This window comes from Drosophila eugracilis, unplaced genomic scaffold (genome assembly GCF_018153835.1).
Source record: "Drosophila eugracilis isolate 14026-0451.02 unplaced genomic scaffold, ASM1815383v1 contig_2105, whole genome shotgun sequence".
Classification (NCBI taxonomy): Eukaryota; Metazoa; Arthropoda; class Insecta; order Diptera; family Drosophilidae; genus Drosophila; species Drosophila eugracilis.
Window position 1 is genome coordinate 78,681 of NW_024572984.1, and position 72,089 is coordinate 150,769.

At 39.0% G+C, this 72,089-nt stretch overlaps 1 protein-coding gene and 2 pseudogenes across 1 annotated transcript; all 3 read left to right on the plus strand.

Moving 5' to 3' along the window:
- Positions 1-21,677: 21,677 nt before the first annotated feature.
- LOC121529936 lies at positions 21,678-29,176 on the plus strand (annotated as a pseudogene).
- A 1,990-nt stretch (positions 29,177-31,166) lies between these two features.
- On the plus strand, positions 31,167-32,598 carry LOC108109340 (annotated as a pseudogene).
- Positions 32,599-40,245: 7,647 nt separating this feature from the next.
- Positions 40,246-44,765, plus strand: LOC108117633 (meiosis regulator and mRNA stability factor 1). Its single transcript, XM_017230163.2, has 6 exons — positions 40,246-41,025; positions 41,497-41,628; positions 41,680-43,428; positions 43,487-43,748; positions 43,815-44,425; positions 44,489-44,765. Exons 1-6 carry the CDS (start codon positions 40,258-40,260, stop codon positions 44,651-44,653), a joined length of 3,687 nt encoding a protein of 1,228 aa, XP_017085652.2. The 5' UTR covers positions 40,246-40,257; the 3' UTR covers positions 44,654-44,765.
- The last annotated feature ends 27,324 nt before the right edge of the window (positions 44,766-72,089 follow it).

Consider the following 72,089-nt stretch of genomic DNA (forward strand, 5'->3'; position numbering starts at 1 on the left):
TTTGAGTTAAGAAGGCACAAATCAATTTAGAAAAAATTATTTCATTTAATTTCTTGCGTTATTGTGGAAAGTGGCATTAGAGGGTTAAAGGTTTTTGGTATTCCTCATTTTGTTGGAGTTAAATTAAGCTTGACCAGATGCTGAAATAAATGCTAAAATTTTGCAGCACCATCAGAAATATAGGCCTTATCCAATTTTCTAATACTTATAGTTACCGAGATACTTATTTACTTACCTACTTACTTATAGTTACCGACAATAAGCAAAACCCGTCTTTCGACCTTGGTGGGCGTAAGAGTGGACGTGACCGGATAGTGGTTTTACTTTAAGATGCGCTGGAATCTCAATATTAGACATACTTAATTCTAACTTTCTAGCTCTAATAGGTTATGAGATTTCAGCGATTATAGTTTTTCATGACTTTTGGGCGTTAGAGTAGGTGTGGCAGGATGCTGAAATTAACTTGCACCGCGTAGGAAAGTTCCTGAGATTTCAGCGTTCATACGAACAGTGGGATAGTCGGGCAGACAGACAGTCAGACAGACGAACATGGCCTAATCGACTTTGCTATTGATACTTATCAAGAATATATATACTTGATAGGCTCGAAAACGTTTCCATCCACCTTTTACATACTTGTTAACGAATCAAATATCAGTTCACCGGATGCCAGCAGTTCGTTCCAATATTTGTTTGATGTCAGGTGTGGTTGCTGTAAGGAAGATTCCACCTCGATCCCAAAGTATGATGCGGGATCATGCAGTACAGAATACCGTCGAGTTCATTAAGGGTTACAGAGTTTACTATCAAAGTGGCGACGCTCACCTCCAATGTTGACGGTCCTTACGGTTGGCAAGAAGTATTTCCCGACGGGGTTGGATGAGCTCCCTTTGCTTTTGGTACGGCGTAAACGGACTGAATGAAGCCTGGGGGTCCGCTCGGTTAGGGGCGCGTCGGTATCGGCAAATCCGCTAGTTGAAAGATAAGGGATGAGCCGTGGGTCTGCCAGTTAAGATTTAAGGAAAGATCCGGGAATCTATATATATATATATATATATATGGCGGCCCAGATGGTCTACCCCATGGCTGAGGGTAGAAAATGAATGTGTAGAGAATGAATGCGTACGGAATGAATGTTTAGAGAATGGGCTGGATTCAGTGTGTCCGCCCTTGTAAATTCCTGGGTCGTATGACCGTTCACTTTTCTACGGCAGTGTGCACGTTCCTCGTAGCTTAGGCGCGCCCGCGTATATGAATTCAAAATGTCTGTTTCTCTGTCTATTACAATATATCTTTCCTTATATAATAATCGTTAAACGCCTTCATGGGCGTAATACCAACCCGTTTTTGTTTTGAAGGGTGGAACCTGCGCACCGACTTCCTCGATTGGTTCATTGGCCGTCCCAAAGTACGGTTTTAGGTCCCCCACGTAGGCTCGCTTTCTTTTCTTTTTTCCCTGCCTTCTCAGTTCTGCGATTATCGGGGAGATGAACTCCCTTCCTCCCACGGATCATCGTATTTCAGCGCGAGCTTTCCGTTGCGTTCGGCAAACAGTGTGATCGGCTTCTATCCCCTTTTCCCCAGTGACGTTTGGGACGTCCGGGAAGACGCAACTCCTTTTTATGGAGCAGCTCTGCCGGGCTATATCCACTTCCTGTTCGGAAGTGCTGCTATTATATGCCAGCTACAACGACAGGTTTTCGTGATTCTCTTGACCGTTTTAAACGTTCACAGAAGGCCCGATGCAACCTGGCAATGGTTTTCTCGTAGCACCTCGTCCTCTGCGATGCATAGTTTCCACGGTTCAATGTTTTTTTCCGAGTGCTCCTCTTGTACAGTCGGTCGCCTTCGATCCCGAAGTGCTCGTTTCCGGTTCCTTCCGACACTCCTTCTATTTCTCCTTCAGCCGTTCAAGCCCCGTTCTTGCCACTTTTATCTCAACTGGTATCTTTGCGCTATGTTACCTCGACCTGGAAAGGGATGGGCCGGATGGTCGGTCACGACTACGAATTCGTAGCACTCCATGTACATCTAGTACTTGTTAATCTCCAGTACTCATTTTCCGTGGTGCTGTAATTCTGCTCCGACTTGCTTAATCTCCTGCTGGCGTACGCTGTCACGTGCTCCGCCTTTGGGCTCTCCTGGGTCAGCACCGCTCCTACCCCGGAATCACTCGCGTCTGTCTGTAATACAAAATGCCAAGTGATGTCCGGCCATGACAGCACCGACGCCTGTGTTTAGCTGGTTTTAATCCGGTCGAACGCTTCCTGGTGCCGTGGTTGCCAGTCGAATTTCCTCCCATTCCTTATCAGCTATCGCGTCGGCTTGTTCTGTAAAACCTGGGATGAATCTCCTGTATTAAGAAGTCATTCTTAAGAGCTTCGTACCTCCTTCGTTGTGCTTGGTGATGGGCACTCTCCTTATCCCTCGATCGGCTACAATGTGTCCCAGCTCCTTCTGGAAGAAGTGGCACTTTTACGCGTTGATTTTAAAGTTCGCTTCTTGTAGCCTACTGAACACTTCTTGAAACTTCTCCAGGTGTTCTCGCTTACTTTTTGCAATTTCGTCTAGATATTCGAATGCGAACGGCTCCATCTCTGGTCCCATGATTGTGTCTTGAACTCGCTGGAATCTTGCCGGTACCGTAAACGCCGTATATTACTAACTGTCCTTGTCCATTGGTATTTCCCAATATCCTGACATTAAGTCAATCGTGCTAATGAACCTGCCCTCCAGGAGCTGGTATGAGTTCAGGCCCTATCAGCCCGAGTTGCAAAAGCTCATATACTTGTCTGTTTATGATGGCTTGTTGTTTGGGGTTGCGAGGGTAATAACGCTGCTTCACTGCCTTGTCGTCCTTTTTTTTTTGTATGCAATACGATCGTACTGCTCCCCTTCATACTCTCAAGTACATGCGTTTGGGTTTTCAAGTGAGCCCATTCCTCAATCTTGCTCAGAAACCCTAGCGGGTTGGACGTTCCTTGGTATCGTATTCCCCAGTACCTCACTCTGTCCGGGTGTCTACTTCTACCCTCTTTCCACCACCCTGCATTCCTCCTCCAGGGGTTATCACCTCCTGTAATCAGTGTGCCCGTTCGTCGTAGCTTGGGCGCGCTCACGCATTTGAAATCAAAATGTCTGTTTCTCTGTCACTTACAATATATCTCTCTTTTGAGGAGTGCACTAAATTATGACACCTGTTTGTAGATATTTTACAATTTATAATTGAACGAAAAAATGCGATGCCGTGAACGTTGAAAAAAAAAGGCCGGAAGAGCTTTTTTCTATGTTTTATTTGGGCAGCGCTGTGACTGCGTTTCTACAGCGATAAAGAACGAATGTGTAATGGGACGAACCGAGCGATCGGTGACTTGCGAGCGCTTATCTCGGCTGGTCTTGTAGATAAAAAAGTTAATTCAGCATACAGTGATGCTGAAAAATTGTAATTGATTCTGGTAGTAGCTAGATGACTGCTCCCGACATACTCCCCCCGTTGGAAGAGCCATACTTCCAAGCGAAGTGGTTTCGAGGGGCAGTACGTTGTCCTCGGGGGAGCGCCATTTGTTCCGCTCCTGAAGCAACGAGAGGTAGTCAGTACTCCATTTTCTCCAGAATATTTGCTGCATTTGGCACACACGCTGCCACCGGCTCAGGCGATCGAGGTTGAGATGGGTGACATCCGGTTCGTCCATTGGTGTAAATATAGACCCAATGAGAAAGTGTGCTGGAGTCGGGACATCGATGTCGTCTGGGTTTTCTGAAATGAGACAGAGTGGCCGTTAGTTCAAAATTGCCAAAATTTCACAAACGAGCGTTCGCAGCTCGTGAAATGTGAGAATGGATTTTCCAACAGCGCGGGCAAAGTGGTACTTAGCAGATTTGACAGCAGCTTCCCACAAGCGTCCAAAGTGCGGAGAACGAGGACGGATGAAATTTTCACTTGATTTTCCATCGCTTAGGAACAGCTGTCGCAGGTCAATGAGTTCGTTCTTAGCTCCCACAAAATTGGTTGCGTTGTCCGACCAAATCGTTTGAGGCTTTCCCATCAGGATTATGAATCTTTAGGGCCTGTGCACACGCTAAATTCCCTTAATGAGCAGATGAGTACCGCCTTAAATTTTCTCAACGGTTAGCGGTCCTTTATTCCTCAATTGATCCTTGTTGCACGTTTGAAGAAACCGATATATGTAACCGAACACTCTTTGAATTTTTTCAAAAGAATTTTTAAACTCGCAGCTATGCAAGATATCCAATTCCTGTGACAGCACCAATGCGCTGCGTCGACGCTCAGCTCCCCAACAGGAGGTACGCTGTCAGGTTATGTAGAAGAATCTGCGATTCGCATCTTGAGAGTGATGTACATCTACGGGATAAGATATCTGTAGGATACTGGCGTGTCGATGAAACTACCCCTTCACACTCCGAGCGAACATTCATGTCTGTGACATGTGCTCCAACCAAGACGAGTGCAAAGATTGCGGTTGGGATTCATCCCAGTCAAGCTTATCCTGAATAAAAATCTTTATCTTTTATCAGGGTCACCAAATGTTTTGAGGAGGGCATTAATTTATGTCATCTGTTTCTAGATACTTTACAATTTATAATTGCACGAAAAAATGCGGTAAAAAAGAAAAAAAAAAGGCCGAAAGAGTGCTACAGCGATTAACAACGAATGTGTAATGGGACGAGCCCAGCGATCGGCGACTTGCGAGCGGTTATCTCGGCTTGTCTTGTAGATAAAAAAGATAATTCAGCATACAGTGATGCTAAACAATTGTAAGCCATGATTCTGGTATTAGCTAAATGACTGCTCCCGACACTCTTCTTATATAATAATCGTTATGCGCCCTCATGGGCGTCATCCCTTTTACTCTACGAGTAACGGATATAATTACTCTCTGTTTAACGAGTATAACAAATGTGAACGGGTTGAATATTTGAGTGATTCGTTTTTCCCAATCAAGGGAATACGAATAAACAACGCTTTGAAAATTTGGAACCACTTTAATGAATCACTGTCAATAGTGGAGTTGGCTATAGGAAACCGAGAGTCTAGGGATAACAGGGATTAAAGCAAAGCAACAATATTAATAAAAAAACATTTTAGAAATAGTTAAAGTCTAATCTAACTTGTTTTCATTGTGGGGAAATGTGTCCTGCCACGCCTATTCTAACTATAAGTTATAGAAAGTTGTGATTAGGTATATCGTTTCAAACGATGACATTAAAGCCTATTACATTTTCCTCATAATATTAAAATTTATGTTTACCTTGTATAAAAGATACTTGTCTTTGGATTTTCCAATTATTGAAACATTTTTTCGCGTTTAATTTATAAAGTTTTGATCAGGATCAGTAACCAATTCGATTAAGCTATGTCCGTTTGTCCGTCCAGCTGTCCGCCTGTTCATATGAACGCTGAGCTCTCAGGAACTATAAGAGAAACAAAGTCGGGATAAGACATGAGGATTATCAGGATGCCAACGCAGTCCAAGTTTATTTTAGCGTCCTGCCACGCCCACTAAACATGCCTCACCTGACAAAAGGTGGCTCCGGTAAAATTTGTCTCTGCGTCAATTTCTACTAGCAAACTATTATTTTAAATAAGGATATGACAGTAATGAATATCTTATAGACCCGGCACTCGACTATAGCCTTTATTGTTATAACCGTTACTAGTAAAGCAAAATTATATAACAGGTTATAAAGGGTATTACATTGTTGAAAAGTATGTAATAGTAAGAAGGAAGCAGTTCCGAATCTATAAAGTATACTTATTCTTGATCAGGATCAATAGCCTCAAGTCGATAAAGTATTGTTCGTCTGTCTAACTGCCTATATAAACGCTGATATCTATGAAATAGATATCAAGTTATCATGCAGATACTTGAGATGCCTACACAGCTCAATTGTATTTCAGCGTAAACATTCTTTAACTGATAAAAAGAAAAATTATTCACTGCGTCAATTTCTGCTTGCAAATGATTATTTTAAAATTGAATCAGTCAATAACGGGTATCTTATTGTCCTTTGACTTGGTTATAGAGTTACTTTTTGTTAGTTACTTGTGTAGTGAAGTGGTTGGTTGGTACAGTTTTGGTTGAAAAGAATATAACAGGTAGAAGGAAACATTTCCGTCACCATATAAGTTAACAATACAACGGTGAACTGCAATAAGAATAAATAAGTGCACGATGACTGACGGCACACAAAGTCTTACGATGGACGATGGTCGACGGACATATTCGTGATCTGAACGAAAAAGGGTTACGATTAAGTTATTTTTCTCTCTTTGTTTATTAGTTCTCAGCTGAATGCCGTAAAATAAAGGCAATTCCTCTAGGTTGGGTGTTATATTTTGTTATCCGGCTGACCTGCTCACTTGTTCTGTGGTATGTGAAAATTCGAGCCAAGGCAATACGGTTTCTTTCGGTGAGCTCAGAGTTGGCTGAGCTCTCCATAGTGAATATTTTGTAATAGAAGATGACAGTTGCTCTATCTAGCTGCGGTGGACATATGCTTCTTCTTGCTGTAAAGTTTTAGTGTCTTGAGCTTTGCTCAGCAGTTGGCGGTATACTCCTCTCGGACGTGCTGTTCGATTTGTAGATTTGTATTTATAGTTTGAGGTGTTTAAACTCAAGCTTTAGAGACGAGTAGAGACTCCAGTGAATTAACAAAGTTGTCTACTTTGGCTTTCTCGTTGGGATGAGGACGTAGCTCAATGTGTGAGCTAATCTCTTTTCTGTACCTAACCCAATTGGTTTTCTGTGAGATCAGTTTTAATGATTGTTCCAATGTTCCAGGATGTCAAAGTAGAATAAACAGGACAGGCGAGCGATCAGATGAAAGATCGGAAAAGTATTCGGCGCTTATCAGATTTTTATACCCGTTACTCGTAGAGTAAAAGGGCATATTAGATTTGTTGAAAAGTATGTAACAGGTAGAAGGAAGCGTTTCCGACCCTGTAAAGTGTATATATTCTTGATCAGTATCAATAGCGAAGTCGATTGAGCCATGTCTTGGGATGCCAGCGCGTCTTATGATGGTACCATTATCCAGCCACACCCACTCTTACGTCCATCACGTTCAAAAGACGGTTTTCGCATTTTCTAGAAAAGCAGGTTTCTCGGTATATAAAAGTGGTAGAAAGTTCGGATTAAGCATGTACGTTTTTATGATAGTCCCAATGTTGTCACCGGCTCAGGCGATCGAGGTTGAGATGGGTGACATCCGGTTCGTCCATTGGTGTAAATATAGACCCAATGAGAAAGTGTGCTGGAGTCGGGACATCGATGTCGTCTGGGTTTTCTGAAATGAGACAGAGTGGCCGTTAGTTCAAAATTGCCAAAATTTCGCAAACGAGCGTTCGCAGCTCGTGAAATGTGAGAATGGATTTTCCAACAGCGCGGGCAAAGTGGTACTTAGCAGATTTGACAGCAGCTTCCCACAAGCGTCCAAAGTGCGGAGAACGAGGACGGATGAAATTTCACTTGATTTTCCATCGCTTAGGAACAGCTGTCGCAGGTCAATGAGTTCGTTCTTAGCTCCCACAAAATTGGTTGCGTTGTCCGACCAAATCGTTTGAGGCTTTCCCCTCAGGATTATGAATCTTTAGGGCCTGTGCACACGCTAAATTCCCTTAATGTGCAGATGAGTACCGCCTTAAATTTTCTCAACGGTTAGCGGTCCTTTATTCCTCAATTGATCCTTGTTGCACGTTTGAAGAAACCGATATATGTAACCGAACACTCTTTGAATTTTTTCAAAAGAATTTTTAAACTCGCAGCTATGCAAGATATCCAATTCCTGTGACAGCACCAATGCGCTGCGTCGACGCTCAGCTCCCCAACAGGAGGTACGCTGTCAGGTTATATAGAAGAATCTGCGATTCGCATCTTGAGAGTGATGTACATCTACGGGATAAGATATCTGTGGGATACTGGCGTGTCGATGAAACTACCCCTTCACACTCCGAGCGAACATTCATGTCTGTGACATGTGCTCCAACCAAGACGAGTGCAAAGATTGCGGTTGGGATTCATCCCAGTCAAGCTTATCCTGAATAAAAATCTTTATCTTTTATCAGGGTCACCAAATGTTTTGAGGAGGGCATTAATTTATGTCATCTGTTTCTAGATACTTTACAATTTATAATTTCACGAAAAAATGCGGTAAAAAAGAAAAAAAAAAAGGCCGAAAGAGTGCTACAGCGATTAACAACGAATGTGTAATGGGACGAGCCCAGCGATCGGCGACTTGCGAGCGGTTATCTCGGCTTGTCTTGTAGATAAAAAAGATAATTCAGCATACAGTGATGCTAAACAATTGTAAGCCATGATTCTGGTATTAGCTAAATGACTGCTCCCGACACTCTTCTTATATAATAATCGTTATGCGCCCTCATGGGCGTCATCCCTTTTACTCTACGAGTAACGGATATAATTACTCTCTGTTTAACGAGTATAACAAATGTGAACGGGTTGAATATTTGAGTGATTCGTTTTTCCCAATCAAGGGAATACGAATAAACAACGCTTTGAAAATTTGGAACCACTTTAATGAATCACTGTCAATAGTGGAGTTGGCTATAGGAAACCGAGAGTCTAGGGATAACAGGGATTAAAGCAAAGCAACAATATTAATAAAAAAAAACATTTTAGAAATAGTTAAAGTCTAATCTAACTTGTTTTCATTGTGGGGAAATGTGTCCTGCCACGCCTATTCTAACTATAAGTTATAGAAAGTTGTGATTAGGTATATCGTTTCAAACGATGACATTAAAGCCTATTACATTTTCCTCATAATATTAAAATTTATGTTTACCTTGTATAAAAGATACTTGTCTTTGGATTTTCCAATTATTGAAACATTTTTTCGCGTTTAATTTATAAAGTTTTGATCAGGATCAGTAACCAATTCGATTAAGCTATGTCCGTTTGTCCGTCCAGCTGTCCGCCTGTTCATATGAACGCTGAGCTCTCAGGAACTATAAGAGAAACAAAGTCGGGATAAGACATGAGGATTATCAGGATGCCAACGCAGTCCAAGTTTATTTTAGCGTCCTGCCACGCCCACTAAACATGCCTCACCTGACAAAAGGTGGCTCCGGTAAAATTTGTCTCTGCGTCAATTTCTACTAGCAAACTATTATTTTAAATAAGGATATGACAGTAATGAATATCTTATAGACCCGGCACTCGACTATAGCCTTTATTGTTATAACCGTTACTAGTAAAGCAAAATTATATAACAGGTTATAAAGGGTATTACATTGTTGAAAAGTATGTAATAGTAAGAAGGAAGCAGTTCCGAATCTATAAAGTATACTTATTCTTGATCAGGATCAATAGCCTCAAGTCGATAAAGTATTGTTCGTCTGTCTAACTGCTTATATAAACGCTGATATCTATGAAATAGATATCAAGTTATCATGCAGATACTTGAGATGCCTACACAGCTCAATTGTATTTCAGCGTAAACATTCTTTAACTGATAAAAAGTGGCTCTAGAAAAATTATTCACTGCGTCAATTTCTGCTTGCAAATGATTATTTTAAAATTGAATCAGTCAATAACGGGTATCTTATTGTCCCTCGACTTGGTTACAGAGTTACTTTTTGTTAGTTACTTGTGTAGTGAAGTGGTTGGTTGGTACAGTTTTGGTTGAAAAGAATATAACAGGTAGAAGGAAACATTTCCGTCACCATATAAGTTAACAATACAACGGTGAACTGCAATAAGAATAAATAAGTGCACGATGACTGACGGCACACAAAGTCTTACGATGGACGATGGTCGACGGACATATTCGTGATCTGAACGAAAAAGGGTTACGATTAAGTTATTTTTCTCTCTTTGTTTATTAGTTCTCAGCTGAATGCCGTAAAATAAAGGCAATTCCTCTGGTTGGGTGTTATATTTTGTTATCCGGCTGACCTGCTCACTTGTTCTGTGGTATGTGAAAATTCGAGCCAAGGCAATACGGTTTCTTTCGGTGAGCTCAGAGTTGGCTGAGCTCTCCATAGTGAATATTTTGTAATAGAAGATGACAGTTGCTCTATCTAGCTGCGGTGGACATATGCTTCTTCTTGCTGTAAAGTTTTAGTGTCTTGAGCTTTGCTCAGCAGTTGGCGGTATACTCCTCTCGGACGTGCTGTTCGATTTGTAGATTTGTATTTATAGTTTGAGGTGTTTAAACTCAAGCTTTGCCATCGGCTCAGGCTGGTTGAGATGGGTGACATCCGGTCGTCCATTGGTGTGAATATAGACCCAATAAGAAAGTTTGCAGGAGTCAGGACATCGATGTCGTATGGGTTTTCAGAAATGTGTGTGGCCGTGAGTTCAAAATTGCCGAAATTTTACACTCGAGCGTTCGCAGCTCGTGAAATGTGAGAATGGATTTTCCAACAACGGGGGAATATTAATCGTTATGCGCCTTCATGGGCGTCATACCTTTTACTCTACGAGTAACGGATATAATTACTCTATGTTTCACGAGTATAACAAATGTGAACGAGTTAAATATTTGCGTGATTCGTTTTTTCCAATCAAAGGAATACGGATAAACAACGCTTTGAAAATTTGGAAACATTTTAATGAATCACTGTCTATAGTGGAGATGGCTATAGGAAACCGAGAGTCTAGGGATAACAGGGATTAAAGCAAATGTTTAAATGAATGTTTTGGTAATCGCAAAGTCTATTATATCGGTTAGTTTCTTTGGGTCTGTCGGCCAGAATGAGAGATAGTCGGGATTGTTATTGGCTTTAATAATTGCATTATAGAGCTGCTTTCCATTTGGAGTCACGAAGCGAGATCCCCAGTGGGTGTGCTTGAAATTGCAGTCCCCTGCTGTTATGAAGTGGTCTCCTAGTGAGTTAAGAAACTTTATAAACTGATCTTCAGCTATAGTAAAGCGAGGGGGGCAGTATATAACCATTTTTCACTGCCAGCAGTAAAATCATAGAGTGGGCGTGGCAGGTCGCTGAAATAAACTTGCTCCGTCCGTCTGTCTGATTGACCGTATGCAGCGCAAGTTAATTTCAGCATCCTGCCACGCCCACTCTAACAAATCACGAAAAACTAAAATCGCTGAAATCTCTGGAGCTATTAGAGCTAGGAAATTGACTATAATCTTGTATAATCTTTAGATGCCAGCCGGCCACACCCACCCATGCGCCCACCAAGCTCAAAAGACGGTTTTCGCATTTTGTAGAAAAGCTGATGTCTCAGTAACTTTAAGTCATAGAAAGTTCGGATTAAGCATGTAGGTTTTTATGATGCTCTTAAAGCGATTTTTTATTTTCCCATCCAGCCACGACATAACGCCTACCAAACCCGGAAAACCAAAAATGCAAAAATGTTGGGAACTATTAGAGATCGAAAGTTGTGCTTAAGAATACCTATTTCAAGAGATGCCTCTGGAATTTACCACGAGTTTTCAGCCGGCGACTCCCATTCTAACGTTAAATTATAGCGTATGTCTGCGTTTGACCTTGGATAACATATTTTTGTCAACATCTATCGATTTACCAAAGATTTTTCAAATCGGAACATTATTTCGATTATTATAAAGAAATTAAGGTTATAAGGCCTCACATGGGCAGTGACGTCACTATCAGTTACTCAACATGCTTTCTCTGACAATAGGTGGAGCGTTGTAATTTCTACTAGTAAAATGAATATTTTAAAATTGTGTAAAACAGGAGTACCCTTTACTGTCGCGGCACTCGATTATAGCGTTTCTTCTTTTTAAGCCTTACAACGGTAGCTCTAGATATTATCAGGCAGTAGCGATAATCAGAAATAAAGTAAAGGGCAATGCAGATGCGGTTTTAGCCCCCTTTAACCCTTTCATGCCCAAATTAAACTGGGAACACATAGAAAATATTTAACGCCATAAATGATTAATAGAAGCCCCAATTAGCGTTCATTTTGATTTTCGATACTCTAAGTCCTTTGGTATGTCCTTACTGCAATGTTGCCAATAGGCAACATTTGTCCATCCATATATGTAAATATGAGTAATATTACCTTTAAAAGCACAAACAATAATGAGATTTTTGTTAACAATCTTTATTTTTCTGTGTTAGTATTAGTATGATACAGTAAAAAACTATTTTTCGTTGGGTTTGAGCACAAATGAACGTTACATTTCGAACATTTTGACCTGGGAAAGCCTTTAGTACACATTCCACATCTACCTTTTAATCCCCACTGAACCAAGTGACCAATTTGGTCGTATCTTATTGCCTTTGCTGGAGCCATAATATAAGACCTCTTTGGAAATGAAGATTTTGGTGATTCAATCCCTTTGGAAGAAGCTGGAGAACTTTGATCTACAAGATCGGTTGATGAGCTTGGAGAGTTAAAATTTAGTAAACCAAATGCAGGCCGACCCCTTTTTCGGGATCTAACCACATTACAATTAAGTAGCTCCATGGCAATATCTAGTTGAAAACTTATAAGTGGCATATGTTTTGTTCTTTCAAATGATTGCTTATGATCTCGGCGGTACAGTAGCCAACAATAAACGATTCGCATGTACCATTTTTTTGAGCGATGATTTACTTTGTATAATTCTAATAGCATATCTGATAGATCAACACCACCCATGTTTCTATTATACCTATCTACAATAGCTGGACGAGGTATTTTAACCATGATTTTCTCTTTGCGGCAAAGAAATTTGAAATATCATACCAGCGACACGAGATCAAGTTATAGGTTGCTTCGACCTTTATGTCAAAAGATCCCCTGCCTTTGTCAGCAAACTGTTTTTCATTAAGAAGATTGACATTTTTTAGACGGTTATTGCGAATAGTGCCAACTGCTAAGATACCTCTTTCCTTTAATGATATCATCAGGCTTACTGAAGTAAACCAGTTATCAAAAAATAGTTTAACATTTTGATTGTCAGGAATGTTTGAAGCCGAATGCAAAACAATATCTGAAGACAGTCCAAGTCCATAAGATTTACAGGTTCCGTCTCCACCGTAAAGGCAAAAATCATATATAATGCCAGACACCCCAGCTCTGGAAAACATTTTAATGCCCCACTTGTGCGGCTTTTTAGGGAGATACTGCTTTAAACTATGATGACCTGAAATAGATATTAAATTAAAAACTCTTATATTGCAAAATAAATTAAACTAATTTTACCTTTAAATGAAATCATCTGTTCATCACACCTTTGATATTCCTCTTGAGATATTTCATTAAACTTCTCTTTTAATTTATTTAGTAAGGGACGGATCTTATAAAGTTTGTCATAGTTATCTTCCCCTTTTCCGGGTTGCTTTAAGTTATCATTTCTATGAAAATTTTATTTTATTTTTTCAAATCTATTTCGTGGCATTGCGTCTGATATTGCGGATAACTTAAAATTATTTGACCATGCCATACGCATTGTTGGAATTTTGACTACGCCTAGGTAGAGCAGTATACCAATATATCTTCGCAACTTCCATACCTCACACTTTAGCTCCACTCCTTTATCTTGAAAGGCGTACTTATTAGTTTCCAAGCATATCTTTTCAAAAATGTCATCATCAAAAAATGAATTGAAATATTCAACGGGACTTTTTAAGATGTCAGCTGTCACATGGCTTTTCCATTCTGTGTCCATCTCCTTTCCTTTTGAGGCATGTCTCCATCTCAAACTATTTGAATCGATTTTTTCATAAACTTGTTGGACTCTTTCATCAAAGTCGCCTTGTATTGTATTAAGCCCGGTACTTTCCATAAGCTCATCTTCAATATTCCACCTTGCTGTATTATGTCCTGCAGACTTTCTTCTATGAATGCCTCCAAGACATCCATTTTATCCTCTGCCTCTTCATCGTCATCCTCGTCGTTTGAATTTTCCCAATCGAATTCGCAAATTTTTCGAATTTCCAATTCGTTTAGTCCCTTCGGACGCATGCCTACTGAGCACAAACAATTTATTAGTTATGACCCTCTTGTGACCAATGTTGCCGGTAAATAGGAAACATTTACTTTTGAAAAAATCCACACTCTTTATAAAACAATTTTCAAGCCCAACTTTATACTTTTATCACAGTCTTACCTATTTTAAAGATGTGTACGTACTTATTTTTTTAATATTTGTCACTAATTTTAGTTAATCGCACTTTTTTCACGGACCCTTTTTGTCAAAATTTTTCGGCAGGTGTGGTCGCTTTGAATAATTAGTGATAACTCAGCACACGCTGCAGCTGCATTCGCAAAAAATACCAAAAATGAAAGAACATTAATAAGGGGAATCCCCCATAAAAAAAAAGTTCACAAAAGTTTTGAATCGAAACCGAAATTTAAATTTAAAGTCAATGTTGTCTATAGGCAACAGTAGGCATGAAAGGGTTAACACAGTTTTGAAATTTGACTCTATTGTAGTACACCTTGATTTCACATCTGCCAACAAAACACCGGTACGTGTTACAACAAGAATTGGACAGAAATCGATACACGGACAAAAGAATCCATATTTCGTTAAGTCTGGGCATGATCAACCTCACAACTACAGGAATCCTGGTAGCTCTAAGCAACGAACATTTGGTCAAAGAAACCAACATCAGGCGCACGAACCCATTGACCCAACTTACCCTTCAAAGCTAAAATCGAACAAAAAAAATTTATCAGGATGTCTCGATGAGAACTCAAAAATCTAACTCAAAAAAAAAAAAATTAAGATATAAGAGAAAATTATGCGAAGTCCGAAGCCCCAGCTATAGAGGATGAAACTTTTGATCTGGAGCATTGTAATTTTTTAAGGAGGAAATCTGTGCTATTATACATAAGTCGTACGATAATTTAGCAAAAATTATTTTAGAAAATAAACGCCACATACAATTTGCCGAATTTAAGGATGTAAACTTTGTCAAAGTTGATGTTAAAAACGTACCGATGATCTTAGTATCGGAGTGTGTCAACACTGAGGTTAAACACCTTTAAAATAATCCCATCTGGGTTATAGATAAATGGTGTTAACAAAAATAGCTACAAAAAAGGCTGGTTATTGATTTTAGAAAACTAAATACAACAAGAGGAAACGCTATAGTCGAGTGCCGCGACTATTAAATACCCGTTACTGTTTAACACAATTTTAAAATACTCATTTTGCTAGTGGGAATTCCGCAAGCGCCACCTATTGTCCGAGAAAGCATGGAGTAACTGATAGTGACGTCACTCCCATGTGAGGCCTTATAACCTAAACTTCTTCATAAATAGCCAAATAATGTTCCGATTTTAAAAATCTTTGGTAAATCGATAGATATGAATAGAAATAAGTTATACAAGGTCAAAGGAAGGCATTCATAATATTAATATTGACGCTACAGTGTTCCGCGGTTTGTGGGCGCTAGAGTGGGCGTGGCCGGATGAAAAGTCGTGGGAAGTTGCAGTGGCGTCTCTTAAATACGTATTCTTAAGCCTAACTTTCTAGCTCTTTTAGTTCCCAGGATTTTTGCATTTTTGGTTTTTCGGGTTTTGTGGGCGTTAGGGTGGGCGATGGAAGAAAACGCATTTTTTCGTGGCGTGGCAGGATGCTGAAATTAACTTCCGCTGTCCTGGGACCTTAAGAATCTTCATGCTTAATCTCAACTTTGTATCTCCTATAGTTCCTGAGATCTCAGCGTTCATACGGACAGACGGACGGAGAGACGGATATGGCTCAATCGACTTCGCTATTGATCCCGATCAAGAATATATATACTTTATAGGGTCGGAAACTATCTGTTACATACTTTTCAACGAATCTAGTATACCATTTTACTCTACGAGTAACGGGGATAAAGATCGAAAATGACAAATATCCGATACCTAATATATGTAATACTGTCAAGTTATGGAAAGGCCCAATATTTTACAACGTGGACTTAAAATCGCGATTCCACCTGATAGAGATGGCGGAGAATCACAACGGCCGTTTTAATAAACAATGAAAAGTTCAAATTCTGCAAGCTCCCTTTCGGGCTAAAAAACACCCCTAGTATCTTTCAATGGGCGCTTTAAGAATCGTCTGTTGGGCCAAGCAGCCAAAGACAAAGACGGATGGTCATCTTGCGGGGGGCTTATCAGCATTTCCTTTGTTGTTTTAGTTCTTCTAGTTTTGCATGCGCTTTACTGTCACTTTGTAGTTCATGGGCTTCTGGGAGCTATTTGTAGAATTTTTGTAGGCCGAAGCTTTGATAGTTAAGTTGGTACTTCTTGCTTTCGGCATGATTTTGTTACGGAGTTTATTTAGTTTTGATTTGAACTCGGAATATAATTTGGAAATTTAGCTGCCCAGATTTATTTATTCTACAGCAATTAAAAACCGTGAGTTGCTCAACATTTTGGTGAGGGAATACGAATAAACAACGCTTTGAAAATTTGGAACCACTTTAATGAATCACTGTCAATAGTGGAGTTGGCTATAGGAAACCGAGAGTCTAGGGATAACAGGGATTAAAGCAAAGCAACAATATTAATAAAAAAACATTTTAGAAATAGTTAAAGTCTAATCTAACTTGTTTTCATTGTGGGGAAATGTGTCCTGCCACGCCTATTCTAACTATAAGTTATAGAAAGTTGTGATTAGGTATATAGTTTCAAACGATGACATTAAAGCCTATTACATTTTCCTCATAATATTAAAATTTATGTTTACCTTGTATAAAAGATACTTGTCTTTGGATTTTCCAATTATTGAAACATTTTTTCGCGTTTAATTTAGAAAGTTTTGATCAGGATCAGTAACCAATTCGATTAAGCTATGTCCGTTTGTCCGTCCAGCTGTCCGCCTGTTCATATGAACGCTGAGCTCTCAGGAACTATAAGAGAAATAAAGTCGGGAAAAGACATGAGGATTATCAGGATGCCAACGCAGTCCAAGTTTATTTTAGCGTCCTGCCACGCCCACTAAACATGCCTCACCTGACAAAAGGTGGCTCCGGTAAAATTTGTCTCTGCGTCAATTTCTACTATCAAGCACACAAAGTCTTACGACGGACGATGGTCGACGGACATATTCGTGATCTGCACGAAAAAGGGTTACGATTAAGTTATTTTTCTCTCTTTGTTTATTAGTTCTCAGCTGAATGCCGTAAAATAAAGGCAATTCCTCTAGGTTGGGTGTTATAATTTGTTATCCGGCTGACCTGCTCAATTGTTCTGTGGTATGTGAAAATTCGAGCCAAGGCATTACGGTTTCTTTCGGTGAGCTCAGAGTTGGCTGAGCTCTCCATAGTGAATATTTTGTAATAGAAGATGACAGTTGCTCTATCTAGCTGCGGTGGGAATTTGCTTCTTCTTGATTCGTATTTATAGTTTGAGGTGTTTAAACTCAAGCTTTAGAGACGAGTAGAGACTCCAGTGAATTAACAAAGTTGTCTACTTTGGCTTTCTCGTTGGGATGAGGACGTAGCTCAATGTGTGAGCTAATCTCTTTTCTGTACCTAACCCAATTGGTTTTCTGTGAGATCAGTTTTAATGATTGTTCCAATGTTCCAGGATGTCAAAGTAGAATAAAAGGACAGGCGAGCGATCAGGTGAAAGATCCGAAAAGTATTCGGCGCTTATCAGATTTTTATACCCGTTACTCGTAGAGTAAAAGGGCATATTAGATTTGTTGAAAAGTATGTAACAGGTAGAAGGAAGCGTTTCCGACCCTATAAAGTGTATATATTCTTGATCAGTATCAATAGCGAAGTCGATTGAGCCATGTCTTGGGATGCCAGCGCATCTTATGATGGTACCATTATCCAGCCACACCCACTCTTACGTCCCACTCTTACGTCACGTTCAAAAGACGGTTTTCGCATTTTCTAGAAAAGCAGGTATCTCGGTATATATAAGTGGTAGAAAGTTCGGATTAAGCATGTAGGTTTTTATGATAGTCCCAATGTGAATTGTTTTTTTCCGATCAAGCACCAAAAACCCGAAAAACCAAAAATGCGAAAATCTCGGGAACCATAAGAGCTAGAAAGTTGGGCCCTAGTTTTCATCTGGCCACGCCCACTCTAACTCCCACAAGCCGAGGAAAACTGTGTTGTCTTTAGTATTATTACGAATGCGGTCGTTTGACCTTATATAACTTATTTTTGTCAATCTCCATCGATTTACAAAAGAACTTTCGAATCGGAACATTATTTTGCTATTTATGAAGAAATTTAGGTTATAAGGCCTCATATGGGCAGTGACTTCACTATCAGTTACTCAACATGCTTTCTCCGACGATAGGTGGCGCCATGGGAATTTCCACTAGTACAATGAACATTTTAAAATTGTGTAAAACAGTAACGGGTATCTTATAGTCGGTTAGTTTCTTTGGGTCTGTCGGCCAGAATGAGAGATGGTCGGGATTGTTATTGGCTTTAATAATTGCATTATAGAGCTGCTTTCCATTTGGAGTCACGAAGCGAGATCCCCAGTGGGTGTGCTTGAAATTGCAGTCCCCTGCTGTTATGAAGTGGTCTCCTAGTGAGTTGAGAAACTTTATAAACTGATCTTCAGCTATAGTAAAGCGAGGGGGGCAGTATATAACCATTTTTCACTGCCAGCAGTGGAAATCATAGAGTGGGCGTGGCAGGTCGCTGAAATAAACTTGCTCCGTCCGTCTGTCTGATTGACCGTATGCAGCGCAAGTTAATTTCAGCATCCTGCCACGCCCACTCTAACAAATCACGAAAAACTAAAATCGCTGAAATCTCTGGAGCTATTAGAGCTAGGAAATTGACTATAATCTTGTATAATCTTTAGATGCCAGCCGGCCACACCCACCCATGCGCCCACCAAGCTCAAAAGACGGTTTTCGCATTTTGTAGAAAAGCTGATGTCTCAGTAACTTTAAGTCATAGAAAGTTCGGATTAAGCATGTAGGTTTTTATGATGCTCTTAAAGCGATTTTTTATTTTCCCATCCAGCCACGACATAACGCCTACCAAACCCGGAAAACCAAAAATGCAAAAATGTTGGGAACTATTAGAGCTCGAAAGTTGTGCTTAAGAATACCTATTTCAAGAGATGCCACTGGAATTTACCACGAGTTTTCAGCCGGCGACTCCCATTCTAACGTTAAATTATAGCGTATGTCTGCGTTTGACCTTGGATAACATATTTTTGTCAATATCTATCGATTTACCGAAGATTTTTCAAATCGGAACATTATTTCGATTATTATAAAGAAATTAAGGTTATAAGGCCTCACATGGGCAGTGACGTCACTATCAGTTACTCAACATGCTTTCTCTGACAATAGGTGGAGCGTTGTAATTTCTACTAGTAAAATGAATATTTTAAAATTGTGTAAAACAGTACCCTTTACTGTCGCGGCACTTGATTATAGCGTTTCTTCTTGTTAATCAGGCAGTAGCGATAATCAGAAATAAAGTAAAGGGCAATGCAGATGAGGTTTAGCCCCCTTAAGACAGTTTTGAAATTTGACTCTATTGTAGTACACCTTGATTTCACATCTGCCAGCAAAACACCGGTACGTGTTACAACAAGAATTGGACTGAAATCGATACACGGACAAAAGAATCCATATTTCGTTAAGTCTCGGCATGATCAACCTCATAACTATAGGAATCCTGGTAGCTCTAAGCAACGAACATTTGGTCAAAGAAACCAACATCAGGCGCACGAACCCATTGACCCAACTTACCCTTCAAAGCTAAAATCGAACTAAAAAAATTGATCAGGATGTCTCGATGAGAACTCAAAAATCTAACTCAAAAGAAAAAAATTAGAAAATTATGCGAAGCCCGAAGCCCCAGCTATAGAGGATGAAACTTTTGATCTGGAGCATTGTAATTTTTTAAGGAGGAAATCTGTGCTATTATACATAAGTCGTACGATAATTTAGCAAAAATTATTTTAGAAAATAAACGCCACATACAATTTGCCGAATTTAAGGATGTAAACTTTGTCAAAGTTGATGTTAAAAACGTACCGATGATCTTAGTATCGGAGTGTGTCAACACTGAGGTTAAACACCTTTAAATTAATCCCATCTGGGTTATAGATAAATGGTGTTAACAAAAATAGCTACAAAAAAAGGTTGGTTATTGATTTTAGAAAACTAAATAAAACAAGAGGAAACGCTATAGTCGAGTGCCGCGACTATTAGATACCCGTTACTGTTTTACACAATTTTAAAATACTCATTTTGCTAGTGGAAATTCCGCAAGCGCCACCTTTTGTCCGAGAAAGCATGGAGTAACTGATAGTGACGTCACTCCCATGTGAGGCCTTATAACCTAAACTTCTTCATAAATAGCCAAATAATGTTCCGATTTTAAAAATCTTTGGTAAATCGATAGATATGAATAGAAATAAGTTATACAAGGTCAAAGGAAGGCATTCATAATATTAATATTGACGCTACAGTGTTCCGCGGTTTGTGGGCGCTAGAGTGGGCGTGGCCGGATGAAAAGTCGTGGGAAGTTGCAGTGGCGTCTCTTAAATACGTATTCTTAAGCCTAACTTTCTAGCTCTTTTAGTTCCCAGGATTTTTGCATTTTTGGTTTTTCGGGTTTTGTGGGCGTTAGGGTGGGCGGTGGAAGAAAACGCATTTTTCGCATTTTTGGAATCATAAAAACCTACATACTTAATCTGAACTTACTATCTCCTATAGTTACCGAGATGTCAGGTTTCTAGCTCTAATAGTTCACGAGATTTCAGCGATTTTAGTTTTCGTGATTTGTGGCCGTTAGAGTGGGCGTGGCAGGATGTTGAAATTAACTTTCGGTGTCCTGGGACCTTAAGAATCTTCATGCTTAATCTCAACTTTGTATCTCCTATAGCTCCTGAGATCTCAGCGTTCATACGGACGGACGGACGGACAGACGGATATGGCTCAATCGACTTCGCTATTGATCCCGATCAAGAATATATATACTTTATAGGGTTGGAAACTATCTGTTACATACTTTTCAACGAATCTAGTATACCCTTTTACTCTACGAGTAACGGGTATAAAGATCGAAAATGATAAATATCCGATACCTAATATATGTAATACTGTCAAGTTATGGAAAGGCCCAATATTTTACAACGTGGACTTAAAATCGCGATTCCACCTGATAGAGATGGCGGAGAATCACAACGGCCGTTTTAATAAACAATGGAAAGTACAAATTCTGCAAGCTCCCTTTCGGGCTAAAAAACACCCCTAGTATCTTTCAATGGGCGCTTTAAGAATCGTCTGTTGGGCCAAGCAGCCAAAGACAAAGACGGATGGTCATCTTGCGGGGGGCTTATCAGCATTTCCTTTGTTGTTTTAGTTCTTCTAGTTTTGCATGCGCTTTACTATCACTTTGTAGTTCATGGGCTTCTGGGAGCTATTTGTAGAATTTTTGTAGGCCGAAGCTTTGATAGTTAAGTTGGTACTTCTTGCTTTCGGCTTTCGGTTTTGTTGCGGAGTTTATTTAGATTTGATTTGAACTCGGAATATAATTTGGAAATTGAGCGGCCCAGATTTATTTATTCTAAAGCAATTAAAAACCGTGAGTTGCTCAACATTTTGGTGACCACGACGTGATCGCACCCCGTTTTGAATATTGTAATCAGTTTAAAAATGCCACGGAAACTCGTTGTTTTTATTGTAATAATCGTGCACTTATATTACATAACGCTGGATCTGCTGTTGCAAGCAGGGAAAGGATGCTGCGGAGACGAGCAGAGGTGACCTGTCAAGAAATGGAAGTCCTGCATCATAAGGTCGAGGCTGCTATGCGGAACGGAGGCTCAACCATTATCACCCTCGAATCAATGGAGAAGCTTCAGCGTATTCGATTCGCCACGGAGAAGCTAAATCATAGCGAAATCGGAAGTGATTTGTGTTAGACATTGTCTTAGCTAGCCATGAACGAGCACGTCGACATACAGCACACTCATGCTGCCCACTTTACGCTATTGGTTGGTACCAGTGGTGCTGGTATTTTACCCACTCCATACACGTCTGCTCCCTCATTGCCCCCGCTGCCGATGCCAACATTTTGCGGTGACTATGCCGAGTGGCCGGATTTCTACGCCATGTTTAAGACGACGATTGACAGCCATCCTCACTTGACAAGATGGAGAAACTCAGGCGGCTAATTACACGTCTGCGGGAGTAAGCCTTGGAGACTGTGAGAGCGGTGGAGCTTACTGACGCGAAATATGATGTTACCTTTAATCTTTTGCGCAAACATTTCAGTAATCGACGTTTTGTATTCCAGGCTCGCAGAGCGTTAATGTGGTCAAAACATTAATGTCTCCAACTGAAAGGTTCCCGCTTATGCGGTTTTGTCATATCCGAACTTCCATAGAGCGCAGCGGGTGGATTTGCTGATTGGAGCTAGCCTGTTTTTTGATCCGCTCTCAGTTGTGAAAATCCAACTAGGAGATTGTCTGCCTCTTGTGCAGAATACTCGCTTTGGATGGGTAGTTTCTAGATATGGTTTCACCCCAGAAACACATCGTGTAGCCGCTCCATCAGCGGTCCTCAGCCCCCTAAGTACCACCTTTCACTCTTGCGCGGCTGAAGAGGTTGAGCAGCAGAACTTCAACGATCGTCTACCCCCCTATATTGACCGTGTGCGTAGTTTGGAGACAGAGAATTCCCGACCAAGAGCTGAGCTGCTGGAGACGCGACGTCTTATGAAAGTACCCGTGACGAGATCGATAGCAAGCGTCTATGGGAAAATAACGAGGAGCTGAAGAACAGTCTGGACAAGAAAACCAAGGATTGCAGCATTGCTGATGGAAATGCCCGGCTTTAAGAGTTGCGTTTAATTGAGCTGAGCAAATTCAACCTGGCCAAAGCCGATCAGAAGAAGATTACTGATGAACTAAACGATATGACCAAGGAGTTGGATCGTTTTCGCAAGCAATTCAAGCGCACGGCTCTAAAGCAGGAGATACTGTCGCGTTTTGACTTGGAAAATAACATTCAAAGCCTGCGTGAGGAGCTGTCATTTAAGGATCAGATCCCCTCACAGGAGATCATGGAGTCGCGCCGCATCCACCAGACAGGGTAAAGCGAAATCGACGGACGCCTCAGCTTCGACTATTATGCCAAGTTGAAGCAGTCGCTGCCTCCTCCCAGTATGAGGAGCAGATTCATATGCTTCCTTCAGCGAGGGCGGTCTTTCGACCACCTTCAAGTTCCATCGTTCTGTGAAAAGTGATCCGTATAGCCGTACTAAAGACAGGAACGAAAGTTGGAACGACAAGGCGTGCCAAGGTGTCTAGGCTGTGTCTGCTGCCCCTCAAGGATTTTCTTGAATGGCAAGCCTTCAACGGGGTGAGGATATTGGGCCAAGAAGTTTGTTTTGATTATCTCAGCTTCTCATGCGCTTCACTGTTTTTTTTTTAGCGCATGGAGCTTTTGTAGCACTGCTGTAGCTCGAAGCTTTTATTGTTTAGGTGTACGTTTTGCATTCAGCTTGGTTTTGTTGCGGAGTTTATTTGGCTCTAATTTGCACTAGTAATACAAATTTGAAAATTGAGCTGCTCGGATTTTTTTTTACGCGACTCCCGTTGCTTGACGTGCAACCCACCTCCCGCCAAACCGACCGACCGATTAGTTTTGTGCTAATGGTTTACATGGATTACATACAATGTTATAAAGATCATTGTAGTTTGAACAAAGTACCCGAAATGGTTTATGTTGGGCAAAGTTCGAACTACAATGCTCTAAGGATAGAGGAATATAGTTTCTGGTAATCCTAAGGGGTACATCGATATTCAAGCGGCCTAGAAGGGCCTGGCTATCAATTTCACCCTTAAGAAGATTATGGGTAAAGACGACACAAAGCATCGTCATACGATTAGCGAGGGATGGAAAATTAATTAGTAAGAGTCTACTTTTATAAGAGGGAAGGTGTATGCTTGCATCCCAGTTGAGACCGCAGAGAGCAAATATTAAAAAATTCTTTTGGATGGATTCAATAAACCACTGATGAACCCTATACTGGGGGTCCCAAATACATCCATATTCCAGAATCGGACGAACTAAAGAAATAAAACATAGGGGTCGTTAAATTCCTTCGACCACCTTTTGATGAAACCAAACACTCCTCTAGCTTTATTAACCATAGAGGAAATAAGGTTGGAAAACTTTAGGTTTGCATCGAGTAAGATGCCAAGATCTTCAACCGCAATAATTCTTTCCAGAGCTACACCATGCAGAGTATAAATGGCAACTTTAGGTCTTAGGCGACAGAAGGTCATTGCTTTGCACTTAGAGCCATTAAGGTTTGATAAGTTTGCAGAGCACCAGTTTTAAAAGGTCAGATTGCAGTTTCACCTAGTAAGGAGGCATCGGTATAGTGCAGACAGAGTTTGACATCGTCTGCATACATAAGTACTAGGGACTCATTAACAACCAAGGGAAGGTCATTAATGAATTAAGTAAAAAGTAACGGACCAAGAGGGCTCCCCTAATGGACCCCGGCAGAAGCGTAGACTAAAGCTGACACTGAATGTTTAAAAAGGACTCGTTGCGTTCTGCCTGTGAGGTAACTGCTAATCCGACCCAGGAGATAAATAGGAAAACCGCTAAGATCGAGTTTTTCTAAAAGAAGGCCGTGATTCACGGAGTCAAATGCTTTACTGAATTCAGTGTAAATGACATCCGTCGGAAAATTATTTTGGAAACCAGTGATCACGAAGGATGTTAGGTCCAGAAGATTGGTAGTGGTAGACCGTTGTTTCATAAAGCCATGCTGGCATGAAGATATGACAGATCTACACTGGTGCTGCAAGTGAGGCACAAGAATTTTTTCGAAAAGTTTCCAAATTGCTGATAGTTTAGATATACCTCTGTAATTTACAGCATCCGATTTGTTCCCCTTCTTGTGAAGGAGAAAATTAAGGGACTCTTTTCAGATCTTTCCACATTCCGACAAGGTAGGTCTGGAAATAAAGTTAGACGGGGGGATATCATAAGCGTAAGTCTGCGCGTTTGTAAACGAAGGTGAATAGGTGGCTTGAAAAAACTGTGCAAAAAGATCGGCAATTTCCTGATCCGTGCTTGCAGTAGATTTTCCATACGATAGCAAAGACGGAATGGTTTTATATTAGATAACTATTAGCTAGTAGTTCTTAAGTATTTTTTAAAGATTCTTAACTTGATATTTTTATACCCGCTACTCTTGATCAGGATCAATAGCGAAGTCGATTGAGCCATGTCCGTCTGTCCGTCCGTCCGTCCGTCCGTCCGTCCGTCCGTCCATCCGTCCGTCCGTCCGTCCGTGTGTATGAACGCTGAGATCTCAGGAACTATAGCAGCTACAAACTTGAGATTAAACATGAATATTCTTGAGGTCCCGGGACAGCGCAAGTTTATTTCAGCATCCTGCCATGCCCACTCGAATGCCTACAAGTCGCGAAAAACTAAAATCGCTAAAATCTCGAGAACTATTAGAGATAGAAAGTTTGGATTAAACATGTAGATTTTTATGATAAGGCCTCACATGGGAGTGACGTCACTATCAGATACTCGACATGCTTTCTCCGACAATAGGTGTCGCTTGGGTAATTTCCACTAGCAAAATTAATATTTTAAAATTGTGTAAAAAAGTAACGGGTATCTTATAGTCGTGGCACTCGACTATAGCGTTTCCTCTTGTTTTGATTAGAAATGTGCCTTGTATACCAAGGGGGCTTATCCGCCATAGCCGGATACCGCAACGGAACAAAGCAATTAAAAATTAGGTTTAATGTACTTTAAAATATACCTAGAGCAGTCGACATATCGGTACATGCGTAAAAATCGGACCAGTCAAATTCTGAAATAAAGATATTAATTTTGTTAATGTCGGCTTTACCAAAACATAGAATTTTCTTATCAGCGTAGTTGTTCATAGGCTTAGTATCGATCGAAAGATCTAATGGTGGATGATATGGATCTTCAGGGTGTGTGAGAGGTGGATCTCTGTATATGGATACAGCGTCCGTATCAGAGAGGAAGCACAGATCGAGCAAACGACCTAAAGAATTCCCTATATGATAAATTTGAGCCAGTGACGTGACATAACATGCCAGCAGTAATGTCGTAATGCGACGTAGGTGTTAAAGCTATGGTGTTATCGTTCATGGACCAAGCCACCTGGGGTAAGTTGAAATCACCCAACACCACCAGCTGATCCATGTCCGATAACAATGAGAAGACAGACTGAATGGATGCTAGGTGCTGCTCATATGTCAAGGAATCGGACTTAGGCGGAATATAAGAGCAAGTGATATAAAAATTTAACCTAGAGAATGAAATTTTTACTGTGATAAATTCTAAGTCTCCAGCTTGAAGATTTAACACCTCGGAAACGAGATTAGAGTCCATTGAAATTAGGACCCCACCACCATTTCCGAGGGATCGCTCAAGCCTATATATTGTGTACCTACTGGGGAAAACTTCAGAATTAAGAATATCTGGATTCAGTAAACACAATGACCTGGGATGCAAACGACAAGCTTCTAAAAAAAAAGGAGGATCACATCAAACATGTCAACGAGATCCTAAGTCGTTCATATACTTTTTTCCGGAGAAAATCCACATATTTTTAAGAGAGAGTGAAATAGGTCCTTCAGGTTATATTAAAACTTCCCCAGAAATGGTACAAACCATTAGAATTTTTCGGCTCACGAAAACATTATATAGCTAGTTATTACATAAGTTTTGTAAGAAGGTTTGATATCATTACTCTTCAATCACAAAAAAAACAAGTGACAAAATACGGTCGGTTATACCCCAAATAGAATCAGGTGGCGGATGCTCTTTCTCGCAAAAATTTAAATGCGCTAGAAGATAGCTATGACTCTCTGACACTAATCACAGCGAAGAATCCCGGACATACACAATTAAAAGAACTGACCGGTAAATTGCCTTCTAAATCAAATTGTTATTGAAGAATCGCTGCACCCAACAATTAGAAACTATGCTCTATTCCAAAATAAAGTGAGACATATTATCTAGTTCACGAACAAGCGCTCTCTACTAAGAGTTGTCGTCAACGCATACATTGCGAACTTCCTGTTCCCACATTTTTTTAACACGCCGTGATTCAGAAATAAGTGATTCAGATAACAACAAAGCACATCGCGCGGGTCCATAGAACGTAAAACAGATACTATTGAACTACTCCTTTCCTAAAATGACTAGAACTGTTATTGAGGTAGTAACAAATTATAGAGTATCCACGAAAGGGAAATGCAATCGCCTTCCTGAAAAACAGGTTGGAAAATTACCGCTGTGGATAAGTTCTCAAAGTTTGCCTCTGTTCAACACACCAGCTCGTGGGCAATAATAGACAAAAAAATCATTGCTTGCATCATAACAATTCATTCTGTAATAGGTAAAGCCCTGTTGAAATTATTCATTCAACCCCCAACGAACTTGAAATAGAGACTAAAGAAAAAATTCAGCAGGCTCAGGAAAGGATCTAGAACACAAAAACATAAATAGCGCTTACAGAAGTTTTTTGGTAGAGACAAAGTTTGCTTTAAAACAATTAATTGTTAGGTAACAAGTTATCCCGGGTACAACGGATTTAATCAAAGAAAGAGTGGTCCATAAGGACAACCAACGATAGATTAAGTATAGATATTATTATAACCTTGTAACTAGTAGTGACGACAATAAAGCAAGAAAAAACGCTACAGTCAAGTGCCGCGACTATAACATTCCCGTTACTGTTTTTATTTTAAAAGATTTAATTTGCTAGTGGAAACGGACAAAGCGCCACCTTTTGTCAGAAAAACGTGATGGTAACGTCAATGTCCACGTAGGCCTTAAAACCTAGATTTCTTCATAAATAGCGAAATATGGTTCCGATTTGAAAAGTCTTTGGTAAGTCGATAGACATTGACAAAAAATATTATGCAAGGTCAACCGAAGACATACATTATAATATTATGGACTCCGCAATTTTCCGCTTTTTGTCTGATCTTTCTGATCTTTCATGGTCTTGAGCAAGATAATAGCGTAAAGCTCCAGAATATATTGCCCCTTGATGAAATATCGTAAGTTATTTTAAATAACCCGGTACATAACTTCAAATATTGTTTCATTTCACTTGTTATATTTATTTAAACTATTTTTATTTAAACTTGGAAGTGCCACTAACTAATTTATGTCTGGGTTGAGGAATGATACGATGAAGTCCGACGTCTTGCCCTCTGCTTCATTTGCTTCAAGTTACGTGTTATCGCCATCATCATGCCTTGTTATATCCTTGCGATCAATTACCCAGCACTGCATCAGTTCCAGCTGGGATCCTGCCAATAAGGCTGAAGTTGCGACCTTCCAGGCTCTGCCAGCTAACACATTTCAGTTTGCATTGAGGCAGTTGCGGCGACTCACATCGCAGAGCGTTATCCGAACTTCCACAGAGCGCAGCGGGTGGATTTGCTTATTGGAGCTAGCCTGTTTTTTGATCTGCTCTCAGTTGGGCAAATCCAACTAGGGGACTGTCTGGCTCTTGTGCAGAATACGCGCTTTAGATGGATAGTTTCCGGAGATAGTTGCACCCCAGGGAAACATCGTTTAGCCGCTCCATCAGCGGTCCTCAGCCCCCTAAGCACCACCTCACTCAAGGCTCTAAAGCAGGAGACGCTGTCGCGTTTTGACTGGGAAAATACCATTCAAAGCCTGCCTGAGGAGCTGTCATTTAAGGATCAGATCCACTCACAGGAGATCACTGAGTCGCGCCGCATCCACCAGAGTTGAAGCAATCGCTACAGGAGCTTCGCTCCCAGTATAAGGAGCAGATGCATATTCTTCCTATACAAGGGGCTGCTGCACCCTCAACCAACTCTACGCACAAGTCCATCGAAGAGTTGCTCTCGAATCGTGTTCGTATTGACGGTCTAAATGCCAAGACTCACGATTTTGAGCTCGTACGTGAATTGGAGCAGGAACTAGAGGCGGCCCAGCTCGAGAAGGAGCTTATTCGACTGCGCGAAGAGATAAGCGATCAATTGCAGAAATACCAGGACTTCATGGACATCAAGGTCTCACTGGATTTGGAAATCGCTGCCTACGATAACGACTACAATGTGTCAGCTAGTGCCAAATGAAATGTGGAGAACAAAAAGATCGATCCTGAAGGCACGTTCGTGAAGCATAAGGGAACAATAAGGGCAACGATGAGGTGGCCCTTGTATGCTGGCAGCTGCAGCGTTTTGATCAGGATTTGATTCGTTTTGGAAATTGAGCGGCCCCGATTTATTTATTCTAAAGCTATTAAAAACTCTCAGTTGCTCAGCACTTGTTCATCTTGCATTCGGCGTGGTTTGATTGCGGAGTTGATTTGGTTTTGATTTGAACTCAGTATAAAATTTGGAAATTGAACTGCCCCGCAACAATTCTACAGCAATTAAAAACTCTTAGTTGCTCAACAACGTCAAAGCAAAAATTTGTTATGTCTATTATAGATGACGTCATAATTATTTAATACTTTTTTTAAAAAAAAGGAGGATCACATCAAACATGTCGACCAGATCCTAAGTCATTTATGTACTTGTTCCAGAGAAAATCCAAATTTTTTTTATGAGATAGTGAAATAGGTCATTCAGCCTCTATTAAAACTTCCCCAGAAATGGTAGAAACCATTAGAAACTTTCGGCTCACGAATACATTATATAGCTAGTTATTAAAATACGGATTTAAAAATCACAAAGCCCTGACAGCAAATAATACGGTCGTTTATACCCCTGCACATAGAATCAGGTGGCGGATGCTCTTTCTCGCAAAAATTTAAATGCGGACATACACAATTAAAACAACTGATAGACCGGTATATTGCCTTGTAAGTCAAATTGTTATTGAAGAATCGCTGCACCCAGCAATTAGAAAATATGCTCTATTCCAAAATATAGTGAGACATTTTATCTAGTTCACGAAAAAGGGCTCTCTACTACATCTCCTAAGAGATGTCGTAAAGCCAGTCGTCTTCAACGCATACTTTGCTAGCTTCCTGTTCCCACATTTTTTTAACACGCCGTGTTTCAATTCACAGCTATTGTAACGTAACCAACAAACCGGAACAACTCGAGTTGTTCCAACTCTGTTCCAACAACAAAGCACATCGCGCGGGTCCATAGAACGTAAAACAAATACTATTGAACTACTCCTATCCTAAAATGACTAGAACTGTTATTGAGGTAGTAACAAATTATAGAGTATCCACGAAAGAGAAATGCAATCGCCTTCCTGAAAAACAGGTTGGAAAATTACCGCTGTGGATAAGTTCTCAAAGTTTGCCTCTGTTCAACACACCAGCTCGTGGGCAATAATAGACAAAAAAATCATTGCTTGCATCATAACAGTTCATTCTGTAATAGGTAAAGCCCTGTTGAAATTATTCATTCAACCCCCAACGAACTTGAAATAGAGACTAAAGAAAAAATTCAGCAGGCTCAGGAAAGGATCTAGAACACAAAAACATAAATAGCGCTTACAGAAGTTTTTTGGTAGAGACAAAGTTTGCTTTAAAACAATTAACTGATAGGTAACAAGTTATCCCGGGTACAACGGATTTAATCAAAGAAAGAGTGGTCCATAAGGACAACCAACGATAGATTAAGTATAGATATTATTATAACCTTGTAACTAGTAGTGACGACAATAAAGCAAGAAATAACGCTACAGTCAAGTGCCGCGACTATAACATTCCCGTTACTGTTTTTATTTTAAAAGATTTAATTTGCTAGTGGAAACGGACAAAGCGCCACCTTTTGTCAGAAAAACGTGATGGTAACGTCAATGTCCACGTAGGCCTTAAAACCTAGATTTTTCTTAAATAGCGAAATAATGTTCCGATTTGAAAAGTCTTTGGTAAGTCGATAGACATTGACAAAAAATATTATGCAAGGTCAACCGAAGACATACATTATAATATTATGGACTCCGCAATTTTCCGCTTTTTGTCTGATCTTTCTGATCTTTCATGGTCTTGAGCAAGATAATAGCGTAAAGCTCCAGAATATATTGCCCCTTGATGAAATATCGTAAGTTATTTTAAATAACCCGGTACATAACTTCAAATATTGTTTCATTTCACTTGCTATATTTATTTAAACTATTTTTATTTAAACTTTGAAGTGCCACTAACTAATTTATGTCTGGGTTGAGGAACGATACGATGAAGTCCGACGTCTTGCCCTCTGCTTCATTTGCTTCAAGTCTGGGCACTTAGCCCGTGGATGGTCATCCTCACGCTGCCCAACGTGTTATCGCCAACATCATGCCCTGTTATATCCTTGCGACCCAGCACTGCTTCAGATCCAGCTAGGATCCTGCCAATAAGTCTGAAGTTGCGACTTTTCAGGCTCTGCCAGCTAACACATTTCAGTATGCATTGAGGCAGTTGCGGCGACTCACATCGCAGAGCGTTATCCGAACTTCCACAGAGCGCAGCGGGTGGATTTGCTTATTGGAGCTAGCCTGTTTTTTGATCTGCTCTCAGTTGGGCAAATCCAACTAGGGGACTGTCTGCCTCTTGTGCAGAATACGCGCTTTGGATGGGTAGTTTCCGGAGATGGTTGCACCCCAGGGAAACATCGTGTAGCCGCTCCATCAGCGGTCCTCAGCCCCCTAAGCACCACCTTCAACTCCTGCGCGGCTGAGGAGGTTGAGCAGCAGAACATGAACGAGCGTCTGACCTATAATGACCGTATGCGGAATTTGGAGACAGAGAATTCCCGAGAATTCGACGACTAATATCAAGAACATGTTAGAGGCTGAGCTGCTGGAGACGCGTCGTGTTATGAAAGTACCCGTGACGAGATCGATAGCAAGCGTCTGTGGGAAAAGAACGAGGAGCTGAAGAACAGTCTGGACAAGAAAACCAAGGAGTGCAGCATTGCTGAAGGAAATGCCCGGCCTTACGAGTTGCGTTTAATTAACTGAGCAAATTCAACCTGGCAAATGCCGATCAGAAGAAGATTACTAATGAACTAAACGATATGACCAAGGAGTTGGATCGTTTTCGCAAGCAGTTCGAGGACACACGCAAGGCTCTAAAGCAGGAGACACTGTCGCGTTTTGACTGGGAAAATACCATTCAAAGCCTGCGTAAGGAGCTGTCATTTAAGGATCAGATCCACTCACAGCAGATCACTGAGTCGCGCCGCATCCACCAGAGTTGAAGCAGTCGCTACAGGAGCTTCGCTCCCAGTATAAGGAGCAGATGCATATTCTTCCTATACAAGGGGCCGCTGCACGCTCAACCAACTCTACGCACAAGTCCATCGAAGAGTTGCTCTCGAATCGTGTTCGTATTGACGGTCTAAATGCCAAGACTCACGATTTTGAGCTCGTACGTGAATTGGAGCAGGAACTAGAGGCGGCCCAGCTCGAGAAGGAGCTTATTCGACTGCGCGAAGAGATAAGCGATCAATTGCAGAAATACCAGGACTTCATGGACATCAAGGTCTCACTGGATTTGGAAATCGCTGCCTACGATAACGACTACAATGTGTCAGCTAGTGCCAAATGAAATGTGGAGAACAAAAAGATCGATCCTGAAGGCACGTTCGTGAAGCATAAGGGAACAATAAGGGCAACGATGAGGTGGCCCTTGTATGCTGGCAGCTGCAGCGTTTTGATCAGGATTTGATTCTTTTTGGAAATTGAGCGGCCCCGATTTATTTATTCTAAAGCTATTAACAACTCTTAGTTGCTCAACACTTGTTCATCTTGCATTCGGCGTGGTTTGATAGCGGAGTTGATTTGGTTTTGATTTGAACTCAGTATAAAATTTGGAAATTGAACTGCCCCGCAACAATTCTACAGCAATTAAAAACTCTTAGTTGCTCAACAACGTCAAAGGAAAAATTTGTTATGTCTATCATAGATGACGTCATAATTATTTTATACATTTTTTAAAAAAAAAGGAGGAACACATCAAACATGTCGACGAGATTCTAAGTCATTTATGTACTTTTTCCAGAGAAAATCCAATTTTTTTTAAGAGATAGTGAAATAGGTCCTGCAGGCTCTATTAAAACTTTCCCAGAAATGGTAGAAACCATTAGAAACTTTCGGCTCACGAATACATTATATAGCTAGTTATTAAAATACGGATTTAAAAATCACATAAATGCGGACATACACAATTAAAACAACTGACAGACCGGTATATTGCCTTGTAAGTCAAATTGTTATTGAAGAATCGCTGCACCCAGCAATTAGAAACTATGCTCTATTCCAAAATATAGTGAGACATTTTATCTAATTCACGAAAAAGGGCTCACTACTACATCTCCTAAGAGATGTCGTAAAGCCAGACGTCGTTAACGCATACAATGCGAACTTCCTGTTCCACATTTTTTTAACACGCCGTTATTCAGAAATTCCCCCAACAGTCTTTAGGTATTCACAGCTATTGTAACGTAACCGACAAATCGGAACAACTCGAGTTGTTCCAACTCTGTTCCAACAACAAAGCACATCGCGCGGGTCCATAGAACGTAAAACAAATATTATTGAACTTCTTCTGTCCTAAAATGACTAGAACTGTTTTTAAGGTAGTAACAAATTATAGAGTATCCACGAAAAGGAAATGCAATCGCCTTCCTGAAAAACAGGTTGATTTTTTTTTTGCTACAGACGGAAAATAACCGCTGTCGATAGGTTCTCAAAGCTTGCCTCTGTTCAACACCTCAGCTCGTGGGCAATAATAGACAAAAAAATCATTGCTTGCATCATAAATTATTCATTTAACCCCCAACGAACTTTAAATATTCATATAAAAAAAATTAAGCAGGCTCAGGAAAGGAACTAGAACACGTAAAAATAAGTAGGGCTTACAAAAGTTTTTGTTAGAGACAAAGTTTGTTTAAAAAAATTAACTGTTAGGTAACAAGTTATCGCGGTACCATCGGTTTTAATCAAAGAAAGAGTGGTCCATAAGGACAACCAAGAATAGATTAAGTATAGATGTTATTATAACCTTGTAACCTCAGCTAATATAATTTTCCGACACTTGCGTGGATGAAACATCATTAACGACAAAGTTCCCAAAAAAAACATATGGAACTAGTAGTGACCACAATAAAGCAAGAAAAAAAACGCTACAGTCAAGTGCCGCAACTATAACATACCTGTTACTGTTTTTATTTTATAAGATTCATTTTGCTAGTGGAAATGGACAAAGTGACACCTTTTGTCAGAAAAACGTGATGGTGACGTCAATATCCATGTGAGCCCTTATAACCCGCATTTCTTTAGTTTTGCATTTATTTATTGAATCTAGCCATAATTTTGAAACTAACAATAAGTTGTCGAATCTTAACATTAAAATTTAACTAACAGTATACGAAGACTGCATTCTGGTTGCTCGCCCCTTAGGTCGGTCGCTGGGTGGGTAGGTCATTGCGACGAAGGCGTGATTGGTTGCTCAACCTTGTTAGGCCTCTCGCCAGGTGGTTAGGGTGCACCGATAGATTGGTGAAGTACTTTACCTTCTGTTCTGCGATCACTTCTTTGACTGGTAGAATGTTAAAGTACCACGGTGCCCTTGGTGATTGTTCTCAAGATCTTCGACTGAACTCTTTGAACAATGTCAATGTTGCTATTGCTGGCGTTCCCCCATAACTGGGAGCCTTACATCCATATAGGTTTTAGTACCGAGTTGTACAGCATGATTCAAGGCTAAGAGGTGACCGGGCGTTGATAAGCCAATGAAGGCTGCTGGCTTTAAGCTTTAGGTGTGTTCTTTTGGCTTCAATGTGCCGGCGGCATGTGAGTCTTCTGTCGAGATGTACTCCTAGGTATGTTACTTCGTTTGCTTGTGGGAGTAGAGTGTTGTTTAACGTAATCGGCGGGCAGTTTTGCCTGTTCAGAGTGAACATAACGTGTTTGCATTTTAGTTCGTTCGCTTTAATTCGCCAATCTGATAGCCATTTTTCAACATTGACCATATGACGAGCTAGCTGCGCAGTTGCTTGAATCGGGCATTTAGAGCGGGTAAGAATAGCTGTGTCATCGGCAAACGTAGATGTTGTTAGTCGTGTGCTTGTCGGGATGTCTGCTGTGTAGAGGACATATAGTGTTGGCCCTAGCACGCTACCTTGAGGAACTCCAGCTCCAACAGTGTAATCATCAGATATAGTAGTGTTGCACCTCACAACAAATTTTCTGTCGTGAAGGTAAGACTCTAAAATCTTGTGGGTGCTGCAGGGGAGCATTGTCTTGGTCTTGTACATCAGACCTTCTAGCCAGACTCTACCAAATGCTTGAGAGACATCTAAAAATATGGCAGTACAGTACTCTCGTTTTTCGAAAACGTTTCGAATTTATGATGTTATGCGGTTGACGTGCTCAATTGTTCCATGCTTTTCACGAAAGCCAAATTGGTGTGACGGGATTCCTTCCTGGATTCTCAGGTATGTGTTTATCCGAGTCATTAGGCATTTTTCAAAGAGTTTAGATAGGCAAGAGAGTAGGCTTATAGGTATATATGACGTGGGGATAGTGTGGTCTTTCCCCGGCTTTGCTATCATTATTATAATTGACTTTTTCCATCTCACTGAAAAGTGGCCAAGTTTTGCGACGGCATTAAAGAGCTGGGTGAGAGTGCAAACGGCGCAGTATGGGAGCTCAATGATCATATTGGGAGTTATGAGGTCGCAGCCCGGGGATTTTTTGCGGATTCAGTTGTCTTTTGATGATGTTTACGATTTCGTTTGGGCGAAACTAAGTAATCTAATAGGCATCACGGTTTCTTTCGGTGAGCTCAGAGTTGGGTGCGGTGAGTGTTTTGTACTATAAGTGGACAATTGCTCAATGTAGCGGAGGTGGATATATGTTTCTTCTTGCTGTAGAGCTTGAGCAAGTTTACGTGAGGCATGTTTTAAGCTTTGCTTAGCAGATGGCGATCTGTGAAATTGCCATTCTAGCCGTAAACATCGCTTTTCGAGGACGAGGTGTTCGATTTGTAGATTTGTCTTCTTTTGATTGCATTGTGTGTTAATAGTATGAGGTGTTGAAACTCGAGCTGCAGAGACGAGTACAGATTCCAGTGAATTAACAAAACTGTCTACGTTGGCTTCATCGCTGAGGTGAGGACTTAGCTCACTGTGTGAGCTAATATACTTCCTGTACTTAAGCCAATTGGTTTTATGTGAGGTCAGTTTTAATGGGTGATCCCATGTTCCTGGATGTCGGAGTAGAGTAAAAAGGACAGGCGAGTGATCAGATGAAAGATCCGAAAGGCATTCGGCGCTTATCATGTTTTTAGGAATATATTTGGTAATCGCAAAGTCTATTAAATCGGATAGTTTCTTTGGGTCTGCCGGCCAGTATGTTGATGTGCCAGAAGAAACGTAGTCGAGCTTGTTCTTGGCTTTGATAATTGCATTATAGAGCTGCTTTCCTTTTGGAGTCACGAGACCAGATCCCCAGTGTGTGTGCTTGGCATTGTAGTCTCCTGCTGCTATGAAATGGTCTCCGAGTGAGTAGAAAAACTGCATAAACTCATCTTCGGCTATGGTGAAGCGTGGGGGGCAGTATACGGCGGCTAGCGTTAATTGCTTGCCAATATTTAGGTGTATATTTATGGAGGTGGCCTGTAGGTAGTTTTTAGTAAATTTCGTATGATAATGGTGCTTAATACGGCTTCTGATTAAAATTTCAGTCCTGCCGTGTGCTTTACCATCTGGATGGTTTGTTCCATAGAATGAATATCCTCGTAGTTGGAAATTGTATCTGTTTGTAAAATGTGTTTCTGAAAGCAGCATTACGTCGATTTGATTGTCTAGTAGGAATGGCGCTAACTCGAGTTTATGCTGCGAAACGCCGTTAGCGTTCCACGTAGATATTCGTAGGGAAGTCATTATTTGGATTGTTGTGAAACCAGCATTTGTATTAATAGATTTTGATTTCGCATCATTTCTTGCATTGTTGTATGCATAAACGACAAAAACTCCGTAAGGCTTTGTTGTAGACTGCATATCATAGCTTCAAAGTTACTTTTTGGGTGCTCCGGCGGTTGATGCTGCTGAGCCGTGTTCGGTTGCTGGTATGCTGATTGCGGCAATGAGCTTTTTGATGCTGGGGTAGCCAGTCCTGATTTTAAAGCACTTGCGTATGTAACATTTTTGGCAGTGTTTATGGGTCTTAGTGAGGATTTGGCTGCAGCCGAGAAGAAGACTTCAGGGTTTGCTATCAACTGTTTATTTTGGGTGCGGGCGGTAATTCCCCTCTGGTGGATACGACTTTTCAGGTCCTTATAAACTGGGCAACCACTATAATTAGCAGTATGATTTTTGCAGCAGTTGCCGCACTTTTTCGAGTTGTGGTCATCTTTGATCGCTGGGCAGTGTGCGGAGACATAAAGCTCACCACAAACTACACACACCGGGCGCAGTTTACAGTAAGACCTTGTATGGACAAATTCTTGGCAGTTCGCTCATTGTACCGGGCCATTCCGTTTGTGCGGCTCCTCAACTGTAATTCTGCGGTGCAGCAGGAACTGAAGATTGTATGTAGGGTGCACTTCGTATTTCTTCAGCGGCTTATTTCTGGTTCTAGCTCAACCTTAAGAGTGGCTGCGGCTTTCTATTCCTGTTAAGGATATTGAAGACTGTCTTAGCGCTAAATCCCCTCTCTTGCAGCGCCTTTGTTATCTCTGCAGGCGATACTTCGGAGTCTATGCCCTTAAGTACGACTTGCAGGGCCTTGCTGCTTTTTAGCTGATACGTGTAAAAGTTCTTTTTTTTGTCGGTGTGATATTTCGATAATACTCTGCAATCTGTTGCCCCTTACGAGTAGTATTATGTGGAAGTTGTCCTTGCCCATAAGTTCTATAATTTTGTTGACAAGAACGTTGGAACTTTTTTCTCGTATGTAAATTGGCGGGGGCTTAGGCTTCTGTTTTTTGACATCAGTAGATTCGGCATTATCCTCATAATCTGCCAAGATTTTAAAACGGCTTGAGTTCGTGGGCGTTTCTATTTAATGGGCTTAGCTTCCTTTTGATTTGGATGTAGCTATCCATACCAGCCTGCAAAACCGGCTTAATATTTTCTTTGTTTTTGTTCTCTTTTTCGGGCACAGCGGCAGAAGTATTAATGCTTGCGCTGCTAGTTGATGACGTCGTTACAGTTGCGGTTGTTGTTGTTGTTACGGTTGACGTTGTCAAAGAAATTGCGGTGCTAGTTACTGGGCTCTTTGGCTGCAGAGACATCGATGGTAGCGAGGGGGAGCAAGAACGCGCTCTCTCGCTCTCTACGTTTAAGAATTCGGTCAAGTTTTGGGTAATTGACCGTGTTTGGGAAGAGCTTGCATTACTTTCGGTTGCTTTGAAAGAGCAGTAAGCGTTGTTTCTTTGTACTGAGAGCCGTCTCTCGTCTTGCTCCCGTTGACGTTGTGTGCGTTGTGTGTGTTTTATATTAATTAATCAATTAATCAATATAAACATTAGCGATTTCATCGCTGAAACCGACCTTTCGCGTTGTTGTTGGTTTACGAAACCAATCACTGCACTTTTTGATATTATTGAATACTTTTTTCCCGGAGCACAATAAAATACACGGTTGCATACGACGACGACTTTACTTGCTATCTTCATTCGCGCGACTCCCGTTGCTTGACGTGCAACCCACCTCCCGCCCAACCGACCGAGGGGCGCTGCCGTCTATCGTACGGCTCGGAACACGGGGATAGATCCGAGTGGATTAGTAAAGATACGAGGAAAGTTAGTTTTGAGCTAAATGGATTAGTATCGAAACTTTCAGAGTGTTAGGAGACGAGTTAGAAATAATGTTATAAAGATCATTGTATTTTGAACATAGTACCCGAAATGGTTCATGTTGGGCAAAGTTCGAACTACAATGCTCTAAGGATAGAGGAATATAGTTTCTAGTAATCCTAAGGGGTACATGGATATTCAAGCGGCCAAGAAGGGCCTGGCTATCAATTTCCCCCTTAAGAAGATTATGAATAAAGACTACCCCAAGCATCGTCCTACGATTAGCGAGGGATGGCAAATTGATTAGTAAGAGTCTACTTTTATAAGAGGGAAGGTGTATATTTGCATCCCAGTTGAGACCTCGGAGAGCAAATATTAAAAATTCTTTTGGATGGATTCAATAAGGCACTGGTGAACCCCATACTGGGGGTCCCAGATACATGATCCATATTCCAGAATAGGACGAACTAAAGAAATAAATAGAGTTTTGGTAACATAGGGGTCGTTAAATTCCTTCGACCACCTTTTAATGAAACCAAGAACTCCTCTAGCTTTATTAACCATAGAGGAAATATGGTCGGAAAACTTAAGTTTTGCATCCAGTAGGATGCCAAGATCTTCAACTGCATTAATTCTTTCCAGAGCTACACCATGCAAATTATAAGTGGCAACTTTAGGTCTTAGGCGACAGAAGGTCATTGCTTTGCACTTAGAGCCATTAAGATTTAATAAGTTTGAAGAGCACCAGTTTTGAAAATTATTAAGGTCAGATTGCAGTTTCACCTGGTAGGAGGCATCGGTATATTGCAGACAGAGCTTGACATCGTCTGCATACATAAGTACTAGGGAGTCATTCATACATTCATACATTCATTCTTCATAAATACCGAAATAATGTTACGATTTGAAAAATCTTTGGTAAGTCGATAGGCATTGACAAAAAATATTATGCAAGGCCAAACGAAGACATACATTATAATAATATGGACTCCGCAATTTTCCGCTTTTTGTCTGATCTTTCTGATCTTTCATGGCAAGATAATAGCGTAAAGCACCAGAATATATTGCCGCTTGATGAAATATCGTAAGTTATTTTAAATAGCCCGGTACATAACTTCAAATATTGTTTAATTTCACTTGTTATATTTATTTAAATTATATTTATTTAAACTTTGAAGTGCCTTTTAGATCACTAACTAATTTATGTCTGGGTAATCTGTAACTGAGCATGAACGATAACCTTTCTGCGTGAGAGCTTCAGTTGTTGAAAATACTTTATCAAAGCTTCAGTTTTGCCTGCGAAAATATAATGAATTGTGTTTTAACAAAAAAGTTGAAAAAATAAAGTTTGATTTGCCGAGGTTTATATCAAAAGTTATATAATGTCGTTTATAAATATACCTTTTTAATCTACTTACATTCATTTTTAGAATATATTTAAAATGTTAAATATGTTTTACGTTTTTGGTGTCGAACATTTTAAAATGTAGCACCATTTTAATATGAAATAAAATAGTGAAATATGTTTTAAACTTATATATTTCAATTTTCCTTTCTTTACTCGTTTTTACTTCGCTAGCTTGCAAAAAGACGGAAAAGAAATGTTTAAAAACGCATATTACGCCATAGGAAATCCCCAACCTCGGCCTGATCTACAGCTTTCTACATCATTACCGTCAAAAGCATTGGACTTCAATAAGTTTACATCAAAGCGGGCATCAAATCATGTGGAAGAAGGTCAAGGGTCCGCTTCTACACTCCTGCCTTTGATTAACAATATGGATGTGTGCCAGTATGTAAAAGACAACGTACGCAACCGCAGTCGTTTCATGCCGTACAGTAGCAATCGGGCATGCTTGGCTGCGGGCAATAATTCACATCCCCAGCAACTGCAGGCTGCTAAGACAAGTTCCCAAGCATACAAGTCTTATGAGTCGACCCAGCAGAGAAAAAGCAACTGTTCCATGCCTCAGACCATGTTTTCTTCAGTAGATATAGGCAAGAACTTCCAAAGCTCTTTTGCCATTAGTATCGCCGATAATAGGTGCTCAGTGGAGGAATATGCTTTTAAAAACACTGTTATCAGCACTATTGCACCCAATGTGGTATTCCATTTCTCCAGGCCCACTACAACCGTAGCCATCAAAAGGGTAAATTGCGTTGCAGGCGGAAATAATGAAGGGCACATTTTTTCCAAAGTGAAGGAGGACAGAGATACAGTAACATTGCAGATTACCAATCTGGACTACTCGTTGGATGAGTCAAGTCTTCGCAGCTTTCTAATGAATCAGCTCAAGCCAATTACGCCTGTTGTTTCACTCGTTTTTGAGGGAAACTCCTATGCCAAAGTGACTGTACCGGATCTTTATGTGAGAGTTTAATAATATTAACCATATATACTTGAGTTCCTCTTGATTATTTCTATAATCAGCGGAATACCCGTTAAGGGGCGCTTATCCGTAATGCTTGATTTGGTTAGGAATCCAAGTGGATCTAGTTATGTTCCTATAAACTCCAGTATTTTAGAAACTATTTAAACTTGATTAAACTTGATATTTGGCACACACCATAAAAATTATAGGGATGGTAAGGACACACCCATGCCCAAAGGCCACGAAGTCTGTGAAGTCCACATTGATACTTTCTTATTAAAATATATTACATATTTTAATGAGTATTGGCAAAATAATTTTCATATATTAAATTTTTTAAAGAAGTATTAAAAAATTACCTACAGTTAGAACATAATTAGCAACAAACCGGGATGTTTATCTTTTATCACTTTAATTGTAATTCCCTAATATATTCTTTGTTCTTGTCTTGCTATATGTATGTTCTAGTTTGCCAAACAGGTCGTCTCTAACTTGCACCGAAAAAAGGTTGGACATAAGCGCATGCTGGTCAGTTATACTCGAGACTCTTCGCTGACTGAGATTAAAACACTACGCTGCCAAGTCGCGGGACTGCTTAAGGTTTAAATTTATCTGTTTCCCAACTAATAAATTCAAATGTGTTCTTTTTAGGATGTGCCGTACAATACTCTACCCATATATAAGTTTAGAGAGCTCTTCCAGTCGCGCTTTAAAACATCAATAAGTGTTTTAGATTTGTACAAAATGCAGGACATATGTACCATCAGCTCGGCCAACAATGAGGAAAAGTATATTAGCCTTCATTTGGAACTAGTAAATACCCTTGAGAGTTCGCCATTGATAGAGGGACTGCAACACAGCGTTCCTTACTGTAGTATTCATTTTAAAAGGGGACAGCACATGGGGTGGGCTGAGCAGGAAATTGATCCCTTGCCCAATGTCTATATGACTATTTCGGAGATTCAAAAAGTAGTCTATCCGCTGCTTAAGATACATACGGGGGACATTCCAGTGGCTACCCTTGCCCACTGTATTGAAACACAGCTAAAGGTGCCAATCGAGGCGAACGAAGGTGGCGTCAACTTGGAACATTTGGTCTGCTGTGTACAGGGAGTTCATATTAAAGTTAACAACTTCGGCATAAAAATTCTCGCATGGTTAGAAGCGAACCAGGAAATTGAATCTGCTGAATCTATAAAAAGCTTTTGTTTAAACTACACTACCAGTGAACGGGCATGCTACTTCAAAAACTCTGTAGCTGATCCGCTTTTTCAAATATCCCGCGAAGTTATTGAGCTAGTAAAAATGTCACCAAAATCGACTATAAAGTTCAACCGCTTTATTCCAGCCTATCACAATCACTTTGGAAAACAATGCCGAGTGGCAGACTACGGCTATACAAAGCTAATCGAGCTCTTTGATGCCATGGCTTCTGTGGTGCAGATTATGGGAGACGGAGAAAATCGACAAATAACTTTGACCCACCGGACACAAATACGTAGGTTCACCTCAGACTTATTACGGATTCTTCGTGCACATGGTAAAAATTGTCTGTTACTCTCTCAACTGCCAAGAGTATTTGCTCAGACTCAAAGTCGAAATTTTGACGTTACGGACTATGGAGTGTGCGACATTGAAGACATTCTAAATGAACTAGTCAACTCCAACGTAGTGTCTCTTAACCGTGTTCATAACGATAAAGATATTCTTATATCATTAATAAAACGTAAACAGACTATCAGTGAATTGGAGAAAACATGTGTGTTCGCAGGAGAAATGGTGGAGCTTTTGCAAAACGCCCTACAGTACACTATTCCGTTTCAGAAGTTCATACGATCCTACCATTACCACTTTTCCTACCAATGTCGGCTTAGTGACTATGGTTTCCTTAAATTAGCGGATCTTTTGGATGCAATTAACGGCTTAGTCGAGATAGAGTTGATAAGCGATGAGGACAAAAGAATAGTACTGTCGCCAATGGTGGCAAGGAGAGTTTTTGCCGAGCAATGTGAGGACCTTGTACGCAACGCCACTGGAAGCGGAACACGCTGTATGAAGCTTAATGAAGTGCTAACTCTCCACAAAGTAAAGTACGGCTACCAGATCCAACCGAAAACACTGGGTGTCACGGATATGGCTAAAGGATTTGAGTTGTTGCCCTACGTTGAGCTTAAAAAAAAATATCAGACCACTTGGGTCATATGTCACAATAACGACATTGAGTTTCGTCTTCTATGCTACAGGGCATGCAATCATCTCATTCAATGGGAGAAAGACGATATAAAATATTCTCAGATGCTAGAAAGTTTCCAAAAAAATAAGTTTTTAAGCGAATTCAATGCTAAACACAAGGACCAGCTTACAGATTCGGCTCTTTTAGCCATGCGACATGCAATAGAAGTAAGTTATTTTCTATGTTTCATGACTTTAAGATTTTATAAGTTCCTATTTTCCCTAGATTTATTTTGACGCCGGTGAGCAGTGCATCCGTCTTACCAGTTTTATGAGATTCTTAATTAAGATTGTGCATATGCTAGAACTGCGGCCCAGCATGCAACTGTATGAAATCAAGAACGGATTAGAAAGTGGCCTCACCGCCACCTTTGAATTTGGATTCCCCAATCTGTATTCGGTGATTGTAGCTCACGAGGAACTATTTACGGTTAAGATTGGATCAACCCAGGAAAGAAGCCTGGTTTCTCTTAATAATAAGTGCGAATGTGAGTATAATATAAAAATTGTGTTTAACAACATGTGCTTACCTTGTTGGGTTTTGATATAATTAGTGCGCCAGTGTTCCGAAATTGTTCAACAACCCATTTTGAGTGGACGAAAGCAACCATTTTCTAAACATAGAGCCCAACGCAACTTTAATGCTCACTTAAGCGATGCCAATAGTGTACTTACAACTCATCCCCAAAAGTATCGTGCGATCGCCGATAACTATTCAAATGAAGTTAGCTTTGTGTCCAATTATCAAACAGAGAAAAAAATGTTTACGACCTACAAGGAACAATTCCTCAACTCACCATTGCCTAATACTTTTGACTCAGCTCATAGAAATAAAAGTATAAGCAACCGTGACTATGGCAAAGTAAGCTCGATTAATGCGCCGCGTCTTTTTCTTGACGGTTCATTAAATTCGTCCGGCGAGGGGAACACCAGTCTTTCAGCAAGGAATTTGACTAATATATCTCTGAGCACAGACATCAGGCAGGCAACATCATGTGAACAGTCATCCAAGCTTTGGAGTAGACGGCAAACTATCGTATATAAACTTAATCATACCGAGTCTCCAAACTTGGATAGTCGAATTAAAGGTCATTTGAATAGCTGCATCATACTACCAATAGGATCAGTTTATGGGCAACCAAACCCAAATTCGCCAACAATAGAGGTACGTTTTTATCAATTAATGATAATTATGTTATTACAAGTTTTTCTGCTTACTTTTCCATAGAAATTACCATTTTGGATTGACCCTATCTGGAGTGAGCGAACGGAAAAGCACATTCCAGATCTTGAAAATTTTCAAAAGTTGCTTTCTCCCTATACCATTTCTAAAAATGAAAACTTAAAGCGGCAGTTTTTCGATTTTGATAATCACGATCGTAAAATATCTTAATTCTTTTAATAGCACGTGAAAAGCCTTGTGTGGAGAATTCCCATATTCGTTTACCCTTTTTTTTAAATTTCTAGAAAATGCTTCGATATTTAAAGATTGTTTGAAAATAAGTATTTTTTCAATTTCATTTATAATCAAAATAAAGTTTTTATAGTAAAAGTTAAATTTATTTATATGGAAGGATCTCTTTTAGTCTGTTAGCCATACAAGAATTTGTTGTCAAGCAACCTAAGAGGTCTTTAGCGTTCAGCGAGCCGAAGATCCTTGATGACATCCTGCAGCTTAGTTAAATTGTTTGATCATTGGTCTGATTGTTGCGATAAGCACAACCTAATCCATCATTAAAAAGTTAAGCATGCAGAGGTTTGATTTTCTTTAGTATCCGGACCGGCCTATTCAAAATTATAACCGCTGAGAGATCATGAACAGTAATACACAGGAATATGCATATTCTGCAAATGCCTCAAGTTTGTTTTTGCATCCGGCCACGGCGCACACTGACTTCCGGGAACCACAAAAGCAATGCAATTATAAAAGATAGATTATAAAATAAAATTTAAGTGTAGTTAAATGTGCGTCCATTTTCTAAATAATGAGTCCAACGCTACTTTAATGCTCACTTAAGCGATCCCAATAGTGTACTACCAACTCACCATTGCCTAATACTTGTGACTGAGCTCATAGAAATAAAAGTATAAGCAACCATGACTATGACAAAGTAAGCTCGATTAAGGTGCCGCTTCTTTTTCTTGACGGTAAATTAAATTCGTCCGGCGAGGGGAACACCAGTCTGGCAGCAAGGGATTTGACTAATATATCTCAAAGCACAGACATCAGGCAGGCAACATCATGTGAGCAGTCATCTAAGCTTTGGAGTAGACGTCAAATCAAGCGTAATCATAACTAGTCACCAAACTTGGATAGTGGAATTAAAGGTCATTTGAATAGCTGCATAGGATTAGTTTATAACCAAAACCAAATGAGCCAACAATACAGACAAGTATTTTATCAATTAATGAAAATTATGTTCGAACAAGTTTTTCTGCTTAAGCACATTGCTTAGCTTGAAAATCTTCAAAAGTTGCTTTCTGCCGTACATTTGAGACTGTGGATTTTGCCTTGGCTTCGCATCTGGCAGCGGATCAAGTGCATGCCCCTGAGCGGTATCTTTTTTGCCCAAGCTTCCTCGCCTTGTCAGTTGAGGAACGATACGATGAAGTCCGTCGTCTTGCCCTGTGCTTCATTTGCCTTAAGTATGGAAATTATTTAATTGGCAGGGCCGGCTGGCTGTGCGTCCGTGGCAGGGGTAGAGCCGGCTGGTTTGATATCCGTGGCGGGGGGTCGGCGGAAGGTTGCTGCCGCTGGTGGCCCTCGTCGCTGTAGATTAGGAAGATTACGGCGGACGGATAACTGTCCTTCGATACCGCTGGCCTAGTGATTCAGTCAATATAACAATCAATAAGAGATTTAACGGATGTCAGAACTCATACAATCGCTGTCGGCCAATGAGACAAAGCCACAGCGCATAATGGTATAATATGCTGGCTAAGCTCTCGGACCCATTACGGTGGAACCAATTTACGGTGGACCATGCAGGAGTGTAATAATAATAGCAATAATAAAAAATGATGAATAATAAAAAATGATTAATAATAAAAATGTTTTATATTAGTAAATTATTAATACTAATGAAGGGAATAAGAATTGGCCTGCTCAGCTTACGCTGGGAGTTGGTTGTTAACTACTCCCCCCTTAAACTGGACGCCGTCTTCGGTGACAGCCAATTCGTCGATGAACCTTTGTAACTGGGATGCCTCTCGTTTGCGCCTGCAGTGTTGTTGGAGCAGGACCAAGCCGCATAGTGTGAGGCTAACGGCGGCTCCCGCGGCGAACCAAATCCTCGGGGATCCTCCAGCTGACACGTCATCTCTGAGTTCCTGCATTAAACGCAGGTTATGCTCGTTCATCCGCTGTAGTAGTGGCAGACTTAGTATGTGATCGTGTCCCGTGATGTTAATTAAAGGGGAGGGCGCCGTACCCGGACTCTTATTCACAGAGTAGTTGAGGTTCAAATACACGGAGTCGTTGATCACCTCCTTCCTCTCGAAAGTGATAAGGTGGGTCCCTACTATAGTCGTTGTGGGACCGTGATCTATAGTAATCCTCGTTAATTTTTCGTTGACGATTATTGCTTCGTCGTCCACGATTGTAAGGGGTTCCAGATTGCTAGGCCGCCTCCGGCATGTAGCCGCCCCGGCATGTAGCCGCACGTAATTGTTTGGTGTCGCAAATGTCGTGGGACGTGTCGTGGTAGAAGCGCAATTGGAGACTGCTAAGATTCCGTCATCACATTCCGCCACGATGTTGTCTTCTATTTGTAGCATAGTATGGTTGTGTGCGACAGGGAAGAGCAGGACTTTTTTACAAATAACCTCAACCCTAGGATACTGAACTATGTCATGGATAAGGACATTGGATTGGAAAATTTTAATCTTAGATACATCCATAAGACTAACTATGCGGACCTCCGTGAGCTGTTCATCAAAAATAGGTTGAAAATAGAAGGGTTTATGATATTGTTTTAAGCGAGTGTAAGAGTAAGCATACAATTTTGGATTTTGGATATTAGCATTCTATTTCTGGCGAGGAGTGTTTCGAACAAATGACCTGAGGCAACAAGCCCGCCCCTTTTCTCCTTGAGGATCCTATTTACTGTGTCTGTGGGCAAATTAATGTGTTTCTGTGTCTCTGTTAATAACAACCTATCTATTGTTGGCCTCGATAAGCGATGCTTGATTGGTGTTAATTCTACTAAGATCATCTGCGTCGCGTGTACCCGCCACGACCTTAAGGACTGAGCCCAAAAAATCATTGCCATTCTATGGTGTATCTGAAGCTCATACAAAATGTTCTGGGCATGTTCGATGTCAACTTCCAGCAGCTTCCTCATGTGGGATTGTGGGAACAGTTCCAGCATTCCGGCCGTTGCGTCGATTATGCTAGCAAACTCGGACAGATTTGTCGAGTGCCTGACCAGGCCATTCCCGTATAATACTGGGATGTGTTTTCCATGCGAGAAGTCGGTGATTCGCGCTTGCGGTGGTCAGCAGTATGATGGACATTATGGCTAGCCCGTGGGCGAATGTGGCAGATGAAATGCCTATCTGATGTTGCCCTTACACGCTCTTCTGAATAAAGCGGTGTCAATTTGTTCCCTAATCTCCTGTTGTTGCGTAGGTGTACTCTTTCACCGACTTCGAAGACCCGGTTCTGCCTTGAAGGATTAATCCTGTCTAGGTTAGACTGCTGTGCCTTGTCAATTTTGGCTTTAATTGCCAGCTTCATCTCATCGCTGTTGACGCGGATGCCCTCCACCGGCCTAAACTCTGTGGCCGAATGTAGTGACCTATTGTATTCTATCGTAGACCGCAATGTTAGGTCCACAGTATTCTCAATTTTTTTTTATCAATTTTAAGGCATCTGGCAATTTCCGCCAGGGTACTGTGAAATCTATCTATTTGGCCATTGGAGCTACTGTGTAGGCGCATTGACAACATCGATGTGATTGTTTCGGAGTTAAAGGAGGCCTCGTTATCGCAATATATGGTCCTGGTGTTAGGGTAGAAATTTACCAATTGGAGGATAGGAGCTCGTACGTCTATTATTGCCCTAGAAACCACGGGCTGTACGATAGCAAATTTGCAAAATTTATTAATGCACGTTAACAAGACTTTCTTATCGGTCGAAAAAATGTCGATATGCAACATTTCCCCAACATATGAAGGGATAGGCGTAGTTCCTAATTTCTGCTTCTTGGGATGACGGTCGTATTTGGCTTTATTGCAGATGTTGAAATTTGCGACCACTTCGCTAGCTAATTTGGACATGTTCGGGAAGTAATAATCCCGGAGGATTTGTTTTACGTTCTCCTGGACAGCTCTATGGGCGCGATTGTGCTCGGTGTTAGCGATTTCAAGCTGTTCATTAGCGTTGGTTATGTCGCTGACGAAGGTTTTACAATGCCAAAACTTTGTCGCAGGAAATTCCTCCCTCAAGGCATCTTGGATACGAGCCAGGGTGGGGAAATCACAGTGAATCGCGCCTACAACGTTGGCGTTGATGATTTCCTTAACAGATTCAACAAACGAGTCCTTATTATTAAAATTAATGATATGGCGGGTTTTATTTTCGAAGATTATGAAATCACGCCGAAGCGGTTGTCCTGCTTCTTTCAAAATGATTTGGTTTCTAAAGCAGTTAAGAGGTTTGTCTGTGGTTTTTATGGTTTATGAGAAAGCCCACTATGCACCGTGGCCGCATCGGACTGGGCCTCAGCCTCTAAGTTGTTCAGGGGTTGCCTCGATAGTGTACTGTAAAACACCTTCCCGTTGTTCTCATCAATAAACGCTTTCATCGCTTAATCTTAGCTTCGGTGTTTTTGTCGGATACCGCTTATGTAAGAGGCTGGTGTTCTGTAAAGATCCGTACCTCCTTATTACCGTATAGGCAGTTTTGGAGTTTGCCTATTGCCCAGACTATCGCCAACAATTCTTTTTCGTTGGTGGCGTAGTTCAGTTCTCAGTCTTTTAGCGTGCGTGAAATCATTGTAATAGGTCTTTTATTCTGGGACAGTACCGCGCCTATTCCACTCGCTGAAGCGTCGGTGGTTAAGTCAAACGGTAGTTTAAAATCAGGGTATGTCAATATGACATCTTCCGATTCCAAAATGTTTCGAAGGTGATCGAATGCATTTCGCTGGTTTTCATCAAACCTGACAGGTAATTTTTTCGACATATTCTTGCTGACCGTCCCGTTTTCCCCTTTGAGGATGTCGGTAAGAGGTCTAGCAATAGAGGCAAAATTTTTTACAAAGCTCCTGTAATAGCTCGCCAGACCGAGAAAAGACCTGAGGCTAAACAGATTTCTTGGCTCTGGGAAGCTCTGGGTCTGTTCTTGTTCCTCCTCTAGTGACAATAAATCCTAAAAATTCAACGCTCTCTTTAAGGAACTTTGTTTTTTCCCGTGCCACCCTCATGTTGGCATCGAGTAAGCGCTGAAGCACTATGTCAATGTGCTTGACATGTTCCGTTTCATTTACGTAAAAGATGATAACGTCGTCAACGTAGACGTAGCATATTTTGCCGATTTTTTCTCGATGGCTCTTTGGAAAATACTCCTTGCGTTCTTTAGGCCGAAGGGTAATCGGCAAAATTCGTATTTCCCACCATTAATTGAGAACGAGGTCTTCTCCCGGTCCTTTTCACCCAGGTGTATTTGATGGTACCCTGACCTTAAGGCTAGGGTGGTAAAGAATTTAGCTTTCCCCAAGTTCGCTAGAATCATGGGTATGCTTCACATGGGGTAGCGATCGGCGATAGTTCGCTAGTTCAACTTCCTGAAGTCGATTACTAATCTTTTCTTCTTGATGCCATTATCTTCAGTCCCTTTTTTGACAACCACCCAGGTAGGGCTGTTGTATGGGGATATAGACGGCCTAATTATGCCATTTTGCAGCAGCTTTGATTTCTTTATTTACAAAGTCTGCTGCACACACCCCCCCATAAGATAGGGGTATACCTTGGAGTACAGCTAAAGGTGAGCGCCTCGTTAGGGTTCGAGAACACTTTAATTGTTTTCAGAATAATTTTCTTGAATTCGGCTTTAGCCGAACTTGGCGCCACTATATCATCGATTTTTGTGAAATTGATGTTTTGACAGTGAAAAAATTTGAGCTTTTCGGTGACTTTTGCGTATTTTATTACGCTGTTGCCTAGGTCCAATGCTACTCCTGCTCGCGTTAGCGAATCGAAGTCTATTATAGCATCGTACGTGCTCAGTGTATCCAAGAGGAAAAATGGTACGTCTAGTCCAAAAATGCGCATTATGCACTTGTTTTTGACGTCACTGGAGGCGTGAATAGAGCTCACAGAGAAAGGGGTATCGCCGGCACTATGTTTCTTAGCTCCTTTACGGGCTTCACCTAATATTTTCCCGCCCCCGTGTCGATGAGTATTTTTACTGTTCTGCCAGCCAACTGCCGCTCGACGAACGGCTGTCGGGAGCGCTCCCTTAAAAATGGAGCAGGTCGTTAAGCTCGGCGGTGTCGCCTCAATGGTGGCAACTTCAGCCTCAGCTGTGGCGGCATAATCTGTTTCCTCCTGTTGGGGATGGGCTATATTATTGAGGCGTTGGCGTCTTTCCTTTTCCTTCCTTTTTCTCACATAGTATGGCTGAACTAAAAACAATTCGAGAAACGACCCTACAGTCTTTCAATATTTCCCATTTATTCATGTCCATAATAAAATGGAATGGAACGAACTATATGAAAAAATAAATAATATAAAAATTGATTTCGACAAATCATATAAGTCAGTCAGTCAGAATAGACCAATTCAAAAGGCATCAGTGAGGAAACATGTCGAAATATTAGTAAAGTGCTTTAACGAAGCGCGAATATTAATATATTGGCACAGGGAGAGATTAAATTCAGTCATTGGTCACAAATATCTAAGCTTCTGATACGACTCAGATCTAATCTAATATCGGTCAAACAAAGATTCGATTTAGAAATAGTAGTACCGAATGTACTAAACACTCCCATAGCAGTAGATGCTGCCCCTGACACAGATTCGGCCGAAACGGATGATCTAGAATCAAAAGAGACTAGTGAAACAAAACCCAAGCTAGAAGAGGAAGATTTAAATAATCTGACTATTCCAGCGGTTTACGCCGATACCGACATCTAGAAAGATTCTGATACTCCCAGTGAGGAAAGCACTCCTGTCACAATGGCGCAAACCAATATTGACTTCATAAATACTGCATCCAATCTGATACCAGTGTTTTATGGTAAAGCAGAGAATCTAACCAGTTTCGTGGATGCATTAGAGATTGTAGACTCAATAAAGGGCCAGCATGAACAGCTCGCAGTCTCAATAATAAAAACAAAATTGAAAGGAGATGCTAGAAATCTAATAGGAAATGAAACAACAATTTCCCAGGTGATTTCTAGGCTAAATGGCAACGTCAAAGGCGAAACTGTGGAGGTATTGTCAGCAAAGCTGATGAACCTACAGCAACGCAACAAAAGTGCCAATCAGTATACACAAGAAATTGAGCAGATGACGAAAGCCTTGGAAGGAGCTTACATATCAGATGGACTAACTTTAGAACTGGCAAGGAGTTATTCCACTCAGCATGCCGTTAAAGCAATGACAAAGAACTGCACGATTGATAAGGTAAAACTTATCATGCAGGCGGGAACATTCAATAGAATGAATGATGCCGTTTCTAAGTTTGTAAGTAGTTGCAATGAGGCAACTGGACAGTCAAATACTGTCCTGGTACCAAAATAACCAACATAATAACAATGGACAAGGCCAATATAGAGGAAATAACTATAGAGGCCGTGGCAACTCGAACCGGTGCCAAAACAATAACCAAGGCAATGTTCGACTTGCACAAAACACGTCGGGAAATTCCGAAAATTCATCGGGAAACTCCCAAAACCCTTTAAACATTTAGAATTAAATGAAGCAAGAGTTCACACTATTAATCTCAGTGAAAATATATTCGTTTCATTTACCAATGTAAATACAGGGAAAAATCTTGTCTTTCTAATAGACACGGGTGCAGACATCTCAGTCTTAAAAGAAAATACGGATATTTTTTATAATATTCAAGATGACCATATTATAGACATAAAGGGAATAAGTCAAGAAATAACCAAATCCAAAGGTTTAATTTCTATTGAAATACAAACAACTAAGTATGTAATTCCACACGATTTTCATATCGTAAGTTTCCAATTTCCTATTCCATGCGATGGAATATTAGGCATTGATTTCATTAAAAAATACAACTGGCAATTAGACTTCAAGCCAGCTGAAGATTGGCTTATAATTAGACCCAATATTTTAAAATTTCCAATTAACGTACCAATAGCTCACAGTTCTTCACAGATCCCAAGTTATTAGAAAAATTGAACTCAATTCAAAAGAAGACAGTGTATTAATTCCAAATCAGGAAATTCAGCATGGTATTTACATTGCAAATACCATAGCAACGTCTAGTAACGCCTTCATAAAGTTACTTAATACAACGAACACTGACCAAGTAGTTAGTACAAATAACCTAATATATGAATCACTTTCGAACTACGAAGTAGTCAAAACAAATCTTGACAATAGAGAAAAATCAGTATTATCTCAACTTTCGAAAAACTTCCCTCCACAGTTCAAGTCACAGCTTTCCAGCTTATGCACCCGGTATAGTGATATATTCGGATTGGAAACCGAATCAATATCAACAAACAATTTCTATAGACAAAAACTGAGATTAAGAGATGATGAACCAATTTACATAAAGAACTATCGAAGCCCACATAGTCAGGTGAACGAAATACAAAATCAAGTAGGAAAATTAATCTCTGACGGGATCGTTGAACCCTCCGTATCCGAATATAATAGCCCATTGTTACTTGTTCCTAAGAAACCGTCCCCTGGGTCAGATGTAAAGAAATGGCGATTAGTGATTGACTATCGCCAGATCAATAAAAAATTACTATCTGATAAATTCCCATTACCTAGATTTGATGATATTTTGGATCAACTAGGTCGAGCTAAATATTTTTTGTGTCTTGACTTAATGTCAGGATTCCATCAAATTGAACTAGAAAAAAGTTCAAGAGATATAACGTCTTTTTCAACGGGCAATGGCTCATATCGATTAAAAATAGCTCCTAATTCGTTTCAGAGAATGATGACTATTGCATTCTCTGGACTAGAACCTTCTCAAGCATTAAATGCACTAATGCACCTAATTCTTAACTGACACGTATGAGGCTCGAGTTAGAAGAATACGACTTTACAGTCGAATATTTAAAGGGGAAAGACAATCATGTAGCTGATGCTTTATCAAGAATAACCACTAAAGAGCTACAAAATATTACTGGAAATATAATGAAAGTCACTACTAGATTTCAAAGTAGACAAAAGTTCCGCGCGGAAAATAAAGAAATATAATTGCCCAGGCAAACTATTGAAAAAGCTTCTAAGCCCAGTGTTTACGACGTCATAAACAATGACGAAGTACGTAAAGTAGTAACCTTGCAGATTAAAGATATGCTATGTTTCCTCAAGCATGGTAAGAAAATAATCGCAAGATATGATATTAGCGATTTATATACCAATGGAGTCCTTGACCCAGGTCAGTTTTTCGAAAGGCTTGAAATGCAAGCCGGTATACATAAAATCAGCCAACTCAAAGTGGCACCGTGGGAAAATATCTTTGAACACGTTTCAATAGATAATTTCAAGAAAATGGGCAATAAAACATTAAAATCATTGAGAGTAGCGCTACTCAACCCGGTGTCCCAAATAACAAATTTCAAAGAAAAAGAAGCAATATTGTCTACATTTCATGATGATCCAATTCAAGGAGGTCATACTGGCATATCAAAAACTTTGGCCAAAGTAAAAAGACACTATTACTGGAAAAGCATGTCTAAAGATATAACTGAGCCCGTAAGAAAATGTCAAAAATGCCAGAAAGCAAAAATAACTAAACACACAAACCCCTTTAACAATTACAGACACAACAATAAATGCTTTCGACAGAGTCATAGTGGACACTATTGGTCCACTGCCAAAATCAGAAAATGGCAATGAGTATGCAGTCACTTTAATATGTGATTTAACTAAGTATTTAGTTGCCATACCTGTTCCGAATAAAAATGCTAATACTGTCGCTAAAGCAATATTTAAATCTTTTATACTGAAGTACGGTCCAATGAAGACGTTCATTACGGACATGGGAACAGAATACAAAAATTCAATTAAAAATGACTTGTGCAAATATCTAAAAATCGAAAACATATCATCTACAGCACATCACCACCAGACAGTTGGAACAATAGAAAGAAGTAATAGAACCTTTAATGAGTATATACGATCTTACATATCGGTTGATAAAACTGATTGGGACGTATGGCTTCAATACTTTGTATTTTGTTTCAACACGACCCTCTCAATGGCACATAACTATTGTCTATGCTAAGGAGAGCAAATATAGATTAGAAGTAGCTTATAAAAGAGCTAGAGTTATGTTAGAAGCAAATAAGAATATAAATAAATTACTATATGATCAGAAGGTAAGAGATATAGATATATCAGTAGGCGATCAAGTTTTATTAAAACACGAGACAGGTCATAAGTTAGATCCTAAATATATAGGTCCGTATAAAGTAACGGAAATAGGAGATAGAGATAACATAGTAATAACAAATAATAAAATTAAGAAGCAAACAGTTCATAGGGATAGATTAAAAATCTTTATTTCTTAAAATTGCACTTAGTATGGCCATACATGGACAAACATAGATACACATAATTTTTAATTATTTCATTTTCTTTCATTCTAATAAAATAATACATAAAAAAAAAATAATAATAATAATTAATCTAAACAAAAAAAATAGTAAAAAAAATTTTTATTAATTAAAAATTATTACTAAAATAACTTCATAATACTACGTTATTTTTCAAAAGGAGGGAGATGCCGAGTTTTTAAAGGGTACGCACTATAACACTTTGTTGCACTGTTTCATGGTCCCGGTCATAAAACCCAAGTGGCCGAAATATGAACCGATCGCTATGGCTTAGGCCACTCGCAGAAAGTGCTAGCGTTGGCATAATTGCACGAACGGACCGCATGTGCATACCCCTCGCGCTCCCCTCATAAGAGGGCATACGTTTATGTACATAAGCACATAGATAGCCGTCTCTCTGCCGCAGCCTGCGAGCAGCGCAGCAACGAGACATAGCCTTCATTAGACTTAAAAGAATATTGTAAAAAGACAATCAATTCAAGTCTGTGAGCGGCACCACTGCTGCTCCCTGAAATTAATTATTAAGCAAAGTACAACAAGTTTGTTTTAAACATTTCATGGCGATCCTGCCATTTAAACATTTCATTCTGGCAGGACTGCCATTAAAGCATTTCACCTTAACACCAGTGTGTGTTATTTGAGCTATTTGGTTTTCTTTATTTTTTAATGCACTCGAAGAAATCCGAATCGAACAAAATTAAATGAACACCAAGAGTATGGAAATACTGTGCAATTTAATATTTGAATTATTTATTCACATAAAAATCGCCAGCACGTAACTTGAGTTGTATGTTTTTTATTTTTTGTAACGCACCAAAACCAATTTGAACCAGAAATCGAGTCATTGAGTCACTTTTCATTTATTCGTAAAAAATTCCTATTGCTGGGAATTTATATGCACTGATTTTTATGTATAAGTGTAGACCGTGGCTATTGTTGGCGCTCAGCTACTTACATATTGTAAAACTTCAGGGGTGGAGTTAAAATATTAATAGTAATATTAATCCGTTGGGCGTCAATTATTTAATTGGCTGGTTGGATATCCGTGGCGGGGGGTCGGCGGAAGGTTGCTGCCGCTGGTGGCCCTCGTCGCTGTAGAACCCAAAGGGTGGTCGTATTGCTCCTATATTGAGATAGGAAGATTACGGCGGAAGGATAACTGCCCTTCGATACCGATGGCCTAGTGACTCAGTCAGTATAACAATTAATAAGAGATTTAACGGAGTTGCATGAATAGGAGCTGGTGCTCTTGATTTATTAACCATCCAAATATAACTAAACTTAAGAATTGAAAAAATCTCATGCCTGGCCGGATCGTATAATATGCTGGCTAAGCTCTCGGGCCCATTACGGTGGAACCAATTTAGGGTGTACCATGCAGGAGTGTAATAATAATAGCAATAATAAAAAATGATGAATAATAAAAAATGATTAATAATAAAAATGTTTTATATTAGTAAATGAATAATACTAATGAAGGGAATAAGAATTGGCCTGCTGCTTAAGCCAACCTGTTTTTTGATCTGCTCTCTCTCTTTTTATAACGATATTCGTGGTGATATTGAATCAAAATTTGATACATCCGATTATTCAGATAGAGGAAACGATTTATAAAATTTTAAAAAAATTAATAAAAAGAGTTAAGGATATTTTAAAGATGAGTTGAATGGAAACCCAATGAGTGAATTTATACGTCAATGCTCCAAAGTTTATAGTTATAAAATAGATGAAGTTGAAAAATCTTATAATAAAGCAAAAGGTGTGAGTTTCAGAAATTTAGCTATGGATCAATTTAAAAATGTATTACTCACTGGTACTCCACTATATGGTAGTAGGACAATTTTTAGATCAAGGGCAAACAAAATATCAACAAATAGGGTATATAAGAATGTGCTTTATGCTAATGATAGTAAAACAAAACGTAAACATAATGAAACAGAGTTTTCGATATTAAATCACAACGATCATGGTATTCTATCAATAAAACATAAAAGGTTAATGGAAAAGGATATTTTTAAGAGATATAATGAATGGGAGAAATGAAGATGTCAATACATTAAATGAACTTATAGATAAGCAAGTAAACATAGAACAAGAATTATTTTATAAGTCAATTGTGAAAGGGATGAATTAATAAAACAACCTTTTCCGTTGAGTTCTGTATTAAAACTGAATTTTATTTTCTAAGTCCCTGCTTAGGAAACTAACATGAAATTCTTATTCTGGTCTTATCTGTGGCCTACGCAGAGGCCGCGTCTGCCTGCGCGGGAGAGTTATCATTTGACCCCCGCACAGGAACCTTTGGCGCAGTGTGAGAAGCATCTCAAGTGATTATCTTCGGTTTGGCTCAAGTGGCCTGCACTTACAGATTACAAGTACTAGCACCGCTCCCCTGTAGGGTCTACAATTACAGATCATAGTTTATGGCTCTGGATCGATTTACAACTGTCACATGACATGCACAGAGCTCATAAAGTATTATATTTTATTATTATTAGTGTTCGTCTGAACATTCTGGGAAGGGCCGGCAAGGTTAGATGTCTGTGTTAATTACAATTTATTTTATTTATTCTCAAAAATATTGCAATACAAAATGAGTGGACTGTATTAATTCGATATATTTTATTTTGCATAATAATTTTGACACCCCTTCACGGCTTGTAATTATTGTGTTTTAACATTATAGTGAATTTATTTATTTTGTTAACATAAAACATTTTTATATCATTGATTTATTGATATATATTACCGCTGGGTAATGCTATGGCTTGTAACTGCCTTCGTATTTTTATTTTCCTTATAAAATATACAATTAATATAATTATTATTACAATTGCTAAAATTAGGGATGCATGTCCAGTTAAATGGTGAAAGTCTAATTCCCTCAATTCTAGCTTGTGAGTTTTTAAATATTGAATTTCCCTTGACAAACGATTGATTTCGTCCGTATGATTGATTAATGGCATCGCGAGCGGGTTCCAAATAATCTTGGGGATCTCGTTAACTTCCCCAATGTAAGACAACGCTAATGTTCCCTGATCTTCTAACTGAATACTGTGTTGAGCAACTAATATTTTATCATCAGTTCGAGCAGTACAATCTGACCTCAAAGTCATTATTCCTTGTTCAGGTAAATCTATTATCTCTATTTTTGAATTGGTACACTGAATTCTAGCCTTAGAATTGTTTTGAACTTTAAAAAGCCAACTACTTGTCTTTTCCAACTCAACCCAATATGACTTACTCTCAACAATCGATTTATACCTGCAGTTCGATGCCTTATTTGGTTTGAGAGGTTTAATCTCACAACTATTGTCGTTAGCACTACTCCAAGGCCAACTTCCCTCGCAAACTCTTTTATTCGACTGCCACCTTTGACATTTATGAATAGTAGATTCTGCCATAAGATGATATGCATCGATCTCAAAATTATAAATTAAGTACTGAGAATCTACGTGCACTGTAATCATGCGGTCGTCCAGTTTTACCGGAACTGGGATAATTTTATAAAGTACTGAAGCATGTCTACCAAACAATGGTATTTTGGCATTATTTATTAATTTTTTATCCACAAATAAACCTCTAGCCGTCAATAATGTATAAATCTCCTTTAATTCTGTGCCTGTTCTTTTCCCTGGCAAGACTAAATTTTCAGACAAACTGTCTTTTATTCTGGAAATTTCACTTTTTAGCTGACTAGGTCTTAATGTGTTTGTATTAAGTCGGCCATGATTTATGTCTATTAAGAGGCTTATGATACTATATTGAATTTTCTCGCATTCATCTATAATGTTACTTAGCTGTTTGGTTATCATAAAAAAGTTGATAGACTCTTTGTACACATAATATGATTCTTGCAATACCGCCGTCATATTCTTAATTCTTTCGTTCATACCTTTAAAATTTGAGTTAACTTCATCAGTCGTTTTCTTTAAAATGTTAGTCGTAGAATCGACTAAGGAAGTTTGTTTCCTACTTAACTCGTTAAGGCTATGCTGATTGCTTAATAAGTTAATAAGTATTATCCTCCATTTGTATCCTGTCGTCTTCATCCATTATTCCAAATAGAATGTGATAAAGCGATCCCATAAAACCAAATGGAGCACGTTTACTTCTTGATTTTCCCTGAGCCATAAAAAGTTGAGATCTGCCTTTCCGTGTTACTCAGAACTAAAAGGCACTGATCCTCAAAACTGTGAAGTCGTTCGCAAATTACCCTCATTTTTGGTATTAATTCTTTACCTTTTTTAAGCATTTCGAAATAAACGTCCATATTATAAAATATTATTAAATTCCAAGAGGAGGCTACAATTTCAACATCCCCCATTGGGTCTAAATATATTGCCGAAGTCTTATTTATCTTCTCTATTGCATACCTTGGCTGATCAACCCTAGCTGATGCATTAGCAAATTGGCAGAATATAAATAATAACATGGCCATTACAAAACCAAGTTTTGAGACCTTTGATGTACCTCTTGTTTGTCTTTTCGGTTTTGTTTCTTCGGGATCAGATTCCATTTTATCGACAGTCTTTATTCCGTATAAGGGACAAACCTTGCTTATCGGTCTAGTGATAGATCCATCTTGTAATTTCACTTCTACCACTCTAACCTTTTCGTCTTTACCTTTATGGACTTTTTCTACCTTTCCCATTGCCCACCTGGCTGGATGACTGTTCTCATCCTTCAACAAAACAATTTGTCCGTTCTCTATATTTGGACTTTCCCTCTTCCATTTGTTTCTCTGTTGTAAAGTATGCAAATACTCCTCTTTCCATTTAACCCAGAAGTCTCTTCTAATTTTTTGGAATAATTTCCACCTATCTAAATTACCAATTTTCTCGTTTTCAATTGGTTCAACAATCTCTAACGGTGGTCTACCAATCAAGAAATGACCTGGAGTTAATACTTCATGTTGATCCATTTCATTCTCAGAAGTATACGACGGTCTTGAATTCAGGCATGCTTCTATTTGACATAATAGTGTTGACATCTCTTCGTATGTCAGACTATTTTCCCCTATTACCCGTTTCAAATGGTGCTTCATGGATTTAACTCCAGATTCCCAAATACCTCCGAAGTGAGGTCCTGCCGGGGGAATAAAATGCCAATCAATTCTATCTTTTTCAAGCTGCGCGGCAATCAATGTGTTTTCTTTGATTGCTTTAACGAACTCTTGATCCAACTTTCTTGAAGCTCCTACGAAATTTGTTCCGTTATCTGAATAGATATTGGCAACTTTTCCTCTTCTAGCGATAAATCTTCTTAGGGCTGCTAGAAATGCATCCGAGGTTAAATCACTTACCATTTCTAGATGAATGGCCTTGGTAGCCATACACACAAATACGGCAATGTATCCCTTATATGTTTTTAGCCCACGATTCTTGGAAATCAATTTAATTAAATTATTGGCCTTTTCTATAGAGTCAGCCCCAGTCATTAGGTCATCCATATAAAAATCATTCCTAATTATCTCACTTACATCTTTGTTTTTGCATTTATCACCAATATCTACTAGAACTCTAGTAGCTTAATATGGTGCAGATGCTGTACCATATGTGACTGTTGTCAATTTATAATTTTTAATTTTTTCATCTGGAGAATCTCTCCATAAAATATATTGATACTGTTGATCATTATCATTAATATTTATCTGACGATACATTTTTTCAACGTCCGCAGATACTACATATTCCCATTTTCGCCATTTAATGATAATGTCAAAAATATCTTTTTGAACTCGTGGACCAACCCACATTATGTCGCTCAAACTTTTATTGTTAGTTGTTTTTGCTGAAGCGTCAAAAACAACTCTTAATTTGGTCGTCAGGCTTGAATCTCTAATTACTGCCTGGTGAGGTAAAAAGTATTTTCCTTCTCCCTGCACTTTGACCATGTGACCTAATTCCATATATTCATGCATGAATTTAGCATAGTCTAACCTTAGTTTTTCATTTCTTTTTAATTTTTTCTCAAGATTCATGAAACGAGCCATTGGTTGTTTCTTCGAATCTCCTAAGGTGACATCATCTTTAAATGGAATTGACACAATGTATCGACCATCTGAACCTTTTTTTGTAGTTTTTATGAAATAATTCTCACATATTTCAGATTCGATATCATTTTTGTCCTCTTCCTCAACTTCCCAATACCGATCCATATCTTTTAATTCGATGGTGGTTGCTACAATTGTCTTCCTACCTTTGGATTTTTTGCATCCAGAGACAATCCACCCGAAATCGGTTTTTTGACCGAGGAGGCCATTAATTTTGACCACTCCATTCTGCAGAATGTGAGTGTATAGATCTGCCCCAATTATCAGATCTACACGACCCGGCTTATTAAAGTCTGGGTCAGCCAAATTGTACTTCTCCCACTTTGTTTTGTCAACATTAACTGTGTTGACTGGGAGAGCCCTCATAAGTTTTGGAAGTATAAGTGCTTCAACTCTTATCGTTTTTTGGGAATTATTTCGTTTGATTGAAAGATTTACCTTGTGCTTCGAGATGCACTTTCCCGTGGACGATATTCCACTGATCTCTGTTTGAGACCGAATTTTGGGCAATTTCAGAATCTGCGCAGATTCTTCTGAAATTATTGTGCTTTGAGAACCACTGTCGATCAAAGCTCTAAAATTTTCGAAACCTCCCTCAGAGGTTTAAATTTGAATGCGTGCTGTAGCTAGCAACGCTTGTTCCGATGTCATACACGAGTTTACTTTATTTTCATTCGTTTTTTCAACTTTTTGGTCTGTTTTAGCCTTGACATAAATGTGTAGCATACTATGGTGATTTTTCTTACAAATCGAACATGAAATGTCACTTTGACATTTCTTACTATATGAATGTTTAAGGCATTTAAAACACAAATGTGCCTTTTTTACTTTTTCCATCCGTTCAGATGGATTCAAAGCCTTAAATTTTTGACACTGTAATATCAAATGTCCCGTACTTTTGCACATCGGACAACTGTTAGTAGACAACTCTTTCATATTGCTACTGAACACTTTTTTAACAGGTTTTTCATCCTGAACTGAGCTAATCGAACTGAGTCGTTGCTCTAAAAATTCAATGACATCGGACAATGCTTGAATTTCTTTAGTTTTTTTAACATGGCTCTCATAAAGTTGTAGAGCTTCTTTGTTAAATTTTCTTATTATTATGTGTGCAAAAACTATATCAACATCGTCAGAAATTTGTGCCTTTAATTTTATCATGTGAATTGACTCATTAATTGTGTCAATAAACATTCTTAATTGCCGCACTGATTCCACATTTAGATTTTGGAGATCAAGAAGGCGATTTATCTGATCGGAAAAAATTTTCCTTTTATTTTCATACCGCTTGGTTAACAATTCCCAAGCGGCCTCATAGTTTTCACCTAATCCCAACAATAAGTGAGAAACCGCATTCCTGGCTTCTCCCTTTAGTGAGATTTTAAGGTAATTAAATTTTAAGGAAGGACTGAGATCCTCCCTTAAATGTATGAGTTCATTAAATTACTCATAAAATAGGTCCCAATCTTTGGAATCTCCATAAAATGTGGGTACCTGAATTTTAGGTAGCGTTGGCAAATCATCAATTTTATGATTTCCAACTTCTACCTTACTAGGCACAATTTCCTCGAGTTTTTTTCTCATATCTTTGGTCACCATGGAAATATCGAATGCTAATTCTTCAAATATATCATCATACCTTTTAATCGTGACGTCCGTAGTGTTTCCCTGCTTTAAAAGAACTAGCTTATCCCAATAAAAATTTATCTTCCCAATCCTAATTTCAAAAGTTTTAATTTTATCGTTTTGAATGTCCTCAAATGTGTCTTTTAAATACCTTTCTAACTGCTCAATCGCTATATCTAACTGGCTTTCGCAGCTTACATTTGATTCTATTTTCTGCTCGTTTGCCATTAATTTTCCCTCGGACTTATCAGAATCAGCTAACACTTTATCTATTCTTACTTTAATTCTATTAAAAATCGAGAGCATTTCTTCATAATGACTCTTTACAAACTAGTCATGGTCGACTACTCCAATATGTACCAGAGCTTTATGGTTTTGGATGCACTCGGCTTTCAGCTCATCAAATTTTTTCAAATATTCAAATGATAAGCTTGGGAGAACTTCCAGCGCCGTAAGGGCGTTGGTAATCTCCACCTGCCTTTTTATAAGTGCGATAGTTTGATCGGACAACATTTTTGCTATGTACTTTTTATACTACAAAAAATTATATTAACCGACTTAAATTACCGACAACTTATATAATAATTTTATAATATATATAATATTTTTAATTTTCAATTATTTAATTATGAATAATAGGACTTATCTGATCCTATTTATTTTTTTATGGTTGCCGCTGCTGTCGTCGCTGCTGACTCTATGATGTTCGATGTTTTTTCCGTTGCCGATTAAAGTTGACTTTGGTAGATGCTGTCCTCGATATTGTAGTTGTAGTTGTAGTCGTAGACGTGCTGAAGTCCTTGAAGTCCTGGCGTCCTTGTATGCAGATGATTTACGATCTTTTTTTTTTGAGTTTTTATATTTGGAGTCACTTATTTTTGGGGTCACTTTGGGGTCACTTTGATATTTTTCCAATAAATTTGGGAGTCACTTTTTTTTATTATTTATTCATTTTAAGAATTTGGGAGTCACTTTTTTATTATTCCTTAATTTTTTTCAATGAATTTGGGAGTCACTTTTTTCGATGTCGGCCTCGAATACGCCTGATTTTATTAAATCACTTTTTCGATGTTTGAAGGCCTTGAAAACGCCAAAAATAATAATTGCTCGATGGCAAAATTATTTTTATTTTGTAATTTGTCGATTTCTCGACCACTTTCACAACAAGCTTGGACTTTTTTGTTACAATACTACAGTTGAATTTTTTTATTATATCATAAAAGATTCTTTTATTTCCTTTTTATTTTTATAAATTTTATACTCTGTTTCTTACCACTGGTGGGGGATAACAAGAGTCAACTATTCATTAACACCTTAAACAAAAACTGCAAGTGTTACAGATTTTATTTTTTAGGTGCTGGCCTAAGCTCTGAGTCTCTTACCACTGGTGGGGGAAAACTGCAGAGTTGTCGAAGGACCAAAATGAAAGGGATGAATTAATAAAACAACCTTTTCCGTTGAGTTCTGTATTAAAACTGAATTTTAATTTCTAAGTCCCTGCTTAGGAAACTAACATGAAATTCTTATTCTGGTCTTATCTGTGGCCTACGCGGTCTGCCTGCGCGGGAGAGTTATCATTTGACCCCCGCACAGGAACCTTTGGCGCAGTGTGAGAAGCATCTCAAGTGATTATCTTCGGTTTGGCTCAAGTGGCCTGCACTTACAGATTACATGTACTAGCACCGCTCCCCTGTAGGGTCTACAATTACAGATCATAGTTTATGGCTCTGGATCGATTTACAACTGTCACATGACATGCACAGAGCTCATAAAGTATTATATTTTATTTTTATTAGTGTTCGTCTGAGCAATTGAATTGGAAGGTTTTATTTTGATCGAGACTGTGCTAAATATAAGTAAAACAAAATTAAATTGTAAAAATCATATAATATTTTATTTTATAAAATTGTTAGTATACACATCATAAAATTGTACATTAATACGTAAGTAAATATATTTTTTAAATTTAATGATATGTTATAATAAGAAAAAATAAAAAAATAATAATAAAACAAAAATAAAAATTAAATATTACATTGTCTTTTAATTTGGTATTTGTACTATAAAATTTCATCTTTATTAACCCAGCTCGATTCGTCCATTGGAAAACCAAGCCATTTTATCAAATCTTTATCACCTCTTCGCTTTAAAATTTTCTCAACTAAAAATGAGTTTGGGAATTCAGTCTTTTTGAGTTCTTCTGTATAAAACCCACCCTGAATCGGATTAGCTTTATAATCTTCAAGTAAGTATATTTTGGGGAATGTATTGTTGACTTTTCTAATTTTAAAGATTTCTGTTGTATAATTCGGTGTATACCCTTTTTCAAACACATGTTTATGCTTGCTGATACGAATCGGCATTTCGTAGTTTACTCTCAACATATACCTTTATGTGATCATATGAGTCTTTTAATATTTGTTTTTCTTTAGTTGAGTTGACACTAATTGAGTTCATTTTTATGGTTCTATGTACCCTATTATTGTAATCAAATATCAACTTATTGTAAATATCTATCCACTTATATATCCCATTGAAGCTAAACTCACGCCACATTGACTCTTTGAGTGTTCTATTAAAACACTCAACAATTGATGCCTTAAGAGTGCTGAACGTCGACTAATAATTTATATCATAACGTTTCATTAATTGTTTAAATTTTGTATTAAAAAACTCTTTTCATTATCCTTTTCTACATTTTTTGGAGTTCCGTGACCTGATTTTAAGATTTTCTCCATTGCTTTGGAAACATCATTGGCATTTTTTGATTGCAATGCTTCAGCCCAAGCAAATTTAGAAAACGTATCAATTAATTTAATAAGTATCGATAACCCCTGTTAGATGTTGAATAACCACCCATTTCGACCAAATCTGCTTGCCACAGGTCGATTGTTCCCTTCGTAATGACTCGCCTTCGTTGCGAGACGGTCCGTGCAACTCGTTTACAATTGTTCGTTTAAACATATTCTTCGAATAGGTGTAAAGGCTACACCTTCTATTTCAATTGTTGTGTTTTTTGGTATCGCTGTCGGTTTTGATACATACTTCAAAATATAATCCTCAATAACTTTTATCTTTTCAAGAACTTTCTCAAATATTTGATCAGTACTATCTGCTCTCTTGTTATAGACATCTATTTTATTTTCAAGATTTGAAATTTTTGAAAGTCGACGATTAATACTTTCATTTACAAGTTTTCTTAGTTCTTCGCCCAACTTTCTGACACACTCATCTGTATATTGTTTTGTGTGCCATCTAAGGGTTTAATGGCTTTTTTGACTCTTTTATTTTGAGCGTATAGATTACAATCAGTATCAATTAAAAAAGTTTCAATTAATTTAACACCTCTTTTTAAATGATTTGATCGATTTAAATGCACGTGAACCTTTAATTCGTTTTTTTACGTTATAACCTAATCTATGAATATTTGTTTCTAAAATAATATTTTTATATACTTTTAAATCATGATCATTATAATTTTGTGGATTGTTTTTGAAATATAAGAAAGTACAGACCAGAAGTTAGCTCGCAACTCATTCCACTAGACAAATGAATCTTATTATCAATAATTTGTAGTACATTTTTCCCTAATGTTAATACATTATCTGAACTTTTTTAGGTCCGTAAGCCTTATTCAATATATTTTTCCGACTCAAATGGCTGATATTAAAATCATAATTTTTATTATCTATCTCATATTCTATATTTATATCTTCCTTCATTTCATTTTAACGCTTTGATTTTTAACATGTTTGAGGTCATCAAACTTTCTCTTCAAGGTAGATCTCACTTTTGTTAACTGAGCTACCAAATTCATTATTGTAAGGTATATTTTAAAAAAACGTAATCTTTATGTAGTCCCTTTTCAGTTACTCAATCTATACTGTTTACTGGAAACTAATACATCTAATATTTATATTACCCTCCACCTCCATCCATCCATCCATCCCATGAAATAAAAAATGTATTGGTTATATTTTATTTACTTATTTCTAAATATAAATTATCATTCCTTTTATGAATATTAAATATACCTCTCCGGGGTGTATGGGATGTACTCCTCCAACTCCAGAACAAGGGACTTTCCAATCTTCGTCCTTTTACACTCCGCCTTGAGGATGGAGAATTTTACATTTTCAGGAATCCTGGCCTTTGATAAAATAGATTTCTTATTACATCTATTGAAATCTCGAGTTACCGTCTCAAGCTTTAATCGTTTTGCATTATTTTCAACATCAATTGGTATGAACGCTGCGGCATCATCTTTTTTAATCGTTCTTCTCGTTAAAAACATAAACCAAACTTGTCTGATTCACAGGTGTCTTCCTATTATCCTCGTCAGTAGTATTTAGTTCTACTACTGTAGTCTCCTCGTTCTTATAGTTGTTGTTCTTGTTGTTGTTGTTGCTGTTATCCATGTTCATTTTATTATTCAGTTGTTTTTTTGTTAATCAGTTGATTTTTTGTTGCTTAGCAGTTGTTTTGTTTTGTTGTTATTCAGTTGTTTTTGTTGTTCTTAATCAGTTGTTTTTTGTTGACTTGTACAACGCCTGCTAAATGTAAAGTCGAAACTTGGACTGTGAATTTTGAAGTAAGCGTTCCCGATTTTTATACTATCCAGAAGCCACACATTCAAACGTATATACGGTACATTTGTTTTCAACACTTAGTTGGTAAGCCAATCAAAACGATCGGTTATTGATTCACTCCATTGACAAAGGAAAGTTGTAATGAAAGACATAAATTACCACAGATGTATTTATCAAAATGTTGAACTCTCTCGTAGTTGTATTGTATTTTTTTCGCAAATAGGTAGAAAATATCAAAATAATGTATATCGTTTTTATTTTTGTTATATGCCACCCAATGTGTACCACTTGATTGTGAATAATCTAGGTTTACCATACCACATTCTCGAATTCTTCTTTCTCTCACAAATACTCCTCGAAAATAGCTAATAACAGTCGACAGATTCGTCATCTTTACTTTTTACCTCGTCTTCCCTTTACATTTCCTTTTTGTTTTTGATATTCCCATTCCAAATTTTTTCTTTGTTTTCACAATGTTGGTAACAAAATATGCTGCTGCTTTTTCACCAAGAGTGTTGTCTGGTACTTTTACTCGGAACCACGCTTTACCAGTTAATATAGAATCAGCCATTGGAATATGCTATATGGTGCTCTTTACAATCCTCATCCAGTTTATTTATTTCTTGATATCCTCGTTTCAAACGTTTTTCTAGCTTTGTACCCGGCCCACAAAATTGATATCCTAGTATATGGGCTTCAAACGGTAATGTATTAATTAAATGGTTGACAAGACCACCACCTCGCTTACAATTAAACAGACTAATGAGTTGATTTTAGACACGTTTCCCCATTATATTGATGTTTAATCATCAAAGATTTCTCGTCAAATAAGGAACATTAGCTTAAAGAATGCGTTTAATAAGTCAAAAACAAAAACTTATCGTTAGAAATATCAACGATGAAAACGATAAAAAACAACATCCACGACATAGTTCTCTCTTACCGAATACAATAAGAGCTCTTATTGTTGGACCTTCAAATTGTGGTAAAACCTACATTATGCTCAGTTTGATAGAGAGTCCAAACGGATTAAAATTCGAGAATATTTATCTGTTTTCTAAGAGTTTATATCAACCTAAATATGAGTACTTGGAAAAATTAATAAAACCTATTAAACGAATGGGATATCATACTTTCTCTCATAACAATGGTATATTAGAACCCAGTGAAGCAAAAAATAATTCTATAATGACATTTGATGATGTAGCTTGTGAAAAACAAGACAACATAAGATCTTATTTTTGTATGGGTCGTCATAAGAATATTGATTGCTTTTATTTATGTCAAACATATACCCATATACCTAAACACTTGATTCGTGTCAATGCCAACTTTATTATAATGTTTAAACAAGACGATTTAAATATGCGACATATATATAGAGATCATATTAATACAGATATGGGGTATGGCACATTCGTGGAAATTAGTAAAAAATGTTTTTTTTTTTTTCGCGACTCCCGTTGCTTAACGTGCAACCCACCTCCCGCCCAACCGACCGAGGGGCGCTGCCGTCTATCGTACGGCTCGGAACACGGGGATAGTACCGAGTGGAATATTAATAAATAAATTAATTAAATATGAGCTAAGTGGTTTAGTAAGACGATTTTTATGTTAGTAGGAGAAGTATTGGATATAACGTTGTAGAGGGTATTGTAACTCGAACATAATACCCTAAATGGTTCATGAAGGGCAAAGTTCGAGCTGCAATGACTCAAGGATAAGGGAATATAGTTTCTAGTGGGTCTAGCGGGCACATTGATGTTTAAGCGACCTATTAGGGCTTGACTATCAATGTCCCCACTAATAAGATTGTTAATAAAAACAACGCCAAGCATTGTCCTACGGCTAGCAAGGGTAGGTAAGTTTATTAGTAATAGTCTGCTTTTATAGGAGGGAAGATGTAAGTTTGCATCCCAATTTTGGCCGCGAAGAGCAAATAAGAGAAAGCTTTTTTGAATTGATTCTATACGGTCTTGGTGGACCGCGTACTGGGGGTTCCAGACGCAAGATCCATACTCTAAGATCGGACGAACGAGAGAGACAAATAAAGTTTTGGTTACGTAAGGGTCATTAAATTCTTTCGACCATCTTTTTATAAAACCTAACACACCTCTGGCTTTGTTAACCATGGAAAAAATGTGGTCGGAAAATGTAAGTTTGGCATCCAATAGGACACCTAAGTCGTCTACTAGCTTAATTCTATCTAGGGTTACACCACAAAGTGTATAAGTGGATATTAACGGCTTAGAGCGACTGAAGGTCATTACTTTACACTTAGAGCCGTTAAGATTTAATAGGTTTGCAGAGCACCAAAATTTAAAGTTGTTAAGGTCAGATTGTAGTTTTCTCTGGTAGCACGCATCATTATATTGAATACAAAGTTTCACATCATCTGCGTACATTAAAATAAAAGAATTTGTTAAAGCGATTGGAAGGTCATTTATGAATAATGTGAAAAATAGCGGACCTAAATGGCTTCCCTGAGGGACACCGGATGAAGCATAAATCGGACCAGACAAGACATCTTTAAATAAAACACGTTGCGTTCTACCAGTCAGATAACTTTCAACCCACTTAAGAAGATCGCATGGGAATCCGATTAAGTCAAGTTTATGAACTAAAAGTGAGTGATTTACAGAGTCAAATGCTTTACTAAAGTCAGTGTAGATGACATCTGTCTGAAGACTTTTTCGGAACCCAGTAATTACATAAGAGGTAAATTCAAGCAAGTTTGTAGTTGTAGACCGTCGAGCCATAAAACCATGTTGATATGGAGATATTATTGATCTACACTGGTGTTGCAAATGAGGAAACAATAATTTTCTCAAAGAGTTTAGGAATTGCTGATAATTTAGAGATACCTCTATAATTACCAGCATCCGAAGTTTTCCCTTTCTTGTGTAAAGGAATGATGAAAGATTCCTTCCAAATAGGGGGAAACGTAGACGTTTCAAGCGAGAGGTTAAACAATTTGAGAAGAGGATTGCAAATGGACGACGCCCAGTACCTAAGCACACAGCCGGGAACGCCGTCGGGGCCCGGAGAGTAGGTCGGCTTAATACTCTGAAGATCCTTAAGAATACCACTCTTAGATAGAAAAGGTCGCGTGACGAGGTTCGATTGTGGAACACCGTAGACATAAGGCTGCCTAGCGGTTGTCGAAAATGAATATGTGGTTTGAAAAAACTTGGCAAACATATCGGCTATTGCCTGATCAGTTCTCGCCGTTGAGTTTTCAACCGTTAGTGCTGAAGGAAACGTTTTAGATTTACGCTTAGTCTTAACGAAATTATAAAACTGTTTCGGATCCTGTGTAAATTGGGTCCTACAACGAGCTAAATAATTTTTATAACACTGAGCGTTAAGCACGGTAAAATTTGACCGAGCAATTAAGTATTGAGAGTAACTAAGCGGAGTTCTAGTTTTTAAGAATTTCTTCTGAAGCCTGAACTTTATATTTTTTAAGGTGCTTAAGCCCTTGGTATACCAAGGAGGGTTATCCGTTCTGGACGGGTACCTCATCGGAACACATATATCAAAAATTAGGTTTAATGCATGGTAGAATATGTTTAAAGCTGAAGTCATATCATTGCATGCGTAGAGATCGGACCAGTCAAAATCAGAGATAAGAATATTAAGTTTAAGAAAGTCTGACATGCTAAAACATCGAACCTTTTTGACAGCCCTAGTAGGCTCAGTCGTTTGGAGTGGTCCAACATCGATCGCCAGCTCCAGAGTGGGATGATAAAGATCTTCAGGGCGTGTGAGTGGTGGAACCCTAGATATATATACGGAGTCCGAATCTGAGATAAAGCATAGATCGAGTAACCGACCTAAAGAGTTTTTAACATGGTTAATTTGTTCCAGGGTCATGTCTAACATACCTGCAATAAAATCATTATGTGAGGAAGGTGTTAAAGCTTAACTATTTTCATTTTTTGACCAGTTAATTTGTGGTATGTTAAAATCACCCAGAACCACTAACTGATCTACATCTGATAATAACGTAAAAACGGACTGTATGGCCGCTAGGTGCAACTCATACGTGGATGGGTCGGACTTGGGAGGGATGTAAAAACATGTAATAAATAAAAACCTACCAGGAAGCGCAAGTTTAACACAAATGAATTCGATATCGCCGAATTGAAGGTTAATCTCCTCGGATACAAGTTTAGAGTCGACAGAAATTAACACTCCACCCCCAGATCCGAGTGATCGATCAAGCCTGTATATTACATACCTACTCGGAAAAATTTCAGAGCTAAGAATTTCCGAAACCAGCCATGTTTCGGTAAAAACAATTATTTGGGATGCAAAAGAAAAGCTCTCAGAAAACAAAGTAGGAAGCTTAGTAGGCAAGCCATTGTGTTCTTATAGGAAAGAATGAGAGACGATGTTAGTTTTTTGCGAGGGTTTGCTCAATTGCTTTTGTTTGAGGGAGTTTTACCGCCGCGGGTCGATTAATGTTCTTTTTTTATGTCCCGGTCGATGTTCTTGGACGAAAATGTGTTCCGGCCAGAACTTGGTTGAGCACATTTTGTCAAATTCCACCGAGGGGACGCGAATCTTAAATGATGATACTATTCTGTTATAATGATATTTAAATTTAGTTATGTTATCCACCTTAATGTCGGCTTTCGTTCTGGCTTGTATGTATGCCAATACGTCTGACTCAGACCTATCCTCGGAAAGCCGGGAAACAAATATATGTTTCTCAGGTGGGATTACCTTTAGGGGCTTTGGTGTAGCAGGTTCTGATACTGCACCGCCAGTGCA

Bases quoted from the DNA above. Each gene is read 5' to 3' on its own strand.
- LOC108117633 (XM_017230163.2), top strand. From the start codon at position 40,258: ATGTTTAAAAACGCATATTACGCCATAGGAAATCCCCAACCTCGGCCT. The intron at 43,429-43,486 runs GTAAGTTATTTT...TATTTTCCCTAG, and splicing joins CCATGCGACATGCAATAGAA to ATTTATTTTGACGCCGGTGA. The intron at 43,749-43,814 runs GTGAGTATAATA...TGATATAATTAG, and splicing joins TCTTAATAATAAGTGCGAAT to TGCGCCAGTGTTCCGAAATT.